At 44.3% G+C, this 72,089-nt stretch overlaps 1 protein-coding gene across 9 annotated transcripts; it reads left to right on the top strand.

The window, feature by feature from the left end:
• The first annotated feature begins 27,483 nt into the window (after nucleotides 1-27,483).
• cbfa2t3 (CBFA2/RUNX1 partner transcriptional co-repressor 3) lies at nucleotides 27,484-71,855 on the top strand. 9 transcript variants are annotated; one of them, XM_026166173.1, is made up of 13 exons: nucleotides 27,484-27,999; nucleotides 28,133-28,337; nucleotides 50,699-50,854; nucleotides 52,843-53,165; nucleotides 53,430-53,519; nucleotides 54,189-54,370; nucleotides 56,582-56,865; nucleotides 57,526-57,611; nucleotides 62,009-62,288; nucleotides 62,801-62,869; nucleotides 63,581-63,634; nucleotides 65,332-65,522; nucleotides 68,528-71,855. In XM_026166173.1, the coding sequence occupies exons 2-13, from the start codon at nucleotides 28,145-28,147 to the stop codon at nucleotides 68,918-68,920; spliced, it is 2,301 nt and encodes a 766-aa protein (XP_026021958.1). In that variant the 5' UTR covers nucleotides 27,484-27,999; nucleotides 28,133-28,144; the 3' UTR covers nucleotides 68,921-71,855. The 9 variants fall into 9 exon arrangements, with proteins under 9 accessions (XP_026021958.1, XP_026022002.1, XP_026021948.1 ...); XM_026166217.1 differs by having other exon boundaries at nucleotides 27,484-28,337; nucleotides 62,009-62,144; XM_026166163.1 differs by having other exon boundaries at nucleotides 27,484-28,337; nucleotides 68,537-71,855.
• The last annotated feature ends 234 nt before the right edge of the window (nucleotides 71,856-72,089 follow it).

Here is a 72,089-nt window from a genome sequence, read left to right as displayed (position 1 = left end):
GCCATCCATTTAGCCAGAGGTGCTTTGGTTTCCTCAATGTATAATTCATTGCAATCCTCTTGGCACTTAACATACGACATACACTATATTGCCCTGTTTCTGCCAGGGGACTCTGCTTGTGTTGGGAGGACCAATTTTTGGCATAGCCAATTTTTGTTGTTTGAAAGCCAAATGGGCATGGTGTTTTGAAAATATGCATCTCCGCTGTACTTACACTTAAGCAGCGGTTGTCCGTCCTCCCTTTTGGGTTTATTTGTGCCACTCCAAAAAAATAATTTGTGTCCACTATAAAGGAGAACATCACAGCCTGATACCTGCAGGTCTGACAGCAGCAGGTGTGTCACCCCTTTTGCTACCAACAGTCACCTCACTGTTCTGACACACAACACAAAACTATCCACAACACTACACACTAACTACACAAGACAACACATTAACTACACACTCCAAACACGCTAAACGTCACAAATCTCTCACATCTCAAAACTTTCTCTCTCTCTTTTTCTGCTGTCTCCCTCTCTCTCTCTCCCTCTCTCTCTCTTTTTCTGCTGTCTCTCTCTCTCTCTCTCTCTCTCTCTCTCTCTCACTCCTAAGAGGGAGGGGGGGGGGGGGGGGTTGCTCATAAGCAGAGAGTGATTGCTGCGCTGTCCTTAGACAGTAAACGTGACAAAACGATTGAGGAAAAAACGCCGTGTATATATTGTTTATCATGACTCTGGTTTTACGTGGCCTATCAACACAATTTATAAACGATATCACCTTGTTGCTTTGTCTTTAAGTGGTCATGTGATTGGCTTACCACGACTACTTTATTCTTCCTCAGCCAAACAGCAGCACTCATGCTATTGTTTTGCCCCCTGAGCTCCAGGTGTTGTACCAAAAACAGCTTTAAGCGCGCAGCTGCTTAAAGTAGCGCCCAGATTACTTACAGCTACTTCCGTGCAACTGATATAAGATGCGGTAAGCTGAACACAGCTTCTGTTTGTTGAAAAATAGGACCGTATTTTCTTGTTAGTAACTGCAACGGCGTTGTAACGATAGGAATAGTAATTAGTTAGATTACTCGTTACTGAAAAAAGTAACGCCGTCAGTAACGCCGTTACTTGTAACGCCGTTACTTGTAACGCTGTTATTCCCATCACTGCAGAGAACCCAGAATAACCTTTAAGCATGTTGTAACTTTAGTGGGAACTAGACTCTTGCATTTCCTCTGGAGCCTCTGGTAGAAGACGTAGTAGATTCAATCTTTCATAGAAAGCAGTGCAGAGCTGTCAGGTGGGAGATTGGAGTTTAGATCTTGCATGAAACTTGAGGTTAATGTAATCGTTTTGTTGTTTGCACAACCTTTGTGCTAGTTCATAGTTCATAAATGTATGATGTTATATTCATTAAAAGTGTATATATATATCAATTTGTTAGAAATAGAGGTTTAAATGTCAAATATGCCAGTTAAACCCTTTTCATCTCCCAAAATACACTTTTTTTAATAACACAAAGCCATTGGATCTTTCACAATATAATAATACAATACAACAATACAATAATAAACACAATAATATTTACTAATGGATGATCCCCATGCAGTCTGCTATCTGCTTTTCTCCTTATCTCAGTCTCACTGTTTTAAAGGCTTTAAAAATTGCACCTGGTAGGCCTCCAAACCCCTGTGCACTAACAAACCTCCCTGACCAGCAGCAGCCCTGCATGGGTTCATCTCCCTGCTGTGCTGAACATTTGACTATTTACCACAGACAGAAATGTATCTGTGTGGTCATTGTGCTTGTTTCACTGTGTTTATGTGTAAGAGAGACACGAGGAGAATGGCAGAGAGAAAGGGACGAATTAAGAGGCAAAAGCCAGAAAAAGCTGGGGAGCGATTGAAAAAGATGGAAAGAGAGGCGGGATCACGGGGTCAGGATTGAAGTAGTCAAGCTCTCATCTCCACACAGCAGGGGGTCCATGACCAGCAGCCCTGCAATTACATAGCCATTTAGGACAAACACAGAGGCTTCAGCTTTACAGCACATAGCTTAAAACCAAGAGCCCTCCTCAGAACACATGTTAGAGGACCAGAGAAGGGCTTACATCATGTTTACACTAATGCTTGTAAGTCTGAGAACTTTAGTTTTCACTAATGCAAATCTTTTCTATCACCTAAATCAGACACTGTTGACAGCCATCATAAAAATAGATCAGTTTTGACACACTGGTCTCACATTTTAGTGTGAATATGGAAAATTACTTTATATATAGTGGATGGATCCATTAATGTATTCAGTTTAAATGTATTAAAATTCAATTTTTAACCCCATGCCTGCCTGGTTGTATTAAATCACATCACATCTGCACACAGGTGCATTATCCATCCATCCATCCTCATCCGCTTTGTCCGGGGCCGGGTCGCGGGGGCAGCAGCCTAAGCAAAGAGGCCCAGACCTCCCTCTCCCCAGCCACCTCCTCCAGCTTATCTGGGGGAATACCAAGGCGTTCCCAGGCCAGCCGAGAGATATAATCTCTCCAGCGTGTCCTGGGTCTGCCCCGGGGCCTCCTCCCGGTGGGACATGCCTGGAACACCTCACCCAGGAGGCGCCCAGGGGGCATCCTTGTCAGATGCCCGAACCACCTCAGCTGGCTCCTTTCGATGTGGAGCAGCAGCTGCTCTACTCTGAGCCCCTCCCGGATGGCCGAACTTCTCACCCTATCTCTAAGGGAGAGGCCAGCCACCCTTCGGAGGAAGCTCATTTCTGCCGCTTGTATCCGCGATCTCGTTCTTTCGGTCACTACCCACAGCTCGTGGCCATAGGTGAGGGTAGGGACGTAGATCGACCGGTAAATTGAGAGCTTCGCTTTTACACTCAGCTCCCTCTTCACCACGACGGACCGGTGCAGCGTCCGCATTATTGCAGCTGCAGCCCCAATCCGTCTGTCGATCTCCGGCTCCCTTCTCCCATCACTCGCGAACAAGACCCCGAGATACTTGAACTCCTCCACTTGGGGCAGGAACTCATCCCCGACCCGGAGTGGACACTCCACCCTTTTCCGGCTGAGAACCATGGCCTCAGATTTGGAGGTGCTGATCCTCATTCCCGCTGCTTCACACTCGGCTGCGAACCGTTCCAGTGCGAGCTGGAGGCCCTCACCCGATGAAGCCAACAGAACCACATCATCTGCAAAAATCAGAGATGAGATTCTGAGGCCACCAAAGCGAAAGCCCTCCGCCACTTGGCTGCGCCTAGAAATCCTGTCCATAAAAATTATGAACAGAACCGGAGACAAAGGGCAGCCCTGGCGGAGCCCATCACCCACCGGGAACGAGTCCGACTTATTGCCGGCAATGCGAACCAAGCTCTTGCAACGGTTGTATAGGGATCGAATGGCCCGTAGCAATGGGCCAGACACCCCATATTCCCGCAACACCTCCCACAGGACACCCCGAGGGACACGGTCGAATGCCTTCTCCAAGTCCACAAAACACATGTAGACTGGTTGGGCAAACTCCCATGCACCCTCAAGTATCCTGGAGAGGATAAAGAGCTGGTCCAGTGTTCCGCGACCAGGACGAAAACCGCATTGTTCCTCCTGTATCCGAGGTTGGACTAACGGATGAACTCTCCTTTCCAGCACCCTGGCATAGACTTTCCCAGGGAGGCTGAGGAGTGTGATCCCCCTGTAGTTGGAACACACCCTCCGGTCCCCTTTCTTAAAGATGGGGACCACCACCCCGGTCTGCCAGTCCACAGGTACTGCCCCTGATCTCCACGCAACATTGCAGAGGCGTGTCAACCAGGACAGCCCTACAACGTCCAGAGCCTTCAGGAACTCGGGGCGGACCTCATCAACACCAGGGGCTCTGCCACCAAGGAGTTGTTTAACTGCCTCAGTGACCTCGCCCCCGGAAATTGGCGGGTCATTCCCCTCATCCCCAGACTCTGCTTCCTCCTCAGAAGACGTGTCAGTGGGATTAAGGAGGTCCTCGAAGTATTCCTTCCACCGCCTGACAATTTTCTCAGTCGATGTCAGCAGCGCTCCGCCAGCACTATACACAGTGCAGGTAGAGCACCGCTTTCCCCTCCTGAGACGTCTGATGGTTTGCCAGAATTTCTTCGAGGCAGTCCGAAAGTCTTTTTCCATCGCCTCTCCGAACTCCTCCCACACCCGAGTTTTTGCTTCAGCCACTGCCCGAGCCGCATTCCGCTTGGCCTGTCGATACCTGTCGGCTGCCTCCGGAGTCCCACAGGATAACCAAGCCCGATAGGACTCCTTCTTCAGCCTAGTGGCTCCCTTCACCTCTGGTGTCCACCATTTGGTTCGGGGATTACCACCACGGCAGGCACCAACCACCTTGTGGCCGCAGCTCAATGCAGCAGCTTCGGCAATGAACATGGTCCATTCGGACTCAATGTCCCCAGTCTCCCTCGGAATGCTGTTGAAGCTCTGCCGGAGGTGTGCGTTGAAGATCTCGCGGACTGGGGCATCTGCACACAGGTGCATTATGATCATATTATATTATGTATATTAAACAGGTGAAGCAGGTGGGCATGCCTTTCATTTACAAAGGAAGGGAACATTATCGGCTTTCTTGAGCCATCCAGGCAGCTTTTATACCTGATGACTGATATCAGTCATTGAAATTCGAAGTTGCCTACTGTTTTCCTTCCATCTGCTTCCATGTTGTGGGGTTTACAGCATGTGTCCCTAAGATCATCACTTCTTTCCTCATTTATTAAAAAAAAAAATTTCCTGTGTTTTTTCTTCCTTTGATACTTTCTGCATCTGTTTCTTCAACGTTTTCCCCTTTTGACCGTATTTTCTTAGCCTTTGTCTTCTGTTTGTCTGCATGTTCGTTATTTGTCACTATCACTTGTCTATTCTTGTTTTGGTTTGTTCAGTTCTTACATTGTGTGCCATTTAATCTTACTTCCAGTCTTTCTTTTTTCTCTTTTTGTCAGGAAAGAATTACTTAGTTTTGTATTCAATCACTCAGTGATCCCTCTGTGTATTCACAGTCCTCTCCTCCTTCTTGTCAGCTTGCTTTCTAACCTCTTTGGCCTATATTTGTGTTTCTTTCCATGATTCTCATCAGTTCCAATTGTGACATATAGTTTTTGCTCCCTTTACTTTATTATTATTATTTTTGGTGAACCTGTCTCTTAGTTGATCTTCTCATTGCACTTTGACTGACAGCTTTTTATTAAGGCCTCAGTCACACTGGCCTAGATACCAGTTGGGAACCCTCTGGAAACGCCTGGTTGATAGCGAAAAATGAATTTTTCCTGGTTGGGTGATGCAAACCAGAAATTAACTATAAGATATTCCTTCACTACTGAAACAAACACGTTTCAAAACAACGAAACAACTTTTAGTTTGAAGGTGAACAGTCTCCATTTTGTAGTTTCATTACAGCTTACCAAATTCTTGTAGTTGTCAAGTTTTTGCAAACATTATAGGTAATACAAACTGTAACTTGCTAGTGCAAAACAGGTTTTCAGTGCACCACTGTACCCCATTGGAATAAATTTCACCTAGCTAAAACAATCTCCTGAAACCACTCACCGAGTGACCAGTGGTCACCAGGTGGGTCACTAAAGCCATTTTTCCACCAGTACCTACTTGACTTGGTTTTTAGGGTTTTCCATTAGGTGGAGGATCCTGGTACCAGGTACATTTTTAGTACTTGCTCAGCCAGGTTTCCAAGCCATCTGAGGTACTCCGCAAGTATGACGTCAATAGACTGCATGCCACTCATTGACCAGTCAGTGGTAACTCCATCACGAAAATCAAAACCACCATTTTTGAAATGGCTGCACAGAAAAACAACACCATGGTCCCCAAGTTTGACTAAAAGACATAGACTGAGGAGAGGGGATACCATCGCCTCGACGTTCCCCATTGTTGTATTGTACAAATGATGTCATAGGACGCTTGCCGGCATTGCTGTAAGAACAATTGCTACTCAATTGTAATGGAAAACAACCTAAATCTGACTCAAATTGAGGCAAAACTGTTCTCTAAGCCTGCCTGACTGGGCCTTTAGGCAGGGATTATACTGTCCACACTATCTGTGCGGGCATCTGTGTGCCTGCCTGTTTTTTGTGACCAATACACCAATTATCAGGCAGCGGATTTGTCACACCAGGCCAGGAAATATTTTTCCTTATTACACATTTAGTTACTTTAGTTGTTATCTGTTGTCCTGCATTTGGGTCCTCATTTTCTTCATGCCCTTCTGGAAACATTTTAGTAATATATTATTTGTTGATGGTATAAAGTTTTACTTATGTGGGAATTTGATCGACCTGATTGAAGTTTGAAGTGTCCGGTTGGCGGTTTTATAGACTGTCTTCTGTGACATAGTCCAATTGTGGGGGCTTGTGCCTTTAGGGTTGCAGTGATGTTTGTTTCTTACACAGACTCATTTGGAGAATACACAGTACAGCCTGTATGACTGTCAAGTTCAGTTTTTGCTTCTCTTTCAAAAAGAGAGATTCAGAATCATCCAAATACTTTATTAATCCTTAAGGAAAGATGTTAAAGATTAACACACTGAATTTTATTTCATCTCAAAATATCTAAATCATCTTTTCTATTTTCCTTTTTTTCTGCTTCCTACTCTACTCATCATCCATTAGATCTTTGTGTGTTCATGTATATGAGAGTGCCACAGCGCAGGTTGATGAAGGAAGGCGATCCTCTACTTCTTCTTCACAGGTGACTGGTCAGAAGGCTCAGTCGTAACCACTCAAACTGAAGATCTATTGATTAAAAGGGTAAGAAAATGAGATTCTGATGGTGAGTAGTGTGGGGAGGGAAGTCTCACAGAAATAAAGCCCAGGTGATAATGTCTGTGGCCTTTTCTGCCCTCTCTGTTTGTCTTGTCTTCTTGATTCCATTGTCTCTAAGCATCTTCTCCAGGCCTCCTGCTGCTTTCACACTCTGTCTGTCTCAGATAAACACCCACTCATTCACGTATACACACCAGCCACCCTTTGCATGTCCCTCAAAATTAGTCACAGTTACTTTAACAGAAATAAAGCAGCAGGAAAAATGCTGTTCTTTTCTATTATCACCAGATTGCTGTATTTTCATATCATACAATGATTTTAACCTCAAATTCAGTCATTAAAATGAATGCAGAAATGAGCAACTGAAGCTAAATTTCACATATAAATCCTGTGTCATACATGCAGTGGGACTGCTGCATTAAACATTAACCCACATCCAGGAACATTATCAACATTTTGACATTTTGGCTTCTGTTCCTTACATCAGCCACATAACGGTCCTTTTGCAGGAAGAGCATTTCCTACAATCTGTCACTGCATAACACATGAGTTTGCATTAAAGAAAAAATAAAACAGGATGAACTGAAAAAACTGAACCTGTACTATTGCTCTACAATTCCTAAAATTCCTAATTACAGTGCCTCGTAAAAATATTATGAAATATTTAAAAACAATCTCTTCTACCTGATGGGAAAAAAACAACCCACCTATGCATGAAGTTTTGTGGAACAAAGGAAACGCTGACCAAAAAAGAAATTCATTTTTGATCAATTAGTTGGCCGTTTTTATTCTGCTGGAAAGTAGGATACAGTTTAATATTTGTCTTTTATGACATTAAGCACCAATTACTAATAAGAACAATATTCATAGACTTTATTTAATCTTTATTTATTTAACTTATTTAATAAATAAGAAAACTTGTCTACATATAAAGGCATTATGCTATAAAAGGTACAAACACTATATATTTTAAAACACACTGACTTTTTTATGTGTACATAAAGTGCAGTGTTTATTCTGTCAGGTTACTCTGACACAGGCTGTCTGGTATTACCATTCGGGACTCAAGACATGTCAGTTGAGTTGGTTTTTGCATTAAATCAGGACGTTTTGTTTCATTCTTGGTGCTGAGATGTTTTGAACCAACCATGTCCAACTTGGTGGAGACCCAGATGCTGAGGCAGAGAGCACTAGAAGGATTATCTTTGGCATGACATGTTTTGGATCCCAGAGAAGGATAGTGTGCTTATTAAGGGATGATACAGGCGTGGATAAGCCTTTTTTTTCTGGGACATCAGTTTGAAAAGAAGGCAGCAGTGCTCTGAATTATTTTCAGCTGAATCCTTTGGCCTTTTATCTCCTACCCTGTGTCAGTTTGTCTTGCTGAGACTACAGTTCTCAGGTGAAACGATACTTACACACTCCTGGAAACATTTCGTGCTGCGCCGTGCGTAACATGCATTGAAGTTTTTGTGTGTGTGCCTGTCTGTGCGTATGATTGTGTGTTTTGTTTTACGGTCTCCCAGATGATGCTCAGCACACCAATGGATCCTAAAGGAGTCAGCTCTTTGTTACAGACAATTAAACTCAGCACTGGTCTGTCTCCCTTGCCAAAGAAGCAAGCATAGTTGCAAAGACACACACAGACACACACATACAGACACATTGGATAGACATTGTAACCACAGAAGTGAGGTTCAAATACCACTCAACCTCACAGGGGAGACTGGTGACCTTTACCACAGCAGCACATAATGTCCCTTCCCTTCTGTCACTCTATAGCGCTTTCCTTCTCTCTTCTCATCCACATACACCTTATCAGGCTTCCTCATAGCTCCCTCTCCCCTGAGAGCTCTGCACCTCCCTCCATCCCATCACTGACATCCCTTCACCTTCACATCTCTCTTTTATACCTTGAACCTCCCTGACAGCGAGGGCACATTTTCCTTTAGCCATCCACCCATCGTACAGTATCTGTCACCATCATTTTACACCCTCTACACAACTGCTGAGAAAAGAGGCAGAAGCCAAGTGACTAACCATCTTGCTTGCAACAAAGTCAAGAGGACAACATGAGAGAGGAAAAATGAGTTAGCTTTGAAACTGAACATGATTGTGATGCAAATACATTTTTTGTTGTCTGATCCTTGAATGATAAAGACAACATGGATTACACAAAGTAAGACCTCTCAACACTTGTTATCATCCCTCCACAGCACCCCCATCATCCCAATTAATCTGTAGCTGATGCACAAGACAGCACTTTTGGGTAAACATAGCTGAGACAAGAATAAACAAGACACAGTATATTCAATCTGCTGGTTCACCTCAGTCAAGGAAGATTATGAATGTGGAAAAGGATTTTTGTACTGAAACGTCATTTTAAGATATCTGCTGCAAGAATCAAGATTTGTAGGAGTGACTGTGCCCTAAGACTGAGACACACTGCTTTTGTAGCCATCACAAAGAGCAGTGTGTCAAAGTGTTGAAGACACGAGTGTGTGATCATGCTACCGTTTGTATGAGTGAGCTATCCAGGGTCCTCCTCAGCCTCAGCATCCCATAATCCCCTCTGTTTTCTTTCTAGGCAAGTTGACATTGACAATACCCAGACACTTATTATTAGCTTTAACCATTGCAAAAACCAAAACAAACAAACAAAAAACACACTTTTACTTAACTGTAAAGACAGAGCAGAAACAACAGTAAATCGGTGGTTATCTGATCCTGACAATTTTGACTTAAACTTTAAAGCAGAATTTGGTGCAATTTGAAGTACCATGGTACTAATACTTCATTACATACATACTTTTGTCCAGTGTATTAACCATTTTCCCACAGCCATCATTTCGGTGTTTACTCGACACTTATCTGTGGCCAAACAGAATATAATTACATTGGTGATTTCAGTGGGTCTTTGTGAGTTGGATGCACAGTACATGCTGCCTTCCATGGGCATCTGAGTTGAAGTTGGACGATACGTGTTAGCATTGGGCTGTTTGTCTTGACCTTCATGCATTAATGATGCTGCGTTTTCTGATGTATGGTGTTCAGGCTATGGAATAAACTACTTGTATGATTTGTCCTGGGTACCATATTTTTCCTTAAACTAGAAGTTTTTCCAAACAGTGGGTAATGATCACTTTGAGAGACAATCTCTTCACCTGCTGCTGTGCCAGACATTTGGCTTTTGTTGTACATCTGTCTTTTAACATAGTGTTACTCATCCAGACTAGTCCAGGAAACATCAAGCTGCGCGGTGCAGGGAACAGTTGTGATTGGCACATCGGGCGGTAATTTAGTGAGTGCTTGATTTGCTTTTGTTTTGGGTTCTGTTGTTGGAGGATGCATTTGCAATATCGCTTGATCTTGTTCATTTAATTGTGGGTAGCTGAAATCGTGATTGAGATTAAAACTCGATTACTTGTGCAGCCCTAGTTCGTACCACACCCTGCTCGTGAGAATCTGAGGAAAGGTGAGGACAGTCGAAGAGAGATGGAAGAGGCTATGAGCAAAACTGCAAAACAGGCTGGGAGAGGATGACAAGGACTCAGAGAGATGGGAAGAGAGACGGGGTGCAATGAGGAGGAAATGGTGGGGAGGAAGGAGGAGGAGTTGATAGTTTGAGGGGTCGAGCACCACCTGGTATTCCTTTACAACCAAGGAAAATGCCTAGAGAAATGATAATAAAATAGAGAGAAGTCGCAGAGCCTTCTGTTGCTGACAGGAGCTGTGTACGTGCCCTGTGAGAGGCATGTGTGAGTGTGTATGTGCATGTGTGTGTGATGAATAATTCATGGCTGTTCATTAAAGAGAGAAAGTGTGAGTGACTGATTGTGTACGGGTGTGTGCGTACATGTGCACCCTTCCTCGCTCTGTGCCACATCGCCTGCCTTGTGGCTGCCATCTGGCTTCACGCCATCAGAGTGCCACCCTCCAAAGCCCTCGCTCTTGCAAACATGGCAGGAGAGGAGGGGTGGAAGGAGGTGGAGGGGTGGAAGGAGGAGGTGGTGGTGGTGGTGGTGGTGGGGGGCTGGTGCTGAAGAAACGAGGGGGTTTGGAGAAGCAGCGTATGTAAGGAGGAGGGATGGGGAAGGAGCCGCAAGTTAACTTCTCCATTTCACTGATATCATGTGACGTCCACAGTCTGGTAAGGAGAGCCGTGCAGTTGGATGTGAACCATAATGACAGTCCGTCACATATGATGCGAAGTGATGCACTGTCAAGTCAGTTAATGTAGACCTCTCCCTTTTCTCCCTTGCTTCATCTTACATAGGCTCCTTTGATAGAAATCTGCTGCTTTGTCTAGAGCTGGTGGAAACATTTATGCCGATTTCTCTTTTATGTGGTACTTTTTAATTACTGTGATAACAGATCATTATAGGGAACTAAACGTCCCCAGGTGGGCAAAAACTGATATTTTTGAGCCTCGGTGTCTCATTATTCTCATTCATGCATATTGATATACATGTTTCAGAAGCTGTATCTTGACACAAGGATTATTGAACTTGCTTTGTAGTCATGCTGACAATTACATCAGCACACACCTGTTTGCAATGTCTTCCTGTCCTAATTTGCTTATTCTATATATATTTTATAGATTTGATCTCTTAGCCACAGAGCTTACGATGTTGCTCAAAAATGTATTTGAAACATTAAAAAATAGTTTTAGACTTCAGGTTTGAGCTATATTACCTTTTTCTAGGTTTGATCATCCTTTCAATCAGCAATAACATTCACTTCCCTTGCTCCCTTGTTCCCTAGAAGCTACTTCCTGAGTGGCCATGATGGGTGATTGAGAATTTGTAAATGAGGTATACTCAGTTTGTGGAGTCAACACCACCACTTAAAGCTGTAAGAAGTATTCTACATGAAGATGGCAGGCGCTTTTGTAGGTGCGTGTGTAGATGTGTGTATTTGTGTGTGTGCACATCCATCTTGAGGGTTCCTTGGGGTCACAGTAATCTGGTACAGCAATCTTGCACTGTAATCATCTCAGTGGTCAGCAGGTGGTCCCGTAGAAGGATGGGGAGCAAGGTTTTTGTGCATTTTCTCTTCTCTTAGCCACCAAAGGCTATTCCGCTCCACACAACTCTATGATCGGTTAACACTGCGCATGCGGTGTACTGTAAGTATGCCATGTATGACTACTACCACAAAATTAAATTTGTGTGCAAAGATAGATAAAGTTCAATATTAACCAGGTTACACTGGACAGAATTATGCAAATCTAAATGTAGGGGAGTATTTTTCCTATCTCATTACTATCTGCAGCGGTCAGGCGGCTGTGTTGACAGTGCCGTCCCCCGTTATAGTGCACTTGACACTTTCCCATGGCGGGTGCACGTGTGGAAGTGCAAGGTGCCAGAAGTGGCACAGGAATGGTTCAGTCAGCTCAGGAAGTACAGCAGGAGGTCGATGTAAGCAGGAACAACAGCCATTGTTGTAGCACAAAGTACGAGAGTGTGTCCTGACTGCATCAGAAAACATATTTCCTGATAGCTGTTTGCCTCCGGGACAAAACCACCTTATTCTCCTGTAATGGAAAGGTGACAGATAACAGAGCAGAGAGGATAATGATATATATTCCACTCTGGGTTCCTTTTTTTTTTCTATTCCACAGTGGAAGGTCTTAGCTCAATAGCAAAGCTATTTCAGGAGATCCGGGCCTTATCAAGCCACCACACACAGGGATAATGAACTTGTTCAACCCTGGTACATTAAATACATGTGAGTGTGTGGGTGCATATGTGTGTGTTCTGTTTTAACTCAAGAGGACAGAATGTGTGTGGTTACATAGTGATGAAGGGGGCTTGTTTATCTCTACCTGGTACTCTTATCACATCTGCACATGTGACACCTTTCAATAAGCCTCAGTCTGCACCTTTCACTGCGCCCTAAAATGGGGGCCGGAGAGATAAAGAGCGAGTGTATGTATGTGTGTGAAGTAGTTAGAAGAACAGAAATGAGGAAAAAAAGCATTATAGATACTTACATTATGTGGTTCTTAATACTTCTATTCCACTAAGAAAAAAACACTCTCCATTCATAAGACAGTCTCTTGGACAAAAGAGCTCTGGATGATACAGTTACACTTAAATGACTGGATGGTGTGTAGCAGCTAACATACTCACAAACTGCGTGACTTCATTAGAGTACAAGGAAAGTAATTTAAACTGCCTGTGTAACAACTAATGTCTGAACGGATGTTGATGGATGTTATAAGGAAGAAAAAACAATTCTGCTATTATTGTTATTTTGTTATTTGGCCTTTTTTCTTTCTTGCTGGATAACGTCACCTCTCTGGGTCTTGTTTTTTTTTTTAATTGCACAGAATTGTTTAATTCAGTGCAATTAAAGCCATCTGGAAAAGGCCAAAACACTCCAGCAACTATTAGATATCTAAAGCACAGGTCAAAATGTGTACTTTATGGAGCTTTACTTAAATAATAGACATGACTGCTTGAGACAGGTGAATAGAGCAGAAGGGGATGGCAAAAAAAAAAAAAAGTAGAGCAGGAAGTTGGAGGCCTAGCTCTACAGAGTGTGAATGGGCAGAGTGTTTGGAGCAGAGAGCTAGGCCTGTTGGCCAGTTTCCAGTGGGGATAGTGGGTGTCCCTGTGCCAGCTGGCAGCCTGTCTCTCCCATCTGTGGAGCCTAGGAGAGTGTGCAGTAATCTCCTGGAGACAGCGGCTCAGCTCAGGCCAGATTTAAAGGGATATGGCCAGCTGGCCAGGCATGGACAGGTCTGTACCACAGAGAGAAAGGAAGGGCAGGAGAAGGCCACAGAGAAGGGGATGAGTAAATGAGCAGTGATGAAGCAGGTCAGGCGTAGTGGGGAGGATGATATGGGAGCTGAGGATTGGTGGTCAGGGAGCAATAAAGAGCACTGGTAAGAATGATTATAGTCCAGCTGCCAGCAAATTATGGAACTGTAATGTAATGTTCATGCCTGTAACCGTAAATACTACAGCGGGCCTGTGCCAGCTGCAGTAATGTGACATGTACCTGTGTCAATCCTGGCTTATGTACTTCACTGCTCTGCTTCCTTTTTCTCACCGCTCTGTGTCACAAAATTAATGACGCTAATTGAAGAGAGGCTTTGTGCTCAGTCCAGAAAAAGAAATAAAACAAGCTGTAGGCCAAGTAGCTCTGCTTAGCTCTTGGTTTACTCGTCTCTGTGATTGTTGCATATGGTAATCAGACCCCAGCTGGCTTGTTGGCTGCGGTTTGGGCCAGCGCTTCAAAATAAAATCAGACTTAGCAAGTGATTTAATCCAGTATTTAACCTTATTTTTGGTGGGAAAATTTCCAGTGGTATGAGATCATTTCACTTAAGAATTTCCATCGTTTTTCTTTTCTCTCTCTAGAAATTCTTAGTGAGCATTCTTTCAAAGTAAAGCTCTACAAGAACTAGTTGAACATTTGTGATTGATCCTGTGTTTTAGGAAAATGCAGGTTTCGTGACTGAACACGAGGCTTGACAACCTGTCAGAGTGGCTTTTTTTTTTACGCCAGTACAGGTGCCAGGTGAGGAAATGCGAAGGATAAGATGAAGACACTGAGTGATTCAAGCATACAGCTGTGGTCTGACTCCGTACACACAAAATCACTGCAGGCAAACATGTCTCAAAACATAAAGACACTCTCACGCACCTATTGCAGCAATCAGAAACTGGTCATACAGGTACATATCAGAACTATATCTGAAAAGGATGTTGTGTACACATGCAAGCACAGGTGTCATCAGCTCGTACACACAGAGACCTGCACACAGGCGTGCGCGCGCACAAACACACACACACACACACATGCCTGAGGCAATCTGAGAAGAATAAGCGAAGCCATGCAAATCCCCAGATGTGCAGGAAGACGGGGGGAAGACAGGGAAGAGAGGATTGGGAGAAGTGGAGTGCCTGGAAGGAGGGGAGAGAGAGGGATTCTGATGGTGAGAAGGGAGCGAGGGGGAGAGAGGGAGGGGACGAGGCGAGGAGGGCTGGGTGTTTACTACTATTTAAAAGGCAGTGGGTGCTGTGTGCAGATTAATAAACAGGAGGTAATAGCAGAAGGACTCTATATTTATTTTTTATCTTAAATGTTGCTTGTTTGTCGGGCTGGATGAATATTGACTGTGAAATTGGGATCAGGGGCGACACATGCCAGCGCTCGGCCTTATCTCTGGGATGCAGGCAGGCCTGGGGCCGTTATCGCTGTGCCACAGTGGCGTGCCGGCACTCCAGCGCTCTCAAAGCCGCCACATTCCCTTTGTATCTGCCTGGAGAAGCCTGTTTACCTTTCACTGGCTTGATATTCCTATTAGAGCCGCTGACTATTTACTCACTGCCTCCTCCTCTCCCTCCACCGGGCATCGCGCTGTCTCTCATCTCCTCCTCTTTCTTTTTCGCTCTCTCTGTTTGGCTATGCCTATCTTTCTCTTTTTTTTTACTGTTTGTCTCTTTGCAGTATACCTTTTTGTCCTGCCTCTTCTTATGACCTTCACCATGACATAAAGTTCTGGACATGGCTTTGCCTGCTAATAAGCAAGCGGCTATGAACTACAGGGACCACTTTTATAAAGATAATATAGACAAAATGAGGCACATTACATGACAACATGCACAACTGGCCCAAACACTTTAAACCATGAAAACATCAGAGTCCAAAGTTGACGTTTGTTTCGTTTAACGGTGACGTTCAAACTGTCTTTGCTGCCATGGTACTCAAGAAAATATGAATAGTCTCATTCTTCCCTTCTACACAAACAGCAGTGATTTGTGTCGCTGTCTGAGCACTGCCATAATGCAAGGGAAAACACCTATAGAGGCACAAGGGACTAAAGCTGCTGCTGCTTTTCTGTTCCTTTTTCTATCTGGCTCGTGCAGACATGCTATTAGTAGAGCTAACAACAATATTAATAAACGTAATAATAATAGGAGGAGCTGTAGATATAAGTGTAGTCCTTTTCTTCTTATCCTCTTCATCCCATAGTGGGACATAATACCACAGCAACTTCCTTTCATTTAACCCTCTTTCCACATAGCCTATCTCCTTTTGCTCTGCCATGACACTTCTCCTCCAGGTAGTGCAGGGTGTGTCTGGCTTTCTTACGCGTGTTGTAGTCATAAAAAAATGCCACTTTATATGCCTATCGTGAATTAATATAACTGGATGCTGTGATAGATTTGAACTGCTGCTGATGTAAGAATGAAGCATCTCGTGCACGCAGGATTTCAGAGTTATCTGACCTTGTTATCATTTAAATGAATTAATAGCGTCATTTTGGTTGTCTTTATCCACGCACACACAAAAGTACAAATAACTCAAATTTATTTGTACACCACAAATGGTCCTGCGACAAGTAGAGCAGTTTATCAGTTAAAGGATTGCATCTTTGAGGAGAAGTGTTTTAACAATAAAATCCAACATAAGGCACGGAAGAATTTAAGAGACATCCGAGTTTTAAAAAATGTGTCTGCCAAGAGGCACCAGATGTGGTGAAAGCCCCAAAGGGATGATTCCTTTAAAGAACTCGCCCTACTATCACCAGGCAGCTGTGTGCACCAGCTTTCATTGCATCACAACCTGCAGGCAAGTACAAGTAAAGCTGAGAGGAATTGAGTTTGGCAGCCAATCAGTTACTTAAAGCTCTCAGAGATTTAACTGGCACACCCACCGATGAGTGAAAAATTAAAGAAACTGCAGTGAGGTGATCTGCCGCTGCTGTTTTGATGTGGGGGACATGTTTGGTTTTGGGTCTCAGAAGAAAGGGTCACAGAAATCAGAGCAAAGTTGTTTCATGCTTTAGCCTGTGATAAAACATTCAAATTCTGATGGGAACAACACCCCAATCCATAAAAGATGAGAGGTCACTAACTCGTTTGATGACTATTAAAGTTTTGTGACTCGTGTACTGTTCTCTTTGTGGTCACCAGATCTTCATCCAACTAAACACCAATGGGAGATTTTTGTCACAGTCATCTTCAAAACACAGACTAAGTGAATATTTGTTTCAAGAGGCTTTTTCAATGAATGCAAAGGTGCTCTATAGCTGTTCTTGCAGCACATGATGGACCAGCACCTCACTAATACCTTTTAATGTCCTTTAATCTGTCACTTATCCGTACGTCAAGAACATCGACGAAAGGCTTGAATTAAGTGACATTGAAATATCCACCATTCTCCTCTCTTCTGCTCTGTTATTCTCTCTTCTCCTCTCCAAAGGGAAGGACATTAAGATTCTCAGAGTGATGACTGCCTCTTCTACAACTGCAATCTTCATGGCAGTTTTTTGGTTTTTTTTGTTTTATCTCTCGCCCGCATGCAGGATATGCTGAGGGGCTTGAGGCGCACTATGCCGCTTGCCATGCCACGAGGTGGGATAAGGAGCAAACAAACACATGGGCAGCACAGAGCAACCCTGATCAGAGTGTCTGCCAGGGTCCTGATAAGCTGACGGGCAGGAGAGGACAGCAAGAGGTGGAAGGATTGGGTTGTGTTGTGGGGACGTAAGGCTGTTGACAATGGAGAGTACTTTCGGTGTCTGAGCACTAATGTCCGTGACTATCATGCCACGTAGACTTTCTTTTTGGAAAGCGCTGCTGCACAGAGTAAGAAAATACTTCCTGAAGACCAAACTGATCTAAATCTGCAGCAAACAATCCAAACTGTACAACTGTTGTTAAAACATGCAATTATTTAACTTATATTAGCGATATTTATTCAAATATACAGTTAGCCCTGGGACTGGAGTAATCACATTACTGTACAGTGTTACCGAACAGTGCACTCAGAAATGCTGGCTCGTTCTAAGAAAAAAGTGACACAAATCAAGAGTACAGGTCTAAAACCACAAATTGGTCATTCATATTTTTACCCTTATTACGTAATGGGCTGCATGCTTCAAGTTGTGCCCGTTTTACCTTTTGTGGGGTTTAATCCTGTCTAATCCTGTTTAATCACTTTTTGGACACAGAATTTCACAGGACCAGATGATATTACCTTTTTCCCTTCTTTGCAGAATTCAAAATTAAAACAGAGCCTTACGGTTCGAGATTCATAAAGATTAAGTAGTGCACCCTCTTGGGGTATTACAGGATGTGTTTGGTTTGTGTGTATGTGTGTGTTTTGGGTCCTCAACAACCAAAAAAGTGATTTTTTAAGTCTAACTATCTGAACATCTGCCGGCCTTTTTGATGGTTGGTCAATCCATCTGTCTGCTGATTAGTGCACAGCTGTCTGTCTATCCATCTGCCAGTTTTTGGAGCCAAGGTGTAGGGGACATGAGCAACATTAGGGTACCGCCCTGTTATCCTGCAGTTGGAGAGAAGGATGACGTATAGTGGAGTAAATAAAAACACCTGCTTGTCTGCTTTAATAAAAGAAGACTGACAACAAACCCTCTACGCACTCCCAGACACACATTATAATTTGCTGTTACCTGAGAAAACAGTGATTCCACCTTTGGAGATAGCGTGAGGAGCTCAGAGTAAAGATCCTACTCCTTTGCTTTGAAACGAGTCAATTTAGGAGCTTTGGGTATCTGACCAGGATGCCTCATGAGCTTTTCCTATGAGGTGTTTGGGGCATGTACTGCTGGAATGAGACACCCTGCAAAAATAACATCTCTCTGCTTGCTTGGAAAATCCAACTTCTCCAAGTGGATAAGTGTTATCCAGGCAGAGTAAATTTTCAAGGTGCATAGACAACAAAATAAATTCTAAATAATAAAGTGTGAAGAGCTCCAGCAACCTTTGCAGTAAATAGACGAATTTATTTATTGACTGATGCATTTTGGCTCATGGCCTTCTTTAGGGTCAGCATAAAAAACATTCTGGATAATATTTTAAATGGGATCAACATACAAACCATGTAAAACAGCCAGTCATATACATCCACATAGATTTCCACTGGGATATTACTATGTGGTTCTTGAAAATCTCTCTAACGGTGATACAGTAATAAAGTATTTGCATGCGAGCCTATTTCTGTTTTAAATGTTAGATAATCATCTTTATCCATTTCAAAATAAATAAAAATCTCCTAATCATGAAACTAGATTGAAATAATAATCCTCCTTCTTTTCAAATGCAGTATTTCTGACTACATATATTAGAAATTTTACACAGGGCCAGACAGTGTAAGGCTTTTATGGCTTTATTGCTCAGAAACAGTTCCGGTTTGCTTCTATTTATCCTGCTTCCAGTTTCTGTGATGCAAAACAAAATAACTGTTGCTCGACGCTTCATGTTTGCCCCATAGACACGAAGGTGGAGTCAGTCTTCTAACTCTTGGCAAGAAAGCAATGTTTTATAATCTCAAAATGTTCCTTCAAAAACAGAAGACATGCAGTGCTCTCTAACACCATGTTCTCATTATTCATCATCAGTAAATAGATTGCCATGGGTAGGTAATGTGGGTAATGCTATCTCCTATCTCCACTGAAAGGTTTGACAAAAGTAAATATAAAAGGATAAAAGTAAAACACCTTGGACATGTGTTTATTCTGCTACGCTAACCATATGGTGGTGAAGAAGAATAAACAAAGCAAAGAAAGTCTTTGCAAATATTATTTGACCCAACTCCGTTTACAGATCACTGAGCCTTAATTGAAATTGTCAGGCCACACTCACTTCCATGGTACTTATTTCAATACTGAGACAATAACAACATCATGGAGTTCAATGGCTCGCGTTCGTATGTGGCAGTAATATCTGGATCCCTCCTTCTCTCAGTGCAAATCAATGGAGTGAGATGGCCTTTGGCTTCATTTTTCATCTTTAATATTGATTGCTGCTCTACTTTGGAGTGCACTGTCAGTCCAATTACAGAGAATTTAATTGATTTTTCTTCACAAGCTAGGTTAGATTGGATTGGTTTATGTAAAGCAGATCAAACAAAAGTACTCCCTGGACTCACTTCTACTGGTAAAATACAACTCTAATGAGCGGGAGCACCCCGACACTCCACCCCGTACCCCCTCTCCCCTCAACAAAAAAACAACAACAGCTCAGTGTAACAACAGCAGCAGCAATTATTGTAAGAAAACCATTTTGATGATGGCAACAGTGTCACATGACTAATTTTCTACAGTAAAAATGTAATTGCCGAGAATTGTTTTGCTCACTAGAATGGATGGGAGAGGGAGCTGAAACTTGGGCAAAGAGTTGATAATACATACAATTATATGTGATGAATAAAGCAGGTGTCTCTTCATTTGAAAATTCCACAATGACCTTTACAGGAAGCCTCCTCTCATGAAATATACATGACCCTGAACACAATATGTCAAGACAGCTAGACAAGGCTAATTAGCTGCAGGTAAATTCTGAAGGCCTTGCACACACACACGTGCACGCACACACGCGTGCAAGCGTGCACACAAACCTTTTTCAGAGTGCTTGGATTTCTGTGCCACATGATGCTGCCTCACAGCTCTGGTAGTGTTGACCTCACTACATTTTTAAATAGTCTTAGTTGCTGGTAGGCTGAAACTACTGTGGTTGGGATCATCCACTTCACCTCCTCCACCTCATGAACTCAGAATTTTTGGATCTTCCGATTAAAGCTAACAGGGTTACAGTCTTATTTTTGCTCTGCTGTGACTGAACCATTAGTGGTTATTATCCAAAAAAATAACCTGAAGTTCAAAGTCCTGACTCCAAAGATGGAAAAGATGGCACAAAACACAAGCTGAAGGTCAAGCCAAAAAGGTCAGGTCCTTTTTTTTACAACCTCCATCACCTCCATCACCATCCCAAGTAATTCAAAATTCTATCACCTTATGATTACTTCTAATTTAAAGAAAATAATATTGTATGCTTTCTTATACACAATTACAAAATCAGTCTTCATTTCCGATAAAAAGGCTCTGCAGCAGCAGCAATGCAATAAACGTCAGTACATCTTTTATTACTGAGAGTTAAATATTTAATTTTTTATCTTTCAAAACTTTTTTTGATGACGGACTAAATCCTCTCCAGAGAAGACCTTTTCAGCTGCTCTTTGCTGGTTCTCTTGTATTCAAGCCAGACAGCAGACATTTTTTTCTTCTGTCGAGACTCATAATTTAGCCCTGTACTTTAATTCATTATCATACTGGAATATTCACCTTGTGCAAAGCTTCTGGAGACTGGGAGTCAATTATCAGCCACTACTCTTGCATATCCACAGGCGTTTACGGTGCCAGTCATTGTCATCACCGAACACCTTTTGCACTCACACAGCTCCAGATCATCAAACTCCCACCTCCCAGGAATATGCATTAATACTGGTAGTCCTCGACAGGGTCAGACCCAGCGTGGTTGATTCCACTTAAATCTGATATGTTTACTGTATTTACAGTATAGGAGCTGCTTCTATGCAATGTCTGAGTGTCGCAGAAACTCAAGCTCAAAGTACTTGAGATAAATTGCCCAAGTAGAGCTCTCTCCATGGTGTAATTTGTGTGGTACTATGGCTCATTAGATACCTCCTGATTACTTCCACAACTGTGTTACCACAGATTTTTAAATGGTTATAGATCTTTGTGTGTCTCAGTGAAGCGTTCAGATATTTCTGCTCCTCTGGCAGTGTTTTTCCTTGTGTGGCCATCATGCTGACAGGCAGGCAAAGTGTATAGATCAAAACTGAGAATGTTCTGGCATTAACAGCTCACTTTATAACTGCAGCCAAGAAACAGGCGTAACAGGAATACTGAAGGTGTGCTTAATTCTGTTTTACTCATCACAGGGGCTTTCTAACTTCTCTATCTGTGAGGTGTTGTCATTGTGTTTTCCAACTTTCAGACCTTTAGTCTTTTTTAATGATTCATGAAAATGCAATTATTGAGAGGTGATACAATGTTGATGTTACAAAGAGGTGTTACTCACTTCTGGTGCCTACTTTAGGCAGTGTGCTTTGACTAAACTCTCCCAGACTTATATGTAAACAAGAAATTTGTGTGATATTTAGCTATGAAGACTCAATATTTGGACTCAGCATGGTTTAAAAAAAAAAAAACTGCCACAAAGTGGTACTTAAAAAAAAATGGACTCTTTGGTAGGTGTTTGAATACATACAGTAAATGAAGCCTTAATGATAAATAGTTCTTGATTTACGCTTATTTTCAGACTTCAGTAATTACACAAACAAAATGTAGTGTGTTAGTTAACTGGTGGGAGTTAAAAGTGGTACAACTTTCTACATCACCATTCGTGACTGAAGGACTGGCCAGCCTACTATCTCATGGTCTCTTGGCAATATTATTACCTGAACAGTTGAATGTTAAACAGATAAATTCATAAAAAATGATTTATTTATTTAATATCAAACAGAAGATAGAAGTGGAGCATTTTAACAACCTTATTATCTTGGAAAGTCCAGAATGGAAACACTTTCTCTTACAACAATCATATAAATGCTTTACACTCAGAGCCAACACTACACACTTCCCTTTACTTCCCTTTCATTGTCATTTACTGGAAATTATTACGCTAATATTTAATGTATGAGTCTTTAAGCATGAGTTAGTGTGTCTGTTTGTTTGGTTGCCATAGAGCAGTGGAAATGTGTTGTGTTATAGCTGTCTATCGCTTGTCTCCTCACTTAAATCTCCACTTTCACATTCCTGGAGGCTAGTACTGGAGCTCACACCCCTCCTCTTTGCACCTTTGCACAGCCCGTGTGAGTACATGTGTGTGTGTGTGAGTGTGGTGATGGGTGCGTGGGTGAGACGGAGATGGTGCTGTCTTCTATTTCTCCGGGTGCCCCTTGCTGAGCTGTCATCACTCCCTGGCACCGGGTACACTGCACAGCTGCAGGGGAACCACTCTGCGGGGAACCTTCGTTTCCATCTGTCTCCAATTCACAGTGGCACCTATTTAGAGCAGCTCAGCGGCTGAGCCACAAGAAGAGAGAAGGAAGAGACTGAGTTTAGTGGGGTCAAGAGAGTTGGGCATCAATAGATTACATATTTGTGTGTACAGCAATAAAAAAATGTGGTTATATGTAGCTGGGACACAATAGACTTGTTATATATGACTAATTATAGTAACATATTGCACTTTTCAAAAGCAAATTTCCTGATGTAACACATCTGTCAAAAAAAACTGACCAAAGGAAAAAAAAATTAGTTAAACAGGCCGTTGAAGATAATCTAAAACACTGCATGCAGTCCATATCATAATCTATTCAGATCAGCTTTCTTCATATAACGCCAATTCACAACAACAGTCACCTCAAGGTGTCCATATATCAGCATCCACATGTGAGCGCACTTGGTGATGTGCGTCCAGCTGCACATGTGTCTGCTGTGTGTATTCCTGAACTCGTGCCTCTGTGTCTGTGCGAGTATGAGGCCCGGCTTAATTTAGCAGGTGTGCTTTGACAGTTCTTGAATGAGTGCCAAGTCTGCTGTAAGAAGGATAAAAAAAGAGGAGGCGCTCAGTGTGCATCTGTGTGGAGCTCGACTGTGACAGATGGGGACGGTTTAACTTATAGAGTTCTGTTAAGATCTGGAGGTTTTTCTGAAGCTGTCTCTGCCAAACAGGTGTGTATTCTAAAAACACCACCGAGAGAAAAGGCGAACAAGCCTCGACTGACGTATTTGTCTGGTAGTGGTGGTGGTGTTTCCACTGATATGAGGAGGTTGTCGGCGTATACTGTGTTGTTTTCTCTCTTCCTCACACTGGTCCAAGATCATTGTAGTTAGTCTCTTTTGGAAGACACGCCAGCCTTGAGTGTTCTCATTCATCCTTTTATCACTGCTTGCAAGTGGAAACAAATTCCCATGAGCTGTGTTTACTGTGGGTTCAGTGGGTATCACTAATGCTGTCAGTTCCGGTACTTTATGAATTTAGATCATCGAAGTATAAACACATGAAGCATTTTATGTTCAAGTTGCTATAAAAGTAGCTTCATAGCAGTGTAACAAACCCAAATTTCTTAGAAGGTTTAATCTTCAGTTAGTGGTGTCAAATTAAAGTTGTGTGTTTCTGCATCTGCGCACAGTCACTCCATTAGAAGAACCTTGTTCGGTCAAAGTGTGATAAGGACGGCTGCAGAGTTGAAAAGTTCAGCCAGTTAGTGGTGGCCAGGTGTCTCACAGGCAGGCGAGCCGCTTCACCATATGGCTGCTTCTCGCCACCAGACGCCAGACGTCCCAACCACTGACTTTCACAAGCTTCACTTTTGTTGCACAAGGTGAAAAGTTGCACTTCGTCTAAACCCTGACCAACATGCTGAAAGACCTCTGTGTGTGTTTGCGTTCTTAAGGCAGGGGAACTGGAGCTGCTGTTGCGACGAGACAATTAATAACCTGGCTAGAAAACAACAATCGCAGTTTTTGTGCGTTTCCTCTGGATTTCTGATACGGCAACAAAGTTAGAGATTATTTTGCTTCTCTCTCTGAATGCTGATTGGAGTTTTAAAGAGGTAATGAAGTCCTGGTGTGTCCTCCTGCTGGGGTTGTATTTGGCGAGGGGTGCCTGCGTGTCGCTGATAGAGGGATCTCTCTGACACGGCTGCTCTGGCCCGCCGCATCTGGGAGCCAGCAGTGGCAGCCGCTGGGGGGAGATAAGGCGAGGCTAGCCGCTCGTCTGTAACTCACGTTTTGCCCCCCTCTGCCCTGTTCTCTTCTCCTCTTCTGCTCCTCCCTTCCAACCATCCTCCCTCGCATCATCCCCCTGACCTTATCTCAGGGGAGAAGGCACCACTGGGTCGCTACTGTGATAGCACCTGCCAGAACCAGACCTGGCCTCTGGTGATTATGGGGGAATCATTATCTCGCTCTCCCCCAAAACTCATTTTATACCTGCCAACATCTGAGGGGAGGGGGGCAGGCAAGAGAGGAAAGGCTTCTCTAACAGGTAACAGAGAAAACTCTGTGTGTGTGTGTGTGTGTGTGTGTGTGTGTGTGTGTGTGTGTGTGTGTGTGTGTGTGTGTGTGTGTGTGTGTGTTCACATGTTCACATTGAGGCACACAAAGCAAAAAGCCAAAAATACGTTCAGGAAGACATTTAGTGTTTTTTGACATAGGATAGGATATAAATAGGATAGGATAGGGATTACATTTAACGGATACTCATCTGTTTTCTGCCCATTACTGCTTCATGCTTATGTATATATAATCAAGCATATAGGCACACGAAAGGATTACAATCAAGAAGATTTAACAGTTCAGTCAGAGTTAAGGAACTTAATAATTTAGATGTTGTTTGATGTTAAGTGAATAAAGGTCTTTTTGTAGGTTTTGCGTCTAAATCACTTTCTTTTATTCCACTCGGTCTTATTTGATCCTGTTTATTTCTTCATCTTATTTCTATTTGGATAAAAACTATGAATCACAGCACAAAACAATCCAAAGAGAAATCTCTTTTGTCACACATCAAAACTTCCCTACGAGAGCTAATGTAGGGCTGATTTCTGCTCTTTTTTCAACTTACCCCATCTTCTGGCCCAGTAGCTGTTTGTAATGTGTTTCCAAACATATGATCAGCGTCCCCTCCTCATATGTTCTCCTCATATGTTCTCAGGAGCTGTCATATCCTCCAACAAACATAAGCTTTCATTTTCATTTCACTGACGGGGCTCTTTTATTTAACCCCCCTAAAAATCCATGCCAAAATGCAATCATGTCGTCAGAGAATCAACTCCTAAATGAAATGTAACAGCAGTTTGATTGTTGCTATTATTCAGAATTATATCAGCTTTAAAACAGAGTGCAGATGTTCTGTGTTTGAATACCTGTGACTGGGAAATCACCAATGGTTGTTCTAATAAAAATACATTAAAAAACACCTAAATTTCATCTTCTTCACACACTGTTGGTTTATAGAGAAATCAGGTCTCTCTCTCCCTCTCTCTCTCTCTCTCTCCCTCCCTCCCTCTCTCTCTCTCTCTCTCTCTCTCTTTCACACTGTTTGTTCCCCACGCCCAAAGTCAGAGAAAGCAACATGGGTTTCTCTCACTTCCTCTCTGCTGATGACCATCTGTGTGTTAGTTTCAACCAGGCACTTGGCACATCTGTGTACTCACATCCCCTCTCACTTCTCTCATCAGTAAACGACATACACAAACATAAATTGTGTGGAAATGTGTGTGTGTGTGTGTGTGTGTGTAGCAGCAGTGAGGGTTAATGCTGGGACTCTGTGTTATGGTTATTGTTCAATGAGCCCCCAGGTCAGAGGCCAGAGTAGGTAAAAGTCGATGTCTTTGGTTCCTGTGTGCGAGAGCATGTGTCCTGTTTCAGCATGTTCTTTCCCACTGCAGCTGTAGTCCTACTTACTTTCTTTCTACTTTGCAGCAACAGCTTCATGTTGCTCACACGTAGTAGGAATGAATAAAAAAGTTAAAAATATTAGTGACAAAACAATTATCATGTCACGATCTTTAATTTGGCTGATGTCAACGACACCAGAAAGCCATTGAGGAAGTATGAAGTGTATACAGACAGTCAGTAATCACAGAGGACATGAGTTATAAGCTTTTTATTATTTTGGACTAATATGAGGCAGACATATGCATGTGTCTTTTGGATAAAGACACGCCATTTGTCTATCAGTGGGGAAAAAGAACTTCCACAGGGAAACCCTTCATTTATCGAAAAAAAAAAAAAAAAGAGAAGTAAAACGTGGATTTGGTCGGTTGGCCTGTCCACTCAATTTCTGGTGAAATGGTTAGTGAAAAAAAGAGAATATTGAAGTTGTTAACTGCATTTTTATATTTCTATTATGACCTATTATGGTGCTATAATGGTAAATATGAGTTTTGACAATTAGTATGCTACTTTAATATTTATATTTAACCTGAAATCAAAGTATTTCTTTATTAATTAATTGAAATAAACACATTTATTACGATTAATATTATCACTGGTCAGGAGAATTGATGGCCAACTTCTAGCTTTTTAGTCCTATGATGTATATTAAAAATAACAAAATAGATAGCTGTGTCCCATAACTACTTTGACTAAATATCTGTCTACCATGAACCAAGCCAGGACTAAAAAGTCCTGAGCATCTACTTTTTAGGAGTTAATAAAAACATGGATTAATATTATAAACTTTTGAGATACATCTCTGTGTGTGTGTTGGTATAAGAGCAGATTATTATAGGAAAGTCAGCTGGTTAATTGATTTGCTGTGTTCCAGTTCTGTGTACAGTTTGATAAACAGTTACTTTGGCTTTTGTTGTATTTCCTGTTGTCCTGTTCTGTAAACTTCCATGAAATATACAAAAACGAAACATCCAAAGTTTTTTAGTGTGTTGTTTTGCAGCGAGGCAGAAGAAAAATCCCGATGATGAAGTAACTGGTTTGAATCAAAACCCAAAAATTAAACAGGGGGAAGAACAACAAGGAAGGATTTTGAACAAGGGAGCACAGACGGCATCATTATAGCCACCGGGCAAGGTGCACAGAAGCAAAGGAGGGCACCTCTGAAGGGAGGATGCAGTAAGGGAAGGAGCGGTTTCTGGCCGACACAGCTGGTTCCTGACAGAGGAAGCCCAGACTGAGGCCCAGGTCCTGCTGCGTGCTGCTGTCTGCAGCTATCACCGCAAGCAGCACTGCTGCCTGGCCTCCCCAGGGGTGTTAGCCTCAAGACAGAAAAAATAACCACACACACAGATAGTGTGACATCCAAGCACTCACTTCTCTTTTGAGCTGTTGTGGCAGGCAGGAGGAGGAGGGTTCAGATGAGAGCACAACCCCTCAGCCAGAGCCACAAGACAAGCTGACCTGCCTTTGACACTCACACACACACTCTTGATTAACTCCCACACACTCTGCTGGGGAGAAGAGAAGAGCGACTGAGAGGATCGGGTGAACCAAGAAGAAGAAAGAAATGGGGATTTACATGCAAGATGTGCCATGTTAAAGGGAACAGCGGTTAAGGACAAAGACTTACTTGTGAAAAAACAGAATACAACTACAATCTATTTCTCTTTCCTGCACGCAGGCAAGAGGCAAAGAAAAAAACACCAGAAGATTCCAAGAATACTTCAACCAGGATAAACGTATTCACTGAAGGAATGAAAGGAATATAAGGAAAGGCTGGCTGTTACTGTCTATTTCAATTTTTGGAGCCTTAAGTGAAGCTAAGTCCGTGTATGTGTACAACAGCTCAGCGGGTCACAGAATGATCCACTGGGCCCTCAAAGGCAAAACTAGAAATTGTAAAGAAACACATGGAAATCCTCAAGTGAAACTGAACGAGAACATTCAGCAGGAAAGCCTTTGGAGGTAATACTAACTTTTAGTGTTAAGTGTGCTGTTGCTGCTTCCACGGTTGAACCTGCAAGCTGCCAGTGTGCGCCAGAGAGTTTCAAAGAGCATGTCCCTCATGCTCCAAGCCTCTCACCTCTCAAATAAACAGGAAAGTCCGAACATGTCTGCTGAGGTCCATTTGGAGCGCCAGAAGAGGGCTGACCTGAGAGCTGTTCCAGCGTTTGCTCCACGTGTCCCTACCGTCACACTTATCAGCCACCGCGAGCTGAGGGATAAATTCACTGCCCACATACTCCAGCCTGGAAGCCTCGATCACAACCTGGTGGCCAGCAGCCGTTACAGATATAGCGAAGGTATGAGCTTGTCATCTTACAGGACCTTTTTTATGAAGGTCTTTTGGCATCGTGTTAATCGCGATGAGTGACGGAGGGTCCCGCAGCGGTCTGATCTGCTCATTAAGTTCAAGTGATTGACGTATAATCAGTTTGTGTTGACTTTGTGCTACATGCTATGTGGGGTTATGTGAGGTTTCTTCATCTTGCTATTTGATGACTGAAGCAAAAGGATTCAAGGTTAGAAGGGCATCAAAACATGGCCTTTTTTGGCCTGTTTTATAACAAATAAAACTGGTGTTAAATTGCTCTCTTAACGCTTTGTCTTTTGTCTGCGTGCCCCCCCCCCCCCCCCCCCCCCCCCCCGCTTCCCCCCCATTTCTTCATATTACCAGTCTAGATTGAATAAACTTGTCCTTGTTGTTACCAAGCCCAGTGGAGCACATTTATCCTGTGGGCGCTGGAAAGGAAAAGGAAAGAGGTTTTTAGAGCTTTTGGTGGTTGGGTGGGTGAGCCGGGGGTGTCTTCCTCTGGGCTTCCCCAAGCAGCTAAAAGGAACAGAACCAGATTCTGGAGTTTCACTGTTGAGCTTTAATGGTTTCATAATACACATGAAGGTCAAAAATGGTGAATGACAGATGGACAGGTTTAAGAGAGCAGACAGCTGAGGAATACATGAAAAGACATGTGAGGTTAAAAAAAGAAAAGTAAAAAGAGAAAAAAATGTAATTGATTCATAAAGAAGTGAAAACACTGCCTTTAGGTATAAAAATGAAAACCTTCACTTAAATCAGCGAAGGGTTTGAAGAGAGAGATGCATTAAGAATCAGACATTAAAAGCCTAATTTTATAGACTCTAAATATGTAGAAACGGTAAGCCAGTGCGAGGACTAATACCCAACGTGGTGAATTACCTGCAGCGCATACCGTCTCTTGGCAGTAATGAGCTTTGTGAACGTTGCAGCGATAAGGCCTCTATAATTAGGCTTAGTCATAAGCATCCCCCCCTGTAATTCAGTGATAAAAACCCAGTAGAACTCCAGCGTTGGTGCTCCAGCCCATTCATCACACACACACACATGCACACATGTGTAGACTGAGAAAAACAAAATGTGCCATTGAGAACTATAAACACAGCTCTTTGTCTCATGTAGTCTACCTGATGTAACTGTGTGTGCGTGCGTGTGTGTGTGTGGTGGTGGGGGGGTACAGTCCGGTAACATGTTCTCACTGTATGGAGAAGCGGGAGTAAAGTATGTGTTCATGCATGTACATATGTGTGTGTGTGTGTGTGTGTGTGTGTGTGTGTGTGTGTGTGTGTGTGAGGGAGAGGTGTTGTGAGCCACAGCATAGGCTTCCTGTGAGGGAGCAGATGTCGCAGAGCTCAGGCACAGCTGCGACAGGCGATAACCGCGGTGGCAAGAATATGTCGGCATGCTGGCTCTTCTCCCTGGGTCTTATCAGTCGCACACAGCATACAGACTCACACATACACACAGACGCACACTCATATAGACACTGTACAATAAGGAACTGCCACCCAGCGCTTGCACAACCTCGCAGCAGGCCCAGATAGAGCCAGTAAGGCAGTGAGAGAGATGGAGAGAGGAAGAAGAAAAGCAGCAAGGACTAAATCAAGGGTCTTTGATGAAAAAGGTGCAGAGAATCCCTAACAAAGCCTTGGCTCATGTCTGCTGTATCATAGACTTTGTAATTTTGTGCCAACTCTAATCCTCTATAGCTATGAAGAGGCTATTCTCTACAATTTTCTTTGACAAAAACAGGCATCTCACCAGTAATAAGTTTCGTATAAATACATAAGCACATAACTTTGTTGCTTTCTTTGTTATCCGGCTTGCCAAAGACCTGTTTGCACGATTAGTCATCTAACATAGACTCTAAATAAAGCTTTTTAATTACGCTTCATAATAGTCATTTTAAATAGTTAATTAAAACGTTTTACTGTCACTGTCAACACTGAAATACTCATTAATAGAATAATGAGTAATACTAATAACTGTATTATAAATCATGTGTGAGCCGCCACGTGTTTGTTAAGTTGCAGCTGATGTTTATAAAACTTTTTACACGGTAATAAATACTATGTGTACACCCACCGGCTATTTCATTAGTTACACCTGTTCTGCTTCTCTGTAAAGTGTAAATATAATCAGTCAATCATATGGTAGAAACTCAGTGCATCTAGGTTTGTGGAAATGGTCTAGATAACCTGCTGAAGTTCAAACCGAGCATCATAATAGGGAAAAAAAATGATTTAAATGACTTGGAACAGGGAATGGTTGTTTCTGCCAGATGGGCTGGTCTGAGGATTTCACAAATTCTTGTTCTCCTGGGATTTAACCTCGGTTTTGAGCCCAGAGAAAGACAACAGTAGTTCAAATAACTACTCGTTACAGCAAAGGCATTCAGAGCATCTCTGCATACCTTGATTCAAATCTTTAAGCAGACACAGAACGCCACAGTGATCAAAACCTGTCATCTGAGAACGGGAAACTGATGCTACAGTTTACACTGACCCCCTTAATATCAAATGACCACTATTAAACTCAGCTTCACAGCTTAAATTAATACTGCTGCTGGCCATGTCTAACCTTTTATGACCACAGTGTGCCCATCTTTTGACGGCTGCTTCCAGCGGGATAATCCACTGGGTTACAAAACTCAAATCATCTCAAACTGGTTTCTTGAACATGAGTTCACTGTACTCAACTGGCCTCCACAGTCACCAGATCTCAGTCCAACAGAGCACTGTTAGGGTGTAGTGGAGCGGGAGACTCATCGTGTATGTCAAGCTGATAAATCTGCAGCAACCGTGTTATGACAATCTGGACCAAAATCTCTGAGGACTGCACGAGGCTACGGGTGACTAGAGGCTTTAATAATAATCTTATTGATTGTCAAAAGCAAACTAGGTATTGACTAAAGCTTAATTAACTTTCCATTTACAGTTTTGACTTTAGGATTGGAAAATCAACCACATGTGCTTTTGTTTAGTTTTAAGTCTGTGGATCAGTTTATCTTTTGTCCTCCTTCTTTGTAAATGCTTGGTCTTGCGGTTTCGCCATGTCACTCTTTCTTAGAAGTCCAGCTTACATAATTGTTATCGCATCTAGAACTACGGGACATATTTTGTAATAGTATTTTGAAACTTCATCTACATGAAAAATATACCATCGGCTGTGTGCACTTATCCATTGCTTAATGATTACATCACTGGATTTCCAGCAGAGATATGAGAAAATAAATGTGGAATGGATGATCAAAAATGTTGGAAAAACATGGATGCTGATAGTGATGCAAGAAGAGGTAAAAGTACTGAGTAAACAAGGAGTGGAAAAAAGTGAGATGAGTGTGTGTGTGTGTGTGTGTGTGTGTGTGTGTGTGTGTGTGTGTGTGTGTGTGTGTGTGTGTGTGTGTGTGTGTGTGTGTGTGTGTGTGTGTGTGAAAGAGAGAGAGAGAGAGCAGTAGAGCAGTTATCCTCTTTATTTCCTCAGTACCAGCTTTGTGGTTTCTATGAGGAACAGATGTTCACAACTTGATACAGCGCCTCATCCCCCTCTACTCACTATCTCCAGTGCCAGCACCACCAACTGTCTGCTTCCACACAAACACACACACACACACACACACACACATATTGTCTCTTGGGAAACACAGACATACTTAGCACTGACTTTTTCATGTGAACGTATGGGACGCGTTCACCTGCCTGCAGACATTTTACTGGCTGTTGTCCGTCCCCCCTCGCCTCGCTCAGGCTGCATATCCTGCTCTTGAGTCAACACTTGATTTGATCAGATGTCACTTCCTCTTTTGTAAGTTTGCACTTCTCTTGGTCAGATATGACCACGTGTACACATAGCCTAGCACTCTGGTTAAAGAAAACTTCATGCCAGCGTGTAAGTCCTCTGAAGCCATATTTGGTTGTAACACTATGAATGAAACACATCCCTGCGATACTCGTGGCAAATTTCACCATCTGAAATGCAGAATTTAACCAAAGCACATAGAGTGGGTAATTAATCAGCTTCATTGCATATGCTGGAGCATCTACAGTAATGCCGTAATAGATAGTACTCTTATTAGTTGAAGATGACAATACTGGAAATGAAGTACTTGGTCCAAGAGCATGGATTGAATTTACGATTCCCATCATGCCTGGATGATTCAAACAGGCGATACTTTCCTGCTTGATTGCAAACAAAATGTCAGGGGGTCTATGGGTGCAATTTGTAAAAGCAGCATTCCGCCGTGTGTGCTTGAGTGGGTGGGTCAATGATCCGTTACACCACGCCATATTACAGGAAGACTCTCTCTTTCATAATATGATGGAGCAGCTGGAGGACCTGCACACATTTAAGATGCTGGAATACAAAGTGAGAGATAAACATCCCGTTAAGTGCTTTATCAAAGAAAATAGAGTTTAAAGTACACGAGTCATATTCACAAACGATGCATGTGACTCAGAGGAGAGGAGGCTCGGTATGATTCTAATCGTTTCTATCAAACAGCATAACTCGGTGCAGTTAACCCCCCCCCCCCCCGTTCTTTTGATCAAAATGTGCCTACACTGGTGACATTAATGGTAGCTCCACGAACGTGTGGTCTGTTGAACGCGCACGACAGAGGAAAGGATAGCAGAAGGGAGAAGAGCGCAGGGACACAATGGGTCTAGCGTTCCTTTCAGCCGGCTCAGGGCCTTATCTCCTTTCAACACACTAGCCTGTGACTGCCACTATAGGAAAGGATTTACAATGTGCAAGAGGAGGAAATGCTGCAAAACTTCTCTCTTTCTTTCTTGCTTTTAGTCTGACACACACAAACAGAAATAGTCATTTCCAAAGCAGCACAATGACCGAACTGAGTTCTTCTGTCTCAGTTTGTGCTCAACTACCCAGAAGATGCTGCCAACATAATAGAATCCAGAGCAATGGTTGGAAGGTGGAGGGTGGGGGTGTTTGTGGTGTGACAGGGAGATAGAGAGTGAAAAGGCGGGGAAGACAAAGCTGTTTTTGTCATTAATGCCATCAAAGGGACTTCCAGTCACAGTATTATGCCACAGAGAGTTCATCGAGGCGAGTTCCCACCTTGCGTGAGTGGGTTTCATTGTGCAGTTTATCGGGCTGGCCACATGGAGTGTCAGAGCTAACCCGGTGACCGCTCAACAAAAGGCCAAATTAAGAGGAGTGAGAGGCTGTCGTACAGGGAGGCTGACAGGTTGACTGACGCTGTTCCCGAAGAGAATAGCATCCTGTCAATCTCCGAGCTGTCACCTTGACAGGAATCCTTTCTTTGGATGCAACCCCCATCGCCTACCTTTCTGTCGCTCAGGGCCACACAGAGACACACATATCTCTTCCTTTCTCAGTATTCTGCAGAGAGCAAATAAGTCACCAATGGTGCGCACACACACTGCAACATGCATGTATACAGAGCTGCTTTAGGGCCAAAACTCTGAAGTTTAGCGCTAGCTACCCAGTCTGTGGGAGATTCACCCTTGTAATGTCCCATGCATCAGTTTATGTGTGTAATCTTGCGGTGTATTTCTCCTGCTTTTGTTGGTTTGATCACATTTGCAGCAACAGCTTGATCAGATATTGTGGCTTGAAGAAAAAAAAGAACATTGGCACCTGGTGCTGACGTTACCTGAAGTTATTGCCTCTCATCAGCCGTGCAGGGAACTGTTCCAGTCAGAGAGGAACGGGGCTTCCCCCCCTGCGCACTTGCTCACATTATTTAATCAGCAGTGGAGGGCTTTTTCAGAAGTCTCCATACGACGGCAGCATTTGCGTTCAGTGCTGGCGAAGGCTGGTGAGACTGGAGTCAGGGCACAGCAGCTGTCTGTGTGTACTTTACAAGCTGGTTCTGTTTGTTCTGTCGACGCAGAAGGGGTCAGAAGGGTGTCAGCTTTGTCTTCTGTCCCCTTCCATGGCTATGTGTGTCTGTTGGAGGGAGAGAGGGCAGGTGGGTGGGGCAAAGAGACTAACAGACCAGTGTGGACAGGTGGAGGATTCTCACTATAGAGGAGGCAGATGTACTGTACCTGCCTTTTTTGCTGTCGCTCTTTGTGTATCTCTGTCTGCCTATCCAGTGTATTTGTTTACCTATTTAGGACAATGCATTCATATTACTTTATATATTTATGGGTACTTAATATTATTGTTTTCAGATTTAAAAGAAACCTAAAAATAAAACTGCGTTTTCTAAATAAATAAATGAAAAAGTTTGGGATTGCTGATCCGGAGAGCAGAACATCTTCTTGCTTCTGGAAACTTCCGATGGACATTTTTCACCGTTTAAACTGCTGAAATTTTATTGACGTGCTAATGAATTGATTAAAAAAAAAAAGACAGATTAGTCCATTTAAAATAATTGTTATTTTTTTGAATTGTCATTCGTCATCCTCGGAAAGATGTTACATCAAATGAGAAGGATTAAAGGCTGAAGCAGTCATCATTCATGAATCCATTGCAAAGTGGGAATACTAATGTTGCCACGTGTGATCGCAGTTGAAACAAGTATATGGGTGGGAAGATATGGGGCACATTTATAGAGCTCTTTTACAAGACGAATCGTCCTTCTATCCTTCTTTACAACAATCCACTGACTTGACTATTAAGGACAACACTTGAACATAAAGGGAAACTGTCACTTTTACGAGACGCGTTGCGTTTATTGGCGTATGGTCACATGCCGACAGACGCATTCTTTTGCATTCATTCAGTTCTCAGAAAGCTTGTGGTTTCCCCCCAAGTGTTAAAGTAAATATAATCTGCCTTCCTTGTCGTCCCCTCGTCCTGATATGAGGAAACAGCGGCCCCCACGGGCAGACAGCGGGACGGTAAAAGAGTTGTATTTCACTCAGTCTCAGAGCTTTTGGATTCGAGCTGTTTAGCTTCTAAAAAAAACTTCTAAAAAAATATATAGGTAGGAAAGGATAGGCTATATATTACAAACCATACAGCCATATAATGTCATTACGATACATCTTCATCCAGCTCATTATTATTATTCATTTTTGCCTGCATTTTATTGGAGAACTGCAGATGTGGGTTTTTTTTAGCAAGGTTTTACTGGTTAAATCGCATATTTTTAATAACTTTGGACAAATGCGGGGTTTACAATGTGCAATGTTGGATCTTTTTCAATTTAGAAAGGATTCCTGCACAATAGCTGCCAGCTCTCGCCTATGATGGTACCCGAGAGAGAGAGGGAGAGAGAGAGAGAGGGAGGGAGAGAGAGAGGTTAGGAGCTCCAGATGGTGTTTAAACGCAGACAGAAGGCTACAGCGAGGACAGAGAGAGAGAGGAGGAGGAGGAGAGAGCCGCGGTTACTGCGCACAGTGGCCCCGCCAGCTCCACTCATCAGTGAAGAAGACAAAACAAGTCTGCAAATCCCAAATTGTGAATCCAAAGGAAAATAAACCGTCAGATCTGCTCAGCCGAATGTGATTTTCTTTTTTGGAAGTGAAGCTTTTTTTTTTTTTTTTTTTTTTTGCGTTCCTCTTTTTTTTTCTTTAAAGACCACAACACTGAAAGACAGCGCGTCGGAGAAGTGCCGTACTGAGAAGCGTGGTGGTGGAGCAGCCTGTCCACGGGCTGTAGGGTGACTGTGTGCTTAAACATTTTTAAAAGAGACAGAAAAAGAAGAAGGTCACTTCGTTTCGTCGGATGTACAAGGAGTCGCTCCTGACACCACGGACTGTGGCTTAACTGTGAAGTTAAAAAAGGAGGGTTTTAAAGTTGTAACAGGAGGAATAATAGACGCACCCTGCCGAACAGAGGATCCGCATCTTTATAATTTCGGGGGGTTTTTGCCTGGGAGATGCGATGATTTCTGCAGTAGCGACAGGTTAATAGTTTTGTTCGCTTTAAAAAATATATATATAGATAGATAGATATATTTGGGGTTTTTTGCAGGTGAAACTCGGCTGTGTTTTTCCTTCTTCGATCTGGGATGGTTAAAATGAGCAAGAGTGCGGATTTACATGCCTGGGACAAGTTCTGATTTTTGCTTTAAAAGAAAAAAACAAAAACAACAACTCAGACTGCAAAAACCAAAGACATCAATCTGCTTAAAGATCCAAGAGCTCTGGCTTTGATTTTATTTATACGTTTTTCGATATAACTGAGAAGTGAAATACCTCATAATTTATTAAACCTGGAAAGTCAAGACCCCCTACTGAACACCCAAAGGAAAGTTAAACCGTCTGTTTTTTCCTGCTAGACTCTCGCTCTTTCCTCTCAATATTTCAAAGACAGAAAAATAAGGAATAAGACCGCGACAAAGCTTTATTATTATTATTATTATTATTTTCAAATGATGAGGATTGAGATGACATATAAAAATCGGTTTTAGAAACTATTTGGTGTGGATTATCTCCGCTACTGTTACCTCAGCTTGACCTCGACCTTCATAAAGTAAGTACAACCTGCAAAAGTCAGTTTTGAGTGAAACTACGGCAAAACGCCTTTAAAAAAACATGTCTATTAATATTTTTATTGGCATGCATTATTTTTAATTCCCCCTTTCGATGTTTTAAATGGAAAAGCTTTAAATACTAAAATATTTCAAGTGTAAACTTTCACATTATTGTAAGCATTCAATGTTTTGTGTGAAGGTGAAGATCAGGATACTGGATAACCTTTGCTTTTGCCTTTTTTTTGTCGCTTTGCGTGTTATGATGTCTTTAGATGGTTACTGCTGGGCCACTGTAGGATGTTGCCTTGTAAATATAATTGAATTGAATAACACTGGTAACAAGAGACAGTTACAGGGGCAGGAAAAAGTGACTCTAATAATATTATTGTTGCTATTAATATCAGTAGTGCTATATGAACTTTTCTCTTTTCCTGTACTTTTAATTCTTTAGAGCTGAGATTAGACATAAAAAGACAGAGACACTGAAAGACAGAGCAAGGGGAGGTCATGAGTTGTTCGCCACATGAGTCTGTGCTACACATCAAAGTGATGCTGAGACAAAGTGCTGACACAAAATCTTTGGTCTCTGTGAATTTGGTCTGGATGAAGGCAATGGGTGTGAAGGGATACATTTAGGCATTTACCCTTAACTGAACTGCTCGGTGCCCCAAAACAGTGTAGTGCAAGGTATGGTGTCACGAGTGTTTGTTTATGTTAAGATTTGAACAGCTTTGAGGGATAACCTTTTACGTGTCACTGCGGTGAGACCATTCTGTGGAGGCACTAGAGAAGTGGGTTATAAAGGACTGGACGGCTCATAATAACTCTTGTGAGTGTGGAGACACTCCCAGCGAAGAAAACAAGTCCAGCCAAAGGTTTCTGAGCCCCACTTGAACAGCCTCAGCAGCGCACTCTTCCGCATGCAAGTGCAACAGTAAAACACTCCGGCCATTTTCTCTGCAGGATGTGGCCCCGTGTAATTGGCCCTGGTAAATATCATCTGAATAATTGAACAGTTGATAATAGTCTTGAACAATAGATGGGAGGTTGCAGAGGTGAAACCGCAGTGCAGACACCCTGCCTCACCGCACATTATACTTCCATCACCACCAAGTGAGCATCTCGTCCTCTCTCCTTCCCAGTGCCGGCTGCCCAATCGCTCAGACCAGGAGGGCCTGCTGCCTGCTAGGGCAGATGTCCCCACTTCATCATTAAGTAGCTCTCTTAAAAGGCTGGCCATTCATTATGACCCGAGCCTGCAGAGTGTTTGTTCAGTTCCCATCTACTACAGGTGCACGGATAGGATGTCTGCTGTTTTATATATACAGAGGGAAACAACCACAGGTTTTGAGTAATAGGACCACTTTTCCTCAGAAGAAAAGGCATCAAGCAAAACCACAGGCCAGTGTACTTCACTTCCATTCCCTTCAAGATGGCTTTCTCTTTTGTTTGTTATACCTCATTAGTTTATCAGTGAGTTACATATCAGGCATTCAACAGCAGAAATGGAGATGATAGAAGCCTTCAGTGTCTAACAGAGAAAAGGCTCTCGCTTATACTTTGACTTGATGCCTCAGCTTATGTGTTTGTTATATGGGTGTGTGGGCTTGTTGAGTATGTGTCTGTGTGCGTTTGTGTGTGTTAATTATTGGGATCTAAATGCAGGCAGTGCAGGTGAAACTGGCTGCCTCCTAATTAATGAGTGGAGCAGATGGCCCTGGGTGGGCGGGAGCTGCAAGCACACAGCGAGCCGGTCAGGTGGTCAGCACAACAGAGACACCTGGGCCATCACAAACAAGACAAGTCAAGCGGCTGACACAGGCCAAAGATATAAAACCTGTGTTTGCGTGTGTTTACATATCTTTCTCTAGTCAACAAACATTTATAGAAACCCTCATGCTGTAGATGTATTAGCTGAAAAATTTCAAACACAGTGTGTTGAAAAGGAAAATCGCTATTCAGCAAAGAGAAGAAGAAATAAATAAGACAAGGCGGTTTGAGAAGATGATCTTTCATTTCTTCCTCTCTTTTCTGCAAAGTTTAGTCAGTGGTACAAAAAGAAAAAAAATCGCAATCCCAGTTTTGAAGATGTTTTGATGGGTTTATGTGTGAGTGATTTCCTCATTAAACGGAGGAGCTGTGTGTACTATATCTAATTAATTAAGAAGCAAACCTTATATGAATAACACACTATTCTATATCAAACACTATAGCAGCAAAGTTTATGGTGAAAATAAGTTGAAGTAGTTCATATTTGTGTTGTTTGACATATGTACACTCCCCTGATTGTCTTCTTCTTTGTCATACAAGTTGTCGCTCACCAGTTGCTCTGATTAGCTGATTGTAGGAAGTCACATGGCCTTGCCTTTAATTTGAGAAGATTATGCATTAATAGATAAAGAGAAAAAAACACAGCACTTATGGTTTCAGTAACTCTAAAACTGCAAATTGTACAGAAGCCAGTCACTAGTTGTTGGTTCCAGTTGTTGCAGCCCTCAGTGTATATTTGCGTGTGTTCAGACTAACAGGGGAGTTATACTGTACATCTGTGATGTAGAGAAACATCCAGCTTAGTTGACTTTTGCTCTCTGGCAGTTCTTTGCAGAACTGTTGCTCACAGCAGAGGAACAGTGTGCTTATTACACAGTTGAAGTGAGATCAGTGAGAGCGATATGAAAATTTGTGCTTTTTGTGTAAATTTATGAGAGCAAATGATGAGGTGCAGCATCTCTATAGTTTCGGTGCTGTTTATCCTGATGCACACTGGGGTAAACCAGCGTGGTTCTGGATGCCTGCTGCTCAGTCCTCTGTCTTTTGTGTGTGTGTGTGTGTTTTTGGTCGGCCGTTCTCTGGTCTGCTCCACATGTGTTTGACATTACTGTGACAAGGCTGCCCAGCCTCTCTGGGGAGATGGAGAATGTCAGAGACTAGAGTCAAGAAGCGAGCAGCTTCCCAACATCTGATGGAATGAGAAACACACTCGCTGGATGGCTGGCCTGCTGACGCCACAGCGTGGGAGCAGAGCGGTGGGTGGAGGCCAAGTAAAACCCCAATTGTGTGTTTGAAATATCACTCTTTCTCTCTTTTCCTTTTGCTTTCTCCCAAATGTGCACATATCCACTCATATTCTTAAGCGCCACAGCACACACACAGGCATATCTAGTAATAATACTGTTTTCACTGGAATTATCAGGTGTCTTTTCTCCAGCTTTCTCACAGCAGGTGAGATGCTTGAATTACTTTATCTGGAACATTCATGGTTGAAAACTCACCCTTTATAGCTAAGCATTTCTGAAAATTATTTGTTGAATTGACTCTTCAAAAATTCATCAAAATATAAAGCATTCACAAATTGCACCTTCAATTATGCATTTTTCAAACGAGGCGCATTTGTAGCTCACATAAACACCCGGTTGTGAATGCAGGTTCAAACCAGTGTCACCACAGTATGTAGCTGAAATGCTGACAGCTACAGCCAAGAAGAACAACCTTCCTCCTCCTCCCTTCCTTATCTTGTGCCTATTTCACCTCCCGCTATCCCTCCTCACCTTTTTTTACTTCCTCGCCTGGTCACTCACCTCTGACCTTCTTTTGACCCCTTTCTTTTCCTCGTCCCATTCCCACTGCTACATCTTGTCACCTCCCACCCTTTCTACTTCATTGTAGGAAATGTGCTCAGATCAGACTCTGACACAGGATACAGCTGGGCTAATCTACAGTAGCACCGAGCTGTGTTTTAATCACGCCAAGCGAACAGGCCGGCAGAGAAAATGGGAAGTGCAAATCGCCACCGCTACATGATATAATGAATCCCTCCCTTTCCTTCTGCCCCACATCGAGCCCTTTATCACAGGCGTGGGATAAACAAGCGCAAAGGAACACAGACTGAAGTTATTAAGGCCTCCACTCGAAAACACGTCCTCTCTGGACGTCTGGGGAAGTGCTGCAACGGGGCGACCGTGCAGACAGAGATTGGGAAGGAAGGCATGTCTCTCACATTTGCGCTCTCTCTCTCCCCTTACAGTATTTGTGAAATTAAAAATGTCGTTATCTCCTGGAAACAGATCCTGTGCCACACAGATGGTTCCGTCCCTCTTCAAATAGGAGGCTGAGCCACTGAGTGTGTTACCAGCTAGTTGTACAGACCTTAATCTCGACTTCAGCCTTCCTTCCTGTGCATGTCTGTCTCTCCACACACGCACACACAGGAATAGAGAAACTGTGCCCCTTCAGATAAAAGTGTTGCCCGTGTAAAGTTCTAATTTCACTTGGAAATTGATATTTCAACCTTTCAGAAAACAGATATATTTGAAGTGTAGAGAGAGGAAGGTTAGAGATTTCCTTGATATGTCAAAGAGTAGTGGTGACTTTGAGGAGCGGCGCAGTCACGTCTGCAGGGTGTAGAGGTTGTGTTTGATATTTCAATTATTGCTTCCAACAGAAATCAGCCCATCTGTAAGATTTCTGAAAACTATGTTATGTCTTTGTGGAGAAATCTATAAGTTCCTCCAGAGACCTTCAGGTAAAGAAATAAATGTGATATGAGAAAACATAAAGATGCTTTGTAGGACCACAAAGTTTGTGATATGGTGAGCTGGACCTGGTGAAAAGATCTTTTAAAAGGTTTAAAGATTATTTTTGAGTCTGTGGCAGAATTTCATCTCATGAAACATAATGTTATGCATTAAATGAACTGATAATCACCTGGTAATGTTTTCACTCATATCACTTTCTCCCCTGAAACTATGATTGATTCCACAGCGTCTCTCTTTTTATGTAACATGAACGAGATGCACTTGTAATAACAGAGAAGAACAAAGCATAAGGAGACATATGAGTGGATAATTTTGTGACATATACAAGACTGAGATTATCTTCCCTGGATTAGGCTTTATTTTTTCCTAAAAAACTGTAACTTAGTAAGCATGCACTAATATAAACTATATAGATTTTGTTTCCTGTCATCTCTCCCTAGGAAGATTATACCAGTGTAAGAGTGCAGATGTTTTGTTTAAATTTACATAAATTTACACAGTTCCCTTACAGTGGCAGTTTTCCCTCCACCTTGACCATCGCATGGCATCAGGTCATCTTAATTTCCCAATTAGCTCACATAATCACCATGTTATTGGCACAGCGGGCGCTCTCCTTCTTTAGCCACTCGCTCTGTTTTTGTGGCGGCGTCCTGTAGTCGGCCTGCGTCCCAGAGGACTTGCTGGTATTTATTTCTGCAGCTTCCAGCGTGAGCTGGCTGTAGGCTAAATGGAGAAACTGTCAAAGCTTCCCTCTAACCTGTCACATAAATGTCTCCCCCCCACCCCGCCTCCGCCTCCTCTGCTGCATTCTTGTTTCTTGTGTGTCTGTGTGTGAAACCTATGGGGTCCTCCAGAATAATACAGAACACCCTCCCCGTGCCTGGCTAATGTCAGGAGCTTTTGTTACTGTGCCCGCGGGGCAAATGAAGAGGTATGAGAGCGCTGGCAGGCTGGAGAGCAGTTCAGGCTACAGACAGTTTTGTCAGCGCTGACAGCTCCATAGTGACAGAGCAGACATTTAACACAGAATGAAATGAAATACAAGACATCAAGCAGGAGAATGACTAATCTGCTGTTTGTTTTCCTATCTTAGCTGTAAGTGACAGCTCAGTGTCAGGTTTTTAACGGTGCACAAAGCATAAGAGAGAGGGGAGACACGGGGAGAAAAATAGGCAGCCGTAGTTCACGCGCTCTGTTAACACACACTCACGCAAAGAGTTTATGGCAAAGGATACACAGCGATGCTGCATTTGCTGTGATGTGTGCATGTTGCCAGGGTCAATTCTAAGTCTTTTGTGCTCCATAAATCAGCAGGCAGCAGCAGTGACGTAAGAACAAACAGAACTGCTCTCTGCTGCAGCTGGCTGGAAAGAGGGAGATACAGGAGAGAGGAATACAGAGAGGGAAAGAGAGCGCAGGACAGCAGCTGTCAGGCCTCCATCGCACACCTGTCACACAGGAAGTGAGCGCTGGCCACTGTTTCCTGGATACACCTCCTCAAACACTGCTCCTGGAAGAAATGGAAGGGGGGACATCTGCTGTGAGGGAGAGGCACGAAGGCGGCCTCTCTGATACGGTAAAACATGGATGAAGAGTAAATGCCAACCACTGTAGCAGCAGGAGAAAACAGATACAGAATTCCTCCCCCGCTGCTCCGACTGTTTTCATATCAGCTGCCTTGTAGTCATATTTGCATGTGAATGTGTGTGTCCAGTTTGCACAGTTTAGAGGATGTTTGTGTTATTGCAGAGCTCTGTGACAGACGGGTCACTGTGGAGACTCCAGCCCAACTCTCCCACAAATACACTAAGCCTGCATGCCCGAAATTTAACAGTGGGACATTCCCACGCTAGCCCCTCTCACCCGCCCCTCCAGCACCAACCCACCCCAGCCCTTCGCTCTCTCTCTTTCTCTCTCTCTCTCCTGTGACCATCATGAACTAATCCAGATGTGGTGTGGCTGCTCACAGATGTCCACATAACTCTTTGTACAAGGTGCTGCTCCTTTCTTCCTTCAGATTCTTCTCTTTCTCTGCATCTCAGCTTGCCCCAGCCTTTCACATCACCCAGATCATGGTCTCAGCCTCTGATCCGAACAGGAAGTGACATCACAGTGCTGATAATAAGGCACTTGCAGCTATTTTTCTCCCGTTTCACTTCTCCTCCTAAGCTCTAGAGTAGTTCTGTTGTGGCTGTTGTTGGTAGAATATTTCCTCTTTGTTTGTCAGGCTTGTCAGGCTGGGTCCTCAGGAGGCCCCCTTGCCCTATTCCCAGGCTGCCCTTCACGCTGCCTGTATGCAATTAACAGAGTAATTAAAAGCCTGATGAGCTAATTGGTGCTGGGTGAGCCTGCAGGTGTTTGGATCGGGGAAGTGCGCTCACCGTGAACATACTCTTTTCAAATATGTTTTGTCTTTTGGTTTTATTCCCATTGAAGTGAAATATGAAGCTGATATTGGTCGGCCATTAAAGAAATCGGTACTAGATGCTCAAGATGATCGATAAGGCGGTAACGTGATTTCTCAATAGAATTTATTTACTGAATCCTGTTACCTAAAACAAAATCAGATGCCTAGGTAGATGCTGTGTTTACGCTTCCACTTTACTGTGATACCAATCTTGACTCCATACATTCCACAAAAAATGTTTTCTGCTTCAGCAAAACTGGATTTTACACGAGTGCACTCGTTGCAAGGATGAATTATGTCACTTTTGAGGAAGCCCAATAACTGGGCTCATCAGAAAGTGAAGACAACAGAAAGTCTTATCCGATGATGTTGGCTGCCTGGGGCTGAGCTCTCCGCTGGCAAAATTAGGTGCATGGCTGACAGGATGACGGGAATAAATGATGTAGATGAGCAAAAACAAACAACAGTTTTCATGCACGGCAGAAGCTACATGTAGATTTTTCTGCTTTTGTTTGTCTGCCTGCCTGCTTTGCTGGTCCATTCCTAGATGTACATGCACAGTCACTTCCTCATATCTGTGACTCTGTCTTGTCTCCCACTTCCTCCCCCACATCTCTGCTCTCAGTCCTTCTCTCTCTCTCTCTCTCTCTCTCTCTCTCTCTCTCTCTCTCTCTCTCTCTCTCTCTCTCTCTCTCTCTCTCTCTCTCTCTTTCTATAACCCCATCCCCTCCCCTCTCTGTGGCAGCTGTGCTGGTGATGGCTGTGTGCCCATGGTGCAAGCTGGCTGTGGGGTCCCAGGTGGCTCACATGACAGTTATTGATGTTCAGGTGTTCAGCTCCTCTCACACAGGGACCCTGGAGCCACACAAGCACGCACACAGGCAAACCCACACACATTTGCACACATGCAGAAGCACAAAACACATGCGTGCACTCCGATGCTGTTTACATACCTACACAGAACGCATGCGTGTAGTCATGTACTTGCATAATTATCCATAAAAACCTGTGTATTTCCCTGTTGCTTCTGAGGAAGTGTAAGCAATACAATAACAAGTACAACTGAGAATTTGTGCCTGCAGCTTCTGGCATGTAAGGAGAGAAATTTTTATGGTTTTTTGGTGATCTTATATGTGGGACCATTTTGTGTCTGTGTGTGTGTGTGTGTGTGTGTGTGTGTGTGTGTGTGTGTGTGTGTGTGTGTGTGTGTGTGTGTGTGTGTGTGTGTGTGTGTGTGTGTGTGTGTGGTGGGATAGCCAGTGTCAGTACCAGTGCCCAGTGCAGTCCTAACACACTCCAGATGTGTCTGGCTAGCCAGGGAGTTGTTCTTGGCACAGCCTGTCTCGGCCAAATGTCACAAATACTTTCCTTTATTTAGGAATGGCTCTGAGTTAGTGGCTGGAGAAAAGAAGGAGGTGAGGATGGGCGGGTGGTGAGGGAATGAAGAACAGGGCAAAGGGAGGACAGGTAGATTTAAAAAAAAAAAAAAAAAGCTCAGGGGGGGGGAGAGGTTCGGGGGGGGGGGACTAAAAGAGGAGATGTAGAAGGACAGAAGATAGAGAGGGAGGAGTGAGGGAAGCGGGAGTGAGGCAGAAACAGTCTAGCATCTGGATTTTATTAGCAGCCGTTGGGAAAATCTGAAAAGGAAGTTTTTTCTCTGCGAGCACGTCGGCAGCAGTGATATGCTGCACATAACCACTTCACTGCCGACGAGAGGAGCCAGGCCCTCCCAAAGGAGAACAGATGGTCGCTAGAACTTCAATACAATTACATCAACAGCTTTCACAGATATAAGCAGTGTATGACAGCATCCCTGCAGCTTTGAGAGGCAGAAATATGGCTTTTCTAACCTTAGCACCTCTGGTCCTGGATAAATTGTCTTTGATCTGTCCTCACCTTCTGCTTGTCCTGTAGTTATTCTTACGCTTCCCTCCCCAGTTTGATCATTTAAAAGAAAATGGAGATGTTTTCGACTTTGAAAAGCTAGGGAATTGTCAATGATCTGCTTGTTGTAATCTGATCAAAGACAGCCCGGCTGTTGTCAGTGCTTGAAGACAACCAGTCCTCCCCCATCCTCCCTTCCTTATTCCCCTGTTTGTTATTGGTCACCGTGTTTATTGTGCCATATGCTGCACATGTGTAATATCACAGCGATTCTTAAGTAACAAAGGGCAAAATGTCCATGTTTGTGTCCACAGCATGAGCATACGTATTTTGAAAACTTGTAAGCACGTGTGAAACCATCTGTGCATCTGTAGTGTGTGTGTGTGTTTGAGAGTGTTCTTGAGCAACTGTAATCTGAACCGTAGGAGTGAGGACATTGCTATGAAGTTACCTTCAACAGGCAGCTTCAGAGTTAAGACTTAAGGTTAGAAATTGGTTTAGATTAGGCTTAGTGCGATGGGGACAGGGAATACACTACTTTAACGTGAGCCCTCATAAAGATAGATGTACAAGCGCGTTTGTGTGCGCACACACTGCACCGGCCTGCCTCCCACCCTGTCATTAGTGAGGGCTTTAAAGCCTCTGAACTCTAAATCAGCTCAAGATGAAGCGGAGTCTGGGATCTGTCTGCAGGAGCAGCCTCGGTGCAGACTCACAAATATTTATGCACACACGCACACACATTCCTATCTTACCTGTGGCGCGGTGCACCCTGATAACAAGGTAAATGTCAAAATGGAGAAGCAGGCACACAGACAGAAACAAATACATTGACTTGCTCTAGGTTTTGGGAAGATGACATTAATTGTGTGCTAATGATGTTCACACTCCTTTTTATTTGAATGATATTTGTGCTGGTACTATAATAATGGATTGTACTGTAGGTGCTGTAGCCCTTAGTCCCAGGTCCAAAAAGCAAGGCCTGCAATCCCCAGTGTTTTGATTCTAAGGCCTGGTGGGGGTCTGGGGGCCAGGGGCTTAGGCTCTGTTTGTGTGGACTCCACAGCGGCGTGATAGGGAACAGATGTGGAAAGCCAGGCGGCTGGGCAGCCAGCCAGAGCAGCTGGGAGAAATTAAAAACAACAGCATTCCTGGAGACTAGGGGAATTACAGTGGGAGGGAGGGAGCGAGAGACAGAGAGAGAATTTTAGGGCTATGTGGTCACTGACAAGAGTCTCTGTGGAGTATGAGAGACTGAATAGACAGGGGGGATTTAAGGGGACTGTTCTGCAGTGGTTAGCTAAAGCTAATAAGTTTCAGCCGCATTTCCAGTGGAAGAACAAATGCCTAGATACACATACAGTCAACACGCGGGCATATGCATACGTAAAATGAGACCACGCTGCACAACCAGCATCTGAATGACCTTCTAATATCTTATCATTACATGGTGGTCGTCATATCTCTATCTGCGCTCGTCTTAAGGAACTAAAATGAAAACATGTGTCTCCGAATCTATAATGAGACCCTCAAATGACTTAGACAAACCACTGCACTGTGCACATGCCCGCGTACAGTATGTTATCTGTGGTTTTGTGTGTCTTGCAGTGAATTGTTTTTCATCTCGTTTCATCATGGCACAAGGAGAGAACAGGAGACAGAGAACATTTTTAGACTGAGGACTGTTTCTTTGGTGAGCAATCTTTTAGCCCTGATTACGTCAAATATAGAGAGATACAGCTGTTCAGAGAGTCTGAGAAACAGAGGCAAACAGCCTCAGAGAGGAAGGTAACGGTTGTATCGTGCCGTCTAATTTTCAGCACAATATTCAGAGATATTTTGGACCAAAAAAAAAAAGATGTATTTGTCCCTAAAGTGGCCTTCTTAGTAGACTCAGATGTGTGCAAGTGAGGGAGAAATAGCATAGTCCAAACCTGAATCTTAACCACAGGTCCACTTCACCTGCCATGCCCAGCTCTCTTTTTATACTTCTTTTGGTATAAATATTTTGTCCTTCAACACGAAGCACAATTGGAGCACAGATGGCCACAGATGGGGATGCAGACCTTGCAGACTTCCTAATGTATTAAAAGTAAAATCCAGAGCATGGTGTGTACGTGTGCGCCCTGTCTCTGTAGCTGGTCAGATTAAACAGCTGTCTATAATCCCACGGTGGGAGCAGACAGACTGAATGGTCCCCTTATCCTCGTCCTCTCCTCCTCGCCTCTCCTCTCCTCTCCTCTCAAAAACTAACCGTACACACTAGAAAAGATCTTGTACAGAGAGTGACATAATAAATTTGCTCAAAGACGAGGTTTACTGAAACATATGGCTGCATCTATAAAGGAATAAGACCACCAATTCAACAGCATGTAATGTGTTTTTACATGTTTAGTGCTGTATAGAGGAGCATCTATTTATACAAACCAGCCTCGTTTGCCTCTATCCGCAACCTTGTGTGTTTATGTTTAGAGCGTCTGGCATCGGGCAAACAGCAGAGTGCCCCTCGTGTTCTTGAGGATCAGTGTGTCAATGGCTCTCACACTGCACACTCCAGTGTGGCACTCTTTAAATACAGACACCAGCTGTTGAACGGAGCTCTCAGAAATAGGCTAACACCAAGGACCGAGGCCAACTGAGGCAGGAGTTGTGTGTAGGAAAACATTTTGCAGGAGTGAAATGAAAAACACATTATGTGGTAGTGATTTGATATATTAGCTGATTACTATACTCCAGCTACACACCAGGGTAAAGGTACAAAAAGCCCAGTGAGTGTTAAACATTATGCCTCAGTAGCGATGCTGGTAGAGGTTTTATTAGCTCTTTTTGATTAGCAGAAATGCATTACCAAACATTATCTCTAACTGGTTATGTTTGGCTCAGGATGACATTAATTTATAAATCAAAAATACGCATTTGTAATGGCGTTCGCCACACGTTTCTTACATCAACAACATCCTCAAAGCACACAGACAAGATTCAAACATAGACAAACAAGGAAAAAGCAGCACGCAATGTCAGAGAGACAAAGGAGAAACTTCCAGACTCTCTTAAAAATTCAAAATGTGTGTGTTTTTACGGCAGGGGAAAGTTCGTAAACTTAGACAGTGAATCATACGCCTAATCATTTGTCCATTCTTGTGAAACTGGCAAAGTGATGTGTAATTTTTTTCCTTTGTTTGAAAAAATATTGTCTCGGCATGTTGCTGTAACATGGTGCAGGCTCCTCTGTGCCTCTAGTGCATTTTACCAGCCAAGACAAGCAGCAGATATGTGTGAACACACTGTTTAAACAGATTTCATCTGTTGCGCTATTTTGTGTCATGTTTAATGATGGTAAAATCCGATATTTCAAAACCATCTGCTAAGGTAAAAGCCCCCAGACTACCTTAAAGAAGCTGACTGTGAGTTATTGAGTCAAGGGACACTTTATTGACTTTGCAAAAATGCTGTCTGTGGCAAATAATTATTTGTCTCCTCCTCTAAATTTGGCAAATATCTTCCAACCTTTGGTCGTTGTCTTCTCAGAGATACTTATTGTCACAAATAAGTTAGTCTCACTTACTGTGCTTGCATTATAATGCAGTTCACATCCATGATGTGCACATGAATGTGACATCAGCTCTGATATTGGCAGCAGGGATGCTTTAAACCAGTGGTATTATTTAACCAGATCATAAATGTGGTCTGATATTGTATTTTGGATGGTAACAGTAGAAAACAAAATACATCAACTGAGCCAAGAAAATTAAGGAAAGAGAGGAAAAGAAAGGTTTCTGTTGGCCCCTAAGTTGGTTTGCTTATACTGTTCTGCCAACTATATGAAGATCTATGAAAGCTACTGTGCTCACTTGTTTGGGTTCTCTGTGTTAGTGAGGAAGGACAGAATTATTATTACTTTTTTTTTTAATCCAGTGATGACAAGACAGATGAAAATAAGAAAAAGAGAGAAGCTGAGGGATGGGGTAGGAAGCATTGAATGCCACATAAAGTCTACAGTGTGCTGCTTTGCCAGAGTAGAGAAGATGGGCCTCTGTCTTAGGCTTTGTTCATGAATAGATGGGTTTACTTGAGTAATAGAGTTTTAGTACTCAACCGTATGCATAAACTGAGTGTTAATAGTGATTTTATTGTTTCTTATGACATGGTGCGCATTCATTGCACTTTGCCAGTCACACACATCATTATAAAATATCTTCTCAAGCTGAAAAAGTCATCACACTCTCAGCTCAAGTTTACATTGCAGAAGGATCCAGCAGCTGCACTGACAGTCAGACAGAAAGACAACGCTCTATAGATAGCTAGATAAATAGATACATCGACTTAGTGTTTGCAGTTTTTCACATGGCCGTGTTTTTGTGTAAGATTTTTTGTACTACGTGAGGCCCTTTGCCACTAGTGTACAACGTAGCGCATCTGTCCACGCACATGCGTGTGGCCATGTCACATAAACCACGTGTTGTGTTTTCTTCTCATGTCCGTTGATGTACCATCCATTCCCTTCACACTCCAGAGCTTGGCCTTGCCTTGTTTGGTCCTGGCAGGCTGTCTGGCAGAGGACAGTGAAGCCTCTGGTAGCAGGACAGAGCCCCGCTGAAAGCCAGTCCACAGTGATGGACAGCAGCAGATCCAGCTGCACTTGTCACTGGCTATCAAGCCGGCTGTCTGAACTGGGGAACGAGAAGGGACAGGCGGGGGGAAGTGTGTGGGTGTTGGAGGTTACAGTGGAGGGGGTCTGATTGGGATGTCACAGCTACATGGATTGTGCATGGGTGAAGGAGAGAGAGCAAGAGGGAAGCGAAAGGGGGCTCTCAGTCAGCAGCAGCTGAGCTAGTGAGCAGGTGTTTTATGTCTCCCAGGCCCATGAATTTCCATCGGGAAAGACAAAAGAAGTTTGGATTCATTTCCACTTGCTGCATTGATTTGTTTTTGTTCTGTATATGTGGGGCTTCTGGCTTAAGAAAACATCTAATGGCTCCCAGGTGAAGATGTCAGTGCTCTCTTTTAAACCACCAGTCTCCACTTTGAAGTTTTAGGTATACATTTTTTTTGTTTTTGTAAAGCTGGAGTTCGTTCTTGACAAACTGTGTCTGTCTTCTCCTTTCATATTGTAGGTAGCAGAGTGCAGAAGGTTGGAACAATGCCAGATTCACCTGCGGATGTGAAAACCCAGCCCAGGTCCACCCCACCCACCATGCCTCCTCCACCCCCGGCTGTCAGCCAATCAACCAATCGCAATGCTTCGTTCACCCCTACCACCAGTAAATCAAGTAAGGATCCTTTCTATCTATTCCATCCTATTTTTAAGTAGGAAAAACAACACGTCCACTTTATACTTTAACATCTTTAGTCCGTGATTTATTTACTATGAGCGTCATCTAGAGTCCAAACTTTTTGGAATAAATTAATCATAACCCACTGAGCGCTTACACGCTGTGAGACGGGTGTAAGAAAAACACTGACTGGTGTGCTGCTTTGGTGACTTTTGAATGGAGTCGCTCTAAACCTTTATCTCATAGTAAACAGGATGTGGCTGTATGCGCTGGTGTCCAAGGCATTGTAAATGCTTCTTTACAGCATAGATTAGGTAGTTGGTATTGGGGTAAAAGCTACTTTACACCAAACTGGACCAGTTTGTGGTTTAGCTGTTAATATAGATGTCATATTTTAATCACAATGTCTATGATTTGTTGTGACTTTAGCCTTATTGTGTCTTTGCTAGGACTTAAAACTCTTCCTTCCTTCCCCTAAATTTGCCATGAAAACGAAAGTAGGGCTATTCCAGTAAGAATAAGAAAAATTCATTCGTTAAGACCTACCACATCCCGATCAGACTCTTCACAAATCCATACATTTTTGCAATACCTTAGCAGCCGTCTGCGATGAACTTCGCAGCCATTTGTTCTGCTTTTGTCATGTGTCACTCTATACGCTTGTGTAAAGGAAGAGAAATTCCAAATATGTGTTTCTTCACTGCTCTGATGAACAAGTGTTGAAGTCACTTGTGCGTCAGGTGTGTTTCCCTGCAGGCGTCCGTGTGTGCTTGTGTCTTTTGGAGTGCATAACGCCCTTGCTGGTGGGACAAGGGTCTTTGAGTGTCTATGTAAGTGTATGGCATTGTGTATGCGTGTGTGCCTATGTTGTTTACCAGCTGGTCAGGCGGCAGTCGGTTCAGGGTACATCGGCCAGGATGGTGTTTCAGTGTGTAGAGTGCTTTCTTCCCTATATAGCAATGGCAGACTATGTTGTTTCACCTGTTGTGGCGGGTGGTCAGGAGTGTAGATCTCTCCTTGCACCTCTCCCTCGCTCTCTAAAACCAGAACACAAGTGCAGCCTATTAGAATCACATGGGTTAGTCCATATGTGTTCAGGCCCTCGTTCTGTGGATTAGAGCAACAAGCATGCCTGAGAGGAACCAAAGCAGCTACACACCAGTGGACATTGGAACTGCCTATAGTCTTTGCTTTATCAAAATATGATGGAAAAGTATCATACCCGACAGTAGCTCACTACAGAGCCCTAAAAATACACACTGAAAAGATTACGCAGCTGGTTGGATGCTGTGCTCACTGTAAGTGCTGTCATATGCTGTTATCGTGAAGTTTAAGCTATATACAGCTTTAGAAATTTTAGAAATCAGGTATTCCAGCAAACACGCAGCATTCATACCCAGACGCAAATATATTTATTTAGATTTGGTGAGACACGGGACTGACCGGAGAAGAGCATTTCAGGGGAGAGGTCATACGTGTTTTTGTTTTTCTCTGTTTGTTTGTGCCTGCATTAAGAAAAATACGCGAGTGAGTATAAATGTGTATGAATGCTGTGCCTATTCTGAACCTCAAAGCTGCAAATGTACTTTCAGCTGGTGGACATGTGCGGGCCCAGATTTAGCTACACACCTGCTACTGGAATAAAAGTAACACAGGCCATAGGACTATTTTTGGCATCTCTTTAACAAGTTCCTCATATAGTTGTGTCCTAGTGAGTGAGTGAGTGAGAAGCAGGGCGAAATAGACGGATACAGAGGCAGATGGATGGGTCGGGGTGGGAGTCAAATGGTACCACTTGTGAGACAGCTGAAGTTGCTGCAAACACACACTCACGGCATCTAGCAGAAAATTGCATCACTACAGTTGTCATTTACTGGAGGCGTGGTATCGACTTTAAACCTGTTGTGTGCTTTATTTAATTCATCTCAGCCAAACACTCTTCTGTCAGCAGGATTTAAAAGCTTCTGCCCTTGTCATGCCCCTAGATCTGTCAGATGCCCCTCGGGCCCCTCCGAAACTACTGACCCAGTTCACGCCGCCTCCTCCTCCTGTCTGTTTATCTGCAGTGCTGAATGGGAGCAGCCACTCTCCTACATCGCTAAACGGTGCTCCATCCACTCCTAACGGCTTCAGCAACGGGCCGGCCATGTCCTCGACAGCCTCGTTGTCCAACCAGCAGCTCCCGCCGGCCTGCGGTGCCCGGCAGCTCTGCAAACTGAAGCGCTTCCTGACCACGCTGCAGCAATTTGGCAACGACATATCACCTGAGATTGGAGAGAGAGTGCGCAGCCTCGTCCTGGGACTGGTGGTAAGTTGTGATTATGCTCGTGTAGAATTTGCCTGATGAATCTTTTCAGTAAAAACGTTTTGTATAAATATCTGAAGCTACATTAAGCTCTTACGTGGAACTTATTGTGTTATTTACTCATTGAGAATCAAGAATGTGTGCACAGAATACAAACAGATATAAGCACGTGGAGAAGACAATAAGGAAATGGCATGTGTTGGAATGATTGTGCGAGTGATCTATAAAGCATTAAAAGCACTTTTTTCTTCTTGTTGTCTTGGATAGAATTCCACTCTCACCATTGAAGAATTTCACTCTAAACTTCACGAGGCCACCAACTTCCCTCTGAGGCCGTTCGTCATTCCTTTCTTAAAGGTAAATGTCTGCACATTTCAACAAATCAAGCCTGATGTCCTCTAGGTAAATGCACAAACTTTACTTCTCACTGTGGTCAGCGCTCAGGACAGCATTTCAGTGAAAGTATTCAAAGAGCAGTAAAAAGGGGAATCTATATGTGTACAGTGTGTACATGCGGTAGACATCATACTGTACATAAACAGTGGTAAGACGTGCATGGTAATGTCTGACAAAAAGGGTGAGTGTGAGTTTGTGTGTGTGAGTGTCAGACCTCCTGGCGTGCGATGATCCTCCACATCTGGGACATCGCAGCAATAGCTGTGTTATATCAACCAGACAGGTCTGAGAGAGCTATTTGACAGCACTGTTGCACACACATTCACACGTACACACACAGATAAAAGACACACAACAGCACACCCCGGAGAAAGAGAGGGAGACACATGGTAGAGGAATGTGTCAAGGGACCTGTCTTATCTCATCCTGTCTCTTCATCTATCACTTTCTTTTTCCTCACCCTAATCTGGCATTATTTCACTCTCACCCCATCTATCTGTGATTCCACCGTGAGTTTCTAGCTCTTTTCCTGTCCACTCAACAATCTATGTTCCTACAGGTTCAGTAAATCTACAGCATGTCCTTCCTATATCAACTTACATACTGTCTTCCCTCTTTTTTCCACTGAAGGCAAACCTGCCCTTGCTGCAGAGAGAACTGCTTCACTGTGCCAGGTTGGCCAAGCAGACCCCAGCTCAGTATCTGGCCCAACACGAGCAGCTACTCCTGGACGCAAACGCCAACTCACCACTCGACTCCTCCGAGATAATGCTGGAGATGAATGAGCATGGCAAGAGAAGGACCCCTGACAGGTAACATCTCTCTGTTTAAAAACAAGAAAGCACGACTTCAGAAATGAACATGCAGAGTCTTACACAGACTGTTGTAAATGAATTATTTTAGGGTATTTCAGAATGCCAAGCGACAAGGGAAGGCTATAAATCCTCTGTGCGGGAGGCGGAAGTCTGGACAGCCCTGATGCCAGACTGCCTCTGCCAGCTGTCTGGGAGGGAGGAGAGAGATAAATGCAGCATAGGAAAAGAAAAAAGAGAGACTGAGAGGCGAAAGAAAACGAGATCCAAAGGGGAGCGCAGGGAGCGAAGTACAGTACATGTCCTGAACATTATCCAAAGACAGACAGGAGGTCTAACAGAGCTATTGTCCCACATTTCTCCCCGGCACTCTGATTTATTCGCTCAGCTAAGAGGATAACACACGAGAGAATTAACTGACGTTTCCCTTTTTCATTTCTTCCTTCTTCTCTTACTGGCACTGCCCTTATTTTGCATTTGACTTCTTCACCCCGCTCTCTCGCTCCCCTTCTTACATCGCCTGACCTGCGGGCTCCCGGCCGCTGTCCATATGTCAGAGACGTGTCCAGATGGCGATGTGCTGGCCACAATGCTGAGCACATCCTAGGCAGGGTGTGGGGAGACAGGTGGTGGCTATGGTTTTGAATGGGACTAGAGGTTGGAGCTGGACATGCAATCCCACTGTAATCCCCACACATCCTCTTCACAACCTCTGGCTTATACGCAGCAGGCAGGACTCAGAGGACAGGAGGTGGGGGTGTACAGCTGGGCCAAGGCCTACGTCATGCCAGCTATACCTCTGATTTGCTAGACAGTACAACCAGGGATGTGTACGATTATAGCTGACATGCACAATAATATAGACACGGATAACTGAGAACGAGTACGCACACACATAAACACACACCATCATCATCAGTGTTGCATTTATTCGCCTTTGATCCCCAGGATAATAAAGAGTGATTTCCATCTGAATGCCTAGCTATTGCCATCCAGCTAAACAGATTAATATCAACACTCCCATTTAAACTGTCCAGATGGCTTGAAAACACAACCTCTCGCACACACACACACTTAAAGTACACAGACACAAATGAGTGTCACTAAACATCTGCCAAACACACAGCATTCAGCCCATATTGCCCCTTAAGCCCAAGAGCAGGGTGGGAGAAATACTTGCAATCTAAGAGTAGGCTGAGGGATATTCAGATTAAGAGCTTGAGATGCAGGGTGTATGCTTGGACTTGGTTTTGTTTGGTACATATGGCGTACAGCTGTGCAAAAGCTTTGCAGAGGCACTGACTTACCGCAGTTGAACAACAAGCACCTCTCAGCAGGGATACGCAAGATGTGTGCGTGAGGATGTATGTGCGCTGGCATACACCATATGGTAGTTGCTCAACTTTAAAAAAAGACAGATTTGTGTTCCTTCCTGAAGCCTCTTCAAACAGGTTTAACTTGCAATACTGGAGTCTTCATTTAATAATTATCCATCAGACTCTGCTGTTACCATTTGATATTTAACCGTACACCAAATACAAAGACACATTAGAAGACAGACAACAGATAGCTATCATAAAAGGAATCACATCTACATGTTTAGAGCTAGTCTTTTCTCCTAAAAGGAGATTCTGGCTTTCACTTTATTTTGCTCTCCTGAACTCTGACATAATACATTGGCATTGGATATCAATGCTTGCAAAGCCATCCCACAGTTTCCATATTAGTCACTGTGGTCTGGCAAGGCCAAGGATGGAATAACAAGAGAAGCATGTAGTCTGTATAGAGGTTGATTTTATTCTTGCAGACATGCCAAAGTGAGATGATATATATATATATATATATATATATATATATATATATATATATATATATATATAGATAGATAGATAGATAGATAGATAGATAGATAGATAGATAGATAGATAGATAGATAGATAGATAGATAGATAGATATGAGATGAATAATAATGAGTTTTGTGTATTTTTAAGCATTATGACACTTGAGATAACATTGGAAAAAAGTTTTAAAGGCTTAAAGCTCTCTAAACTTAACTTTAAATAGGATACATTTGCAATTACTTTACCACTGATGACATCCAAAAAAGGAAAAAAGCAAAATAATTTGTGGCTATGCCGCTAAATCACCGTTTCCAGGCCATCTGGGCTCAGAAACACTGAATTAATCCACCACCCTGTCCTCTTTCACAGGACCAAAGACAGCTCTGAGAGAGATGGGTTGCACCCGGAGCACCTGGCTAAGAGGCCCTGCACCATCAGCCCCAGCCAACGCTTCAGCCCCAGCACAGGTCTTCCTGCTCACCCTCCTCTCAATGGACTCCCCACACACCCTCCCAATGGCATCCCCCACCCGCCAAACCCCCAAGTGGGACCCCAGCACTATCGTTTAGAAGACATGGCTCTGGCACACCAATACAGAGATGCTTACAGGCATAACGAACACCGCGAAGTCCGTGACAGGCACCGGCAGACAGGTAGAACAGCTGCAAAGCATTAATTTGGTTAGATAAGTCAGTAATACCACAGTGACACTACACACAGTTTCACGGTCAAGACCGAGCGAGCTTCAGTGTATATAAATGGGGTGTATGTAGAGAACAAAGGCCACCTGTCAGTCCAGTGTGATAATCCTTGTGGCACTGTGTCTATAAAAAGACCACAGCCATACATGCCCATGTGGTCACCTGCAGCAACCATACATGCCTTCCTTCTGGTTCTTATACAAACAATCTCACTGATTAGATATGAGCGTGTGTTTTATTATAAACAATGTATAGACAATGTTAGAGCGTGTTTCAGTGACTCTTCTAATTTGATTTGTGCTAAATTTGTATAATGCAGCGTCTTTATATGCTTTATTATGGGACTTACATTAAAATGCATACAGCAGGAGTTGTACAGGAAATATAAAAAATCAAAAAACAAGAAAATTAAAGCAGTGCGCTCAGCTAATGGACAAAGCTAACAACTGCTGCCTTACTGACATAGCTAGTAAGGCCTAAGAAATAAGTCAGGGAGTTTATTTCATTATGTCGACACAGTTATTTAAAAAAAATGAGTTGATGATGTGTGAAGTCTACATGACAATAATGTGGCACAAACTTCTTTGTGTTTGTGGGTTTCTTTTTTTATAGCAGTCCACGGAGCTCGCCAAGAGGAAGTGATTGATCACCGTCTTACAGATCGAGAGTGGGCAGAGGAATGGAAGCACCTCGATAATGTACGAATCTGCAAAGCAGCTGTGTTTAATGACAACCACCTTTTTACTTCCATCCATCCATCCATCTTCATCCGCTTTGTCCGGGGCCGGGTCGCGGGGGCAGCAGCCTAAGCAAAGAGGCCCAGACCTCCCTCTCCCCAGCCACCTCCTCCAGCTTATCCGGGGGAATACCAAGGCGTTCCCAGGCCAGCCGAGAGATATAATCTCTCCAGCGTGTCCTGGGTCTGCCCCGGGGCCTCCTCCCGGTGGGACATGCCTGGAACACCTCACCCAGGAGGCGCCCAGGGGGCATCCTTGTCAGATGCCCGAACCACCTCAGCTGGCTCCTTTCGATGTGGAGCAGCAGCTGCTCTACTCTGAGCCCCTCCCGGATGGCCGAACTTCTCACCCTATCTCTAAGGGAGAGGCCAGCCACCCTTCGGAGGAAGCTCATTTCTGCCGCTTGTATCCGCGATCTCGTTCTTTCGGTCACTACCCACAGCTCGTGGCCATAGGTGAGGGTAGGGACGTAGATCGACCGGTAAATTGAGAGCTTCGCTTTTACACTCAGCTCCCTCTTCACCACGACGGACCGGTGCAGCGTCCGCATTACTGCAGCTGCAGCCCCAATCCGTCTGTCGATCTCCGGCTCCCTTCTCCCATCACTCGCAAACAAGACCCCGAGATACTTGAACTCCTCCACTTGTGGCAGGAACTCATCCCCGACCCGGAGTGGGCACTCCACCCTTTTCCGGCTGAGAACCATGGCCTCAGATTTGGAGGTGCTGATCCTCATTCCCGCTGCTTCACACTCGGCTGCGAACCGTTCCAGTGCGAGCTGGAGGCCTTCACCCGATGAAGCCAACAGAACCACATCATCTGCAAAAATCAGAGATGAGATTCTGAGGCCACCAAAGCGAAAGCCCTCCGCCACTTGGCTGCACCTAGAAATCCTGTCCATAAAAATTATGAACAGAACCGGAGACAAAGGGCAGCCCTGGCGGAGCCCATCACCCACCGGGAACGAGTCCGACTTATTGCCGGCAATGCGAACCAAGCTCTTGCAACGGTTGTATAGGGATCGAATGGCCCGTAGCAATGGGCCAGACACCCCATATTCCCGCAACACCTCCCACAGGACACCCCGAGGGACACGGTCGAATGCCTTCTCCAAGTCCACAAAACACATGTAGACTGGTTGGGCAAACTCCCATGCACCCTCAAGTATCCTGGAGAGGATAAAGAGCTGGTCCAGTGTTCCGCGACCAGGACGAAAACCGCATTGTTCCTCCTGTATCCGAGGTTCGACTAACGGACGAACTCTCCTTTCCAGCACCCTGGCATAGACTTTCCCAGGGAGGCTGAGGAGTGTGATCCCCCTGTAGTTGGAACACACCCTCCGGTCCCCTTTCTTAAAGATGGGGACCACCACCCCGGTCTGCCAGTCCACAGGTACTGCCCCTGATCTCCACGCAACATTGCAGAGGCGTGTCAACCAGGACAGCCCTACAACGTCCAGAGCCTTCAGGAACTCGGGGCGGACCTCATCAACACCAGGGGCTCTGCCACCAAGGAGTTGTTTAACTGCCTCAGTGACCTCGCCCCCGGAAATTGGCGGGTCATTCCCCTCATCCCCAGACTCTGCTTCCTCCTCAGAAGACGTGTCAGTGGGATTAAGGAGGTCCTCGAAGTATTCCTTCCACCGCCTGACAATTTTCTCAGTCGACGTCAGCAGCGCTCCGCCAGCACTATACACAGTGCAGGTAGAGCACCGCTTTCCCCACCTGAGATGACTGACGGTTTGCCAGAATCTCTTCGAGGCAGTCCGAAAGTCTTTTTCCATGGCCTCTCCGAACTCCTCCCACACCCGAGTTTTTGCTTCAGCCACTGCCCGAGCCGCATTCCGCTTGGCCTGTCGATACCTGTCGGCTGCCTCCGGAGTCCCACAGGCTAACCAAGCCCGATAGGACTCCTTCTTCAGCCTGGTGGCTCCCTTCACCTCTGGTGTCCACCATTTGGTTCGGGGATTACCACCACGGCAGGCACCCACCACCTTGCGGCCGCAGCTCAATGCAGCAGCTTCGGCAATGGAGACTCTGAACATGGTCCATTCGGACTCAATGTCCCCAGTCTCCCTCGGAATGCTGTCGAAGCTCTGCCGGAGGTGTGCGTTGAAGATCTCGCGGACTGGGGCCTCTGCTAGACGTTCCCAGCACACCCTCACTACGCGTTTAGGTGCACCAGGTCTGTCCAGCGTCCTCCCCCGCCACCTGATCCAACTCACCACCAGGTGGTGATCAGTTGACAGCTCAGCCCCTCTCTTTACCCGAGTGTCCAGAACATATGGTCGCAGGTCTGCTGATACGATTACAGCCTAGAGCGTCCTGGTGCCACGTGCACTTATGGACACTCTTATGTTCGAACAGGGTGTTCGTTATTGCCAAACTGTGATTAGCACAGAAGTCCAATAACAAAGCACCGCTCGGGTTCAGATCAGGGAGGCCGTTCCTCCCAATCACGCCCCTCCAGGTCTCGCTGTCGTTACCCACGTGAGCATTGAAGTCTCCCAGCAGGACAACAGAGTCTCCAGGTGGAGCACCCTCCAGCACCCCCCCCCCCCCCCCCCAGGGACTCTAAGAAGGCTGGGTACTCTGAACTGCCACTCGGCGCATAAGCGCACATGACAGTCAGGACCCGTTCCCCGACCCTAAGGCGCAGGGAACAAACCCTCTCGTCCACCGGGAAAAACCCCAACGTACCGGCAGCAAGCCGAGGGGATATTAGGATACCCACCCCAGCCCGCCGCCTCTCACCAGGGGCAACTCCAGACTGAGACAGAGTCCAGCCCCTCTCCGGGAGACTGGTTCCAGAGCCCAAGCCATGTGTAGAGGTGAGCCCGACTATATCTAGCCGGTACCTCTCAACCTCACGCACTAACTCAGGCTCCTTCCCCACCAGAGAGGTGACATTCCATGTCCCTATTGCCAGTCTTGGCAGCCGGGGGTCAGTCCGCCAGGGCCTCCGCTCCTGGCCGCCACCCAGCACACAATGCACCCGACCCCTATGGCGCCTCCTGCGGGTGGTGGGCCTGCGGGAGGATGGGCCCATGTCTCCTCTTCGGGCTGTGCCCGGCCGGACCCCATGGACTAAGGCCCGGCCACCAGACGCTCGCCCTCGGGCACCCTCCCCGGGCCTGGCTCCAGGGCGGGGCCCCGGTAACCCTATCCCGGGCAGGATAAACTGTTCCCTCGGTGTCCTTTTCATAAGGGTCTTATGAATCGCTCTTTGTCTGGTCCCTCACCCAGGGCCAATTTGCCATGGGAGACCCTACCAGGGGGCAAAAGTCCCCAGACAACATAGCCCCTGGGATCCCTGGGACACACAAACCCCTCCACCACGATAAGGTAGCGATTCATTCAAAATCAAACAATGGGGGGGTTTTAGTGCAATTGACGGCATGCAGATGACAGGGACAGGAGCTGCTGACAGACAGTTGACCTTACGAGGTCTGCGACAGTGCGGTGAATTAACAACAGACACACACCTATCTGGATTCCTAGCACTCAACTCTATGAGAAACCATGTAGGCTAGAAACACATACATGCACACACAATGCAAGAGTGAGAAACACAGAGAGAGAGAGAGAGAAACAGGGCCCCAGATGGAGCTCAGGACCCAGCAGAGAGCAGCTCCAGCTGGGGTGAGCAGCTGAGACAAGAGCTGCAGTCATGGAGAGAAACCGGCCAGGCCTGGACCCCTGCCAAATTAGAAACACTTCACTGAAATAAATATAGCTAACTCAGAGGGGAGGGAGGTGGTGGAGAGGCAGGGGAAAGAAGTCAGAGATGGAGAGAGGGAAAGACGAATGGGAATAATGATATAGATTGAATGTCAACCATGCTAAACCCATTTAGCAGATCTTTCTATGTCTGGAAAGACAGGGCACTTTGGAAAACAGTTACACTGGTTACAATAAAGGGGGAGGTGGAGGGGGAAGGAAATCTGTTGAGCTGGCAAGGAGCAGAGCAGAAGGGTAGAAGGAATCGGTTCAACACTGTCATCAGCAGCCCAGCTGTTAAATTATCATCGTTGCGTCATCGTAATGCTGTCAGACGTTCACCAACAAGCACGGAATTCATGAACAAATAGGTCGAGACACTAACACACACTGCTCGCAAGCACACGTCTGGTTTTGGGACAGGAAAAGTGGCTCGAAAAGTGGCTCTTAAGTTTTGGAGAGGTTTTGTTCTCATGAGCTATTAGGAAAAACAATCCATTTAAAAATCTGGTCCCTTTCAAAACCTTTCATTTGAAACTTCCCTCCCATTAGTTTACTTTTTTTCTGGGGCGGAGGGGACCAGTAAACGTCTCCTCTTGTTCATTAATCACTTTAAGTAAATATCATTTGCCTTTGCAGCTCCTCAACTGCATCATGGACATGGTAGAGAAGACAAGGCGCTCTTTGACAGTGCTGCGCCGCTGCCAGGAGGCCGACCGGGAGGAGATGAATCACTGGATCCGGCGCTACAGTGACGTGGAGGAGATGAAAAAAGGTGGGAGCAACGGACAGCACTGCCTTCCTCCTCCTCCTCTTCCTCCTCCTCACCACAACTCCTCCTCCAACACAGCTAGCAGCAGCGAGTCACTGCCCGTAGGAACTTCCTCGGCTGCTGAAAGGCAGACAGGCAGACAGACAGGTAGACAAACACACGCAGGGTATGTTTGGCAAAGCAAAACACTCACGGCAAGGTAGGGCTTACTTAAAATGCTGGAAACGCCGTAATATATCAATTTAGACACAGAGAGTCAGTCAGACGATGATATTTACAGCAGATTTACAAATTTTAGCTCAAACTGTGAGGCATACAAAACATCTCCTTGCAATATCCTGGATCTTTAACCAGCTGATTGCACCCTTATGTCGACAGCATGCTCATTCGTAATTAAGATTTGTATTCACGTCTAGCTCCCATATTCCACTTCCTTCCCACAAATAGTTGGAGAAAGCCTATGGCAGCCTGTTTACTGTACTGATGTTGCCACATATATATATACACACATTTTACCTTTTTATACCTTTTTATCGATTCCAAAAATAGAACTGGAAACTGTAGGGCAGTCATGGATGGATGTGTGTTCGAGCAGATCAACAGTTTGTCTCCATGTGCATGCAATCGACACTGAGTGTGAGCCTGCGTGTGTGTTTCAGAGATCCATCGAGACTTCTTACACAGGCCTCCCTCAGGATACCTCCCGGAAGAAATCTGGAGGAAAGCTGGTAAGAGTCAAGCATCTTCCTTCTTCTTCTTCTTTCTATTGTCTCCGTGATTGACCTCACACAGACTAACAAAACACACACACAAACACTGTCGTCATTCTTCACGGCCCTCACCCCGGCTGCAGACAGACAGAGCAGAGGCCTTACAGCTGTAGGTCCATCAGGCCAGAGGATTGGACGTCCTCTGTGTCATTAGGATAAATGCCCTCCATCTGTCACCACCATGAAAGGCCACTGCAGTTAAAGCTGCAGTGAAAATGCAGTCAGTGGGCCTACGGTAGGCCGCGGCAGCACAGCACAGCACAAGGTGGAGTTTTAACTGGTCTCCATCATCGGGAGCACTTGAATTTTTATCCCACTTTTTCCACTCACATTTCATACACAGACCTTTGACTGAAGGGAATAAGAAACAAACTGCTGAGATATAGAGACAGAAGAAGAAGAAATCCAAAAAAAGCTTTATTTTTGGCTAATTTTGCCAAAAGGAAGCAGGTGGGAGCGTTGCACCGCATGGGACCTGCATGTTAGATAGAGCCTGTCCCGGGAGCGGTCTGGTTCAGCCCTTGTTCCACCTCAGTCCCAGCACCATTATTATGCACTCATACTCCAATACTCTGCGGAGGAATAGATGCTGCTGCTGTCTGCAAAATACTGTGCTGCATTTTCACCGGCAGCAAAAGGCTCTTTTAATTGCAGTTGTTTTTCATACAGGTACTACAAGCATCCCGCTCTCCCCAGCACTAAAGCACCTCCAAAACAAGCAGGGTGAGTAACATATCTCACTCCCAGCATCTCACCTCCAATGTTTGTGTGCGTGTATGTGCATAAGTGCAAGCTCTATCTCAGCACCCTGGTAGTCTGTGCTGATGTAGCTGCGGCACCTCTCGCTTTTTTTAATTAAAACCAGACACGTGTTCTCTGGTCTGGTTCACATTGAGAGACTGCATTGCTTTTGAAAAATAAGATCTGAAGTGTGAAAAAGCAGACAGAAATAACACATCTCAGGGACTTGCCAAATCCCTGCAGAATTAAAACGTTAATATTGCCGCCCCCGTGTTTTCCATTAAGTGCTAATTGCCCCAGCATCTGCTATGCAGTCTCCTTGATAAGAATTAATTAAATTTGCAAACTAATCTTAGTGGTGCATGCATTAGGCCAGATAATTGAGAAGCTTGGAATAATGCAGATAGTGTTTGCAAGGTAGAGAAGAAAGAAGAGGAGGAGAAGGAGGGGTGTAGGGAGGGGGGGGGGGGAGTAGGAATAAAATGAAGGTAGTGAGGGAATGACAGGATGTGGGACAGGACAGACACGTGTGCCTTAAGTGTAACTATATGTGTACAGTGTTGACAGAATGCAAACTTTCTTTTAGCACAAGAGCGCTGAATTCACACAAGCTCACATAGAGCTCCATGCACACGCTGCCATGCGCATGTACACAGCACCAAAGTGTGGATAAGGCTCCCCCTCACTCCCTATCTTTCTGCACAGTAGTTTGAAACAACTGGAGTGGAGCGGCGAGGAAAAGTGACAGTTATTTATGAGTTCCCCTTCAAACAAACATTGACTGGAGGAAATGTTGAGCAGGGGAGAGAACTGCGTCGTCTAACCCGCCTAGCAATCCACTTTAGGGTGTCATTTGTGTCTTTATGCGTGTGCGCACGTTGCTATAATTGGGTCATGTGGGTTATCTGGAGAAATATTATTCAATGTATGAAAATATTGCTGTCTTTGCTGGTAGAAAATATGTTAGAGGAATTCACATCTTGTCATCGCAACATACCACATTAGCATTTGAATGCTAAACAGTGTGTTTTTGGCAAACTATTTCCGAGGCGAATGAAGTCCTACGGGAAAACATGTTGTGCGCTGCGAGGCCAGTAATGAAAGACCACAAAACGTAATCACTTCTGCTTCTTACTGAGAAGGAACTACAGGAAGTTTCTATTTTCGACTGCCATCTGGAAAGGAGTCTACCCACCTGCCTGTTATAAAAACAAAGCCTCCTTACTCATATGGTCGACTCCTGCTGGAAAAACAAAAGACCATGTGATGAAGCCTACATTGTAGGAAGTCAGCCGGTGGAGATATGTGTGCCGGCTGCGGGGGGAAATTATTCGCCCTTTACTGTAAACTCTTGTCAGTTTCTGGTAAAACTGTTCTTGTGATAGGATGACAATTCATTCAGGGTGCTTGATGAACAACCGAGTTGGTGACATCTGCTGTTGTCAGCTCTGAAAATGATTGTGACCAGACGTGTTTGAATAAATTATTGAAGTCTGGTTTCTTTTCTTTTTTTCACACTTCTCCTGGCATAAAGTTTTAAATCTTGGATGATGTACATCTCTTTGCCGCGTTACAACAAGACGGCAGCTTAAAGAGCCTTAATAAAGGATGACAGACAGAGCAGGCTGGATGGGACGATGGCCATAAGCACTAACACTCTCTCTCTTTCTCTCTCTCAGAGGAGGCAGTGAATGAGGTGAAGCGACAGGCGATGTCGGAGCTGCAGAAAGCAGTGTCAGACGCTGAGAGGAAGGCTCATGAGATGATTTCTGCCGAGCGCTCCAAAATGGAGAGGGCACTGGCTGAAGCCAAGAGGCAAGCCTCTGAGGATGCATTAACAGTCATCAACCAGCAGGAAGACTCCAGTGAAGTGAGTATCACAGACCCCCTACCGACATATTGCCTCATCCTTCTCTCATTGGAACTTTAAATTCCTTAATCAGTCATCAGGCCCTTTGTTTTAAGGCTTTCTTGATCCATTACCCTTTGCTCCCCTTACCTGTCACGTCCGCAGTGGCAGACGAGTGGAGGTTGGACGTAGGACCCAAGATGCAAGCACTGACTTTGATGAGAGTGAGCTTTATTGTGACGGAGATAGAACAAACAGCAAAGGAGGTGGCAAGTGCTGAACCTAAGATTAACTAAACTGGGAAAAACTAACACAAGCAGACCTGAAATGGCGCTGCAGGGAGACTCAGGGAACCAACATAGGGTGATGCAGGGAAATAACTGCAACAGGCAGGAGAACACACAGGGCTTAAATACACACAGCAATAATCAAGAGATGAGAGACAGGAGGGGAACACACCTGGGAGAAATCAGAGCTGACGAGACAGGGGAAACGTAAACTGAACACACTCACATACACAGAGAACCAGACAAGACACTGAACTTAACAGACAGACTCACGGGCATACAGTGTGACACCATGGACAGAGAGGGAACACGGAGAAGTGGGAGCAGGCAGGCATAGAACAAAACCCTAACAAATGGCAAACCTTAACAAAAGATATAACAGAATAAACAAGAACACAGAATAATATAAAAAAACACAAAACACTGAGTCGACAGACTCAGGACCATGACATTACCTTGCATTGTGTAATCCATGCAGCTGGCTTCTCTCGGTTTGGTGCAGCAGCAGCATGTTGTCATCATTACTGCAGAAGCAGTCCAGTTGTCTGTGTAAATAAAAGCAGACAGACCCAGATGGTTGGAGCAGAGTGCCAGGCTGAGGCCATTAGTGAGCAGTTGACCACCACCTGCTGGTAACACAAACCAGTGGCCTTGGACCAAGAATTAAATCCATAACATTGAATCCCCATGCAAAGAGGAGCAGACAAATTGTGAATGACACACACAAACTGGCTTGTAAATGCCACTTAGTTTAGGTTTTAACATGTACAATGTGAGAAATTGTTTTAAAAATACAGTATTCTGAACTGTAATGCATTGTTTTTGATGAATAAAGTTAAAAAAATGCAAAAGCTGATGCCTTTGAAGAACATACCTACTGTGCAGTCTTGTGGTATAATATAGTTGTTGTTTTATTTTCATATCACCCGAATGACACACTGTGTTACATCGTAACGATACTGTAATATTTTTGGGAAAAATAACCTGCATAGTCAAGTAGTCAAGTATTTATTTATTGTCATTGTCAAAGAACAATGAAATTGCGTTTGGGGCTTCCGTACAACCCGTAAAAAACAAAACAAAAAAAAACCCAAATACCCCTTAAAACCCAAGTGTAAATATTTAACCCAGTGTGACTTCAGTGCAATGAGACAATCCTTAGCAACAACATGAGAACAAGACAGGTAATGTTCATAGGACATTCAGACAAAGACCTGAGAAACATGACAAAATGCAACAATGCAACCCGTTCAATATTATTGTACTGTGAGATATGATGGTTGTCTATTTAAGAAAGGGGGGGCGGGGGGGGGGGGAAGAGAATAAAGATATAATGCACCAATGCAGACCAGTTCAGTGCTATTAAGAAGTTGGATATGGTTATTGTCCGTGAGAGGGGGGCAGAGAGGGGAGGGGGGCAGAATTCAGGAGCCTCACAGCCTGTGGATACAGGCTGTTGGCCAGTCTGGATGTTCTGGCCTGTATAGACCTGTACCTTCTCCCTGAGGGCAGCAGGTGGAAAAGGTGGCGCGCAGGGTGATGTTGGTCCCGCAGGATACTGTGCACCCTCCTCAGACAGCGAGTGGGGAAGATATTACTAATCTCTGGCAGAATTGTTCCAATAATTCTGCCAGCTTCTTTCACCACCCGCTGGAGTGCTTGCTGGTCGGCCTTGGTGCAGCTGGGTAACCACACTAGAAATCCATACGTCAGAACGCTGCTGTTGGCACAGTTGTAGAAGTTCAACATCAGAGGTCTGGGAATGTGTGCGCTCCGCAGTCTCCTCAGGTAGTAGAGGCGCTGTTGGGCTTTCCGTGCAACTAAGGTGATATGGTTGCCCCAGGACAGGTCCTCGGTCACAGTTACCCCCAAGAATTTAAAACTGCTCACCCTCTCCACCGCCTCACTACCTATGAAGAGAGGCAGATGGTTGTTATGACCCTTCCTCTGGAAATCTACAATGATCTCCTTGGTCTTTTTGGTGTTTAAGACCAAGTTATTGTCGTGGCACCATGACTCTAGTTGTTGCACCTCTGTCCTGTAGTTTGTCTCATCATTGTTGGATATAAGTCCGAGCACTGTGGTGTCATCGGCAAACTTAACAATGAGATTGGACGCGCAGGAGGAAATACAGTCATGGGTGAAGAGAGTGTATAGCAGAGGGCTCAGAACACACCCCTGAGGGGCACCGGTGTTGACCACAAGGGTGGAAGAGGTGTTCTTACCCACTCTGACACTCTGTCTACGGTTAGTGAGGAAGTCCACAATCCAGTTGCACAGAGAGGAGTTGAGTCCCAGTTGGTGGAGTTTGGGACGGAGTTTATATGGCCGGATGGTATTAAAAGCCGAGCTGTAGTCTACAAAGAGGAGCCGTGCATAGGTGTTCCTGTGTTCCAAGTGCTTCAATAATGTGTGCAGCACTATGGCGATCGCATCCTCAGTTGACCGGTTCTCCCTGTATGCAAACTGGTGCGGGTCCAGAGATGGTGGAAAAGCAGCTCTGATGTGTTTAATGACCAGTCTCTCCAGGCATTTGGCGGGAATGGGGGTGAGTGCCACAGGTCTGAAATCGTTCAGACATGTGATATTTGACTGTTTTTATATTAAGGTAATGCAGTGGAGAAATAACATATTTCCTGCTGGCAAATCTAGACTCTTGTTGCAGCGTTAGGAAGTGTAAACTCTGCTTGGTTGAGTACAAAATAGACTTATTTTTATCGACCCACTCTCTCCCTACTGTCTCAACAGAGCTGCTGGAATTGTGGGAGGAAAGCCAGCGAGACGTGCAGCGGCTGCAACACAGCTCGCTACTGTGGCTCCTTCTGCCAACACAAAGACTGGGAGAAGCACCACCACGTCTGTGGTCAAGGCCTTCAGGGGCTGCCAGGGGGCAGCAGTGTCCCTCTAGGAACCCCCTCCTCCAGCTCCTCCGCCTCCTCCAGCGCGCCCCCAACTCACTCCGAGCGCACTCCTCCAGGACCCCTGTCACTCGCAGCCCAGAGCAGTATTGCGGGAGGGGCCGGCAGCGGCAGCGGAAGTGTTTCTGCCAGCCCCAAAGAGAGCAGTTCCAGCAGTGCCTCTCGCTCCACAACTCCAGCCACCCCCGCACTACTGGATGCCACCTCTCGCTGACGTCTGAACTTCGTCCCCTCCCTGCATACCGAAGTGACAGCGCTCACACTCCACACAAAACCAAACTGAGGAATCTTCATCGCAAACTGCTCCAGTCCCCTCCTTTACCTCTTATTTCCCTCATATCCCGATCTGTAACATCTTCTCTTTAACCTGATGATGGACTTGTTTCCTCACCTTCCTCCAGAATACTTTCTCTTTTACAGCCACAGATACAAAGATTGTGGTCTGGGGTTCAATGTAGTGTAAAGCATGACGAGTGCAGTGTCTCCTTTCTCTGTTGAAGAAACATATCAGATGTGTTTGCTGAGAACATGAGCTTTGACTTGAAGATTTGCCCTCAGTAACGTAAGCATGGTAAATAATGTCCACTATAAGGGCTGTGAGAATGCAGCATCAATGGGGGATGACTAGGCCGATTAGCACCTGGATAGGATTTCCCTTTAATTTAGCACCAATGAGATGAGCCCTGAGATGTGCACTAACAGTCCAAACAGTTCCCAGATGTGGGACTTTTTCTAGTATCCTATTGGAGAAAGGCAAGGAGCATAATACCTTTTTTGTTATTTTTGAGGGAAGGGGTAAAAGTTGGGATGCGATTAATTCCTCAGAAACACAACTTAGTATTTATTAAAAGTTCTTTTCTGGCTTTAAGGGAAAACAAAGAGAAGTCCAAATATTCTAAATAAAGAATAATAGCGATGATGCTGATGTTGATTATGATAACAGTAATGATATGAAAAAAATAACTTAATTTTGAACTGCTAACTACCTTGCTAGCGAGCCAAGAAAATCTACACCGGACTCACCTCTCTGCACCATTATGAACCCAAATGATTTCAAAGATGAAAAATAACATGATCCAAACCTTTGTATTACACTGCCAAAGTGAGTAAGTAAGCGATAAAGAGAAGCACTCATCTTGTAACCAAACACAAAGCAACATCACCTCCTCAGCAGATAAGCCAGCCCTGAGACGACCGGGCTGCAGAGGAGCTGCAAAACGGGACCCAGAGACAGCAAACTGTGACCTGCTTTGATGTGCAGCTGCCTCCTGCAGTCTGGGTAAAAGTACAGCGATTCCTCAGAGACGGCCCAGACTAGTGAATATGGACAATGCTCTGAACTTACCTACAAGAAAGACTTAATGAAATAGATGGAAACCCTGCAACAGTGTGTTTTTGTTTAAATGGTAGAGAGGACAAAGAGGAAGGAAAAAAGCTACACAGCCTCAAAGGAGACGATGGTGTGTACATGGCAAAGGAGCTGCCGAAACAGAAAAAAAAAACCTCAACACAAGCTTGAAAACATTGTCCAAGATGGCATTACAAACTATGGAGATACGTGGAAGGATTGTTTGTAAGTTTTTATTGTTTTTTGTTTTGTTTTTAATTTACGCTCCACAGCGAGGAGATCTTTGAAGGAATTACCTTTACATTCACTCCCTCCTTTTCCAAAGCATGATAAACACAAGACAGAGCCTAAAAAAGGGCGGTGTAGACTTTGTTCTCCTTTCTCTTTCTACCTCCCCTCACCCCTCTCCTCCCTTCCATGTTCTTCCCCAACTACTTGACTCACATGTGCCCTACCCCTCCGCTGGCTTTGGACAGAGAGCCACAAAGCAAGCCCCACGGGTAGGGCTGAACCCGCTTGTAGATATCGTTCCTCTCTTCATTTTTCAATAATGTCTCTTGTTGCTGATGTCCACACGTGCTGCCCTTGTGTATATCCGGAAAGACGGACTTTTGTTTTTGTTTTGCTACCTTTCACTTTCCTCCTTTGAGTTCGGGTTGAGCAGTGAAGACAGAGCAAGGACGCTTTTGTTTATGAGAGGAAGGCCTGCATTGTACTTATTGTTTGATTTGTTGAATCTATATCAATGAGATGGAAACCCCTCTTGTAGAATATTTTGTATTGCTCGCATTGTAAGACAGTGAGAGGACGGAGGTGCAATATGAAGAGAATTCAGCTACTGAATGGAACCTCAGCAACTGCCCATAGGGTGTCATATAATATAGATACATATAAATATATTTAAAGTAACATCAGTAACTTAATGTGAATGTACATAGTATTTAAAGAGGTCCAAAAATGTGTTTGCCAAATAACAGAAACCTTTAAAGTTTAATGTCCAGATTTTTTTTCACAGTACATTTGTTTTTAAAATTGATCAAATTTCTTTTCTCTCATACAAGTTAAACACTTTTTCAATTTTCACTCAAATCAAAGTGTCATGTGACTCCGAGTGGAGGAAACTGTTGGCAACAGTGGCAAAACAGCTCTGCATCCTGCAGTAGGTGACTCAACAGTGTGTATTAATAGAAAGGCTCAGTGGTAACTCAATTAGTTTGTTTTTTTCTTCTCATTTACACCAATTTTTGGAAATGTCATACTTGACACATCACGTCAAGCACTCAGTTTCTTACCAGCCGTTTAGCTCCAGCGCCCCTGTAGTGATCCTCTCTCTCTTGGTCCTCATCAGTCTGCGTGCATGTGGTTAACAGTGTTTGTTTCTCCCATGGTGCAGGATTAAGCGATACGCCAGTGTTAAGCTACAGTACATGACAAATCTAATTTGATACCCAATCTTTAAAATGTTGTTCTTTACTCCTCGCTGCTTATTGTTCATTTGTAAAGAAACAATTTGAGTATAAGCTGCTGACCTGGGGGGGGGGGTGGGGTGGGGGGCAGGTCTTTAGTTTCAGGCCAAGAGAGTAGCACGACTTCTTTCGCGCTGTTTTTTCTTTTCCAGGCTTTCCCACACGCCTCAGCAATAAGGTTAACACGAGAATACTAAACAGTCAAAAAGCCTTGAAAAAAATGTGTGTGCATATTTTATATTGATTATTGTATAGCTTACATGCTTGGCGTCCTTTGCTTGGACCAAATGGGGAAAAAAGAGTAACTTTGTTTTTGCAGTTGGGGCATGGGAAAACAAAAACTCTTTGTTACTTTTTAGTTTTTGTTGGATTGATTTTTTTTTTGACTATCTGAGACCATATTTCAAATGACATAAGCTGCAAGGTACCCCTTCATTCGTGTGTAGCATTTATGTATGTGTGTTAGAATTACCATGTTAAGGCGCTGACCTCAGCCTATTTTCTTTTTCTGTGACTTGTTCCTTTTACCCTGATGTCGAATTCCTCCACTACTACCACAAACCACTGCT

The sequence above is a fragment of the Astatotilapia calliptera genome, chromosome 1, assembly GCF_900246225.1.
Source record: "Astatotilapia calliptera chromosome 1, fAstCal1.2, whole genome shotgun sequence".
Lineage (NCBI taxonomy): Eukaryota > Metazoa > Chordata > Actinopteri > Cichliformes > Cichlidae > Astatotilapia > Astatotilapia calliptera.
Note: the sequence above shows the minus strand (reverse complement) of the source record. Positions and strands in the feature narration are given on the sequence as shown.

Coding starts and splice junctions, on each gene's coding strand:
- cbfa2t3 (XM_026166156.1), top strand. CDS start 28,091: ATGTCCCTCATGCTCCAAGCCTCTCACCTCTCAAATAAACAGGAAAGT. Junction 54,371..56,581: donor AAGAGAAGGACCCCTGACAG/GTAACATCTCTC, acceptor CCTCTTTCACAG/GACCAAAGACAGCTCTGAGA. Junction 56,866..57,525: donor TGACAGGCACCGGCAGACAG/GTAGAACAGCTG, acceptor CTTTTTTTATAG/CAGTCCACGGAGCTCGCCAA.